The sequence below is a fragment of the Heteronotia binoei genome, chromosome 17, assembly GCF_032191835.1.
Source record: "Heteronotia binoei isolate CCM8104 ecotype False Entrance Well chromosome 17, APGP_CSIRO_Hbin_v1, whole genome shotgun sequence".
In the NCBI taxonomy this organism is placed as follows: domain Eukaryota; kingdom Metazoa; phylum Chordata; class Lepidosauria; order Squamata; family Gekkonidae; genus Heteronotia; species Heteronotia binoei.
The window spans coordinates 43,043,086-43,112,361 of record NC_083239.1 but is presented as its reverse complement, the minus strand read 5'-3'; the positions used below and the strand labels follow the sequence as shown (position 1 = coordinate 43,112,361).

The following is a 69,276-nucleotide window of genomic DNA, read 5'->3' as shown; positions in this document are numbered from 1 at the left end:
TCAAATCCGGTTCTCCAGCTAAGAGTCTGCACAGTTAACCACTACATCAAACCGGCTCTCAGAGCAAGGCTGTTAACGATAAAACGTCCGGGAGGTCATTAATTCATAGGGTCACCGTAAGTCACCAAACTGGCAACTTTTGGCATTTTCAAATTGCCATGTACTATTTTTGTGTTAGTCTGTAGTACCAATCTGCCATTCTGTAGTACCGTCTTGCTATATTATTCTGTTATATCATCCTGCTGGACCATCTTGTTGCACTTTACTAAAGGTTGAAATTGGTTTTATTAGAAGACGAATAATTGCAGATTTATACCCCGCTCCTCTCTCTGAATCAGAGACTAAGAGCGGCTTACAATCTCCTATATCTTCTCCCCCCACAACAGACACCCTGTGAGGTGGGTGGGGCTCTCACAGCAGCTGCCCTTTCAAGGACAACCTCTGCCAGAGCTATGGCTGACCCAAGGCCATTCCAGCAGCTGCAAGTGGAGGAGTGGGAATCAAACCCGGTTCTCCCAGCTAAGAGTCTGCACACTTCACCACTACACCAAACTGGCTCTGTTATGAAGTTATTGTAGTTTTATTGTGCTTTTGTTACTATTTTGATGTGAGCCCCCACATGGGGGAATGGGCAGAAGATAGATAGATGATAGATAGATAGATAGATAGATAGATAGATAGATAGATAGATAGATAGATAGATAGATAGATAGATAGATAGATAGATAGATATCAAAGATTTCAAGTTTTCACGGCTGGTAACATCATTAGGGTTTGTAGAATCTTTCGGGCTCAAGTGCCGTGTTCTACTGGAGAAAGTTTTCCTTCCAGACGTTTTGTTCTCAGCTGCGGAGAACATCCTCAGTGGCGTTGCAGCCAAGAAGGTCAGAGCGCCTGCTCCGGCTGCAATGCCACTGAGGATGTTCTCCGCAGCTGAGAACGAAATGTCTGGAAGGAAAACTTTCTCCAGTAGAACATGGCACTTGAGCCCGAAAGATTCTACAAACCCTAATGATAGATAGATAGATAGATAGATAGATAGATAGATAGATAGATAGATAGATAGATAGATAGATAGATAGATAGATAGATAGATAGATAGATAGATAGATAGATAATGATGATGATGATGATGTGCCTTGGGGTTGTTGTGGGCTGCCTGAGCTGTCCCTCAGGGGCTGCTGGGTGGGTCGTGGCCAGGTCTCGCTTCACTGTGTTTTTCCCCTCTGGCTGTCTCACTAGGCCCTCAAAGCAAGGAATTGCAAGGAGCCATAGGGGAGCCGGTGGACGAAGTTGGTGAGATCGGGCAAGACCGGCTGAGCTCTTCGCAGGCGCCCAGCCCCGAGTGGCACGAATGCCCCGAGTGCGGGCGCGGCTTCGGCACCTCCCGAGCCCTGAAGGTGCACCGCAGCTACCACGTGGGTCGAAAGCGGCCGCACAGCGGCTCCTCCTCTTCCTCTTCCTCCAAGCCGCCCCTGGCCCTTTCCGGCAACCCCGAGAGCCGGGAAGGGCGAACGGCTCTGCCTCCCGGGCGAGGCGGAGCTTTCCACTACATCTGCGCCGAGTGTGGCCTGGGCTTCGCCTCTCCCGCCTCGCTGGAGGCCCACCACTGCGAACACGGCTGGCGCCGCAGCCCCCCGGCCCCACCCCGCCACAAGCGCCCTCCCTCCCCCGCCCCGAGGGAGGCCAACGGCCAGCATGACAACGACGCGGAGGGGGCCGACGGACCGTACCACTGCACCGAGTGCCCGGGGGAGTTTGGGCTGGTGTCGGAACTACACGAGCACTACATGCGCCACGCGCGGGGAGAGCTGTAGATCGCCCACCCTTCTTCCCACCCCCCCGCCCTGTTGTCTAATGCGTGGCACCCGCCGAAGGGATTGCTCTGGCTAGGACTCTTTAAGAAGTGAATCAGAAACCCTGACCCTCCCTCCCTTTTTAATCTTTAGTTCCTTTTTTAAGGTTTTCTTCTCTGTATTTTAAAACAAATAAGTTTTTTTGCCAGCAGGGAGGGGAACGGAGCACGTCTCACTGCTCGGAACAATCCCTTCTGTGTGCGCCCCCCCCTCTGCCGGATGGGGGCAGCAGCCATGGAAGCCATTTGCCTCACCCATAGGGAAGAGGGGTGCTGCCTCTCCCCTCCACACATGGAGGGGGGAACCCTCCAAATCTAGCGCCTTTGGGGCCTTGGTATTATTACCAAGGGGGAACCCTCACGCTGGGTCTCTTGTGTTGGGAGTACGAGCCCCACTGGCCTTTTAGCTTCCGTTCTCACTACTGGAACTGGGCAAGACTTAAATACAGGTCTGTTCCAAGGGAGGGGGGAAGGGGATGGATCGGGAGCTCTCGTCCTGAGCACAAAGCCCGGTTCTCCCCCCACTCCTCACGCCCGTTGCCCTTTTACTCTTAGATCGCTCCTTCCCTACTTGGGTGCCCAGCCTGACCGTCATCCCGCTTGGTACCCGGGCCGGGGCGCCCGCCCCCCCCCCGTGCAGAATCGGAGCTATGTTCTGTTTGTCTGTGTGCGTGCGTGTGTGTGTGTTGGCCCTTTCTAGGGAGCAGCTTTTAGAGACGGCATCCAATCAGTATCAATCATGACTATTAACGGTCTCCATGGTAGCCAGGAGATTTGTCTTAATAAAAGCGATTCTGTACGTGCGACTCCTCACTTGTGCCAATTTCTCTGTATTCCTGATGGGGCGGGGGCGGGGAGGGGGGACAGCTTGCAGGTGGCCAAGCTTACGAAAAACAGGTTTGGTTTGGATGAAGACGATTCGTCGCACAGAAGCTCAGCAATGTGCCTAGGAAAGGAAAGAAGACAACTGCAGATTTATACCCCGCCCTTCTCTCTGAATCAGAGACTCAGAGCGGCTTACAATCACCTATATCTTTTCCCCCCACAACAGACACCCTGTGAGGTGGGTGGGGCTCTCACAGCAGCTGCCCTTTCAGGGACAACTACGAGAGCTATGGCCGACCCACGGCCATTCCAACAGCTGCAAGTGGAGGAGGGGGGAATCAAACCCGCACTTCACCACTACACCAAACTGGCTGGAAAGGCTTCTAAAGCTGTCCATCAAAGCTGTCTGTCTGCCTGCTGTGCTATAGACCAGGGGTGGCCAACGGTAGCTTTCTTGATGTTTTTTGCCTGCAACTCCCATCAGCCCCAGCCAGCATGGCCAATGGCTGGGGCCGATGGGAGTTGTAGGCAAAAAACATCTGGAGAGCTACCGTTGCCCCCCCCCCTTCTATAGACTTTATTTTAGTGGGGGGAGGTGCTGATTGGCCCTTTCCATGGCAATTGACCTGGATTCGTACTGGGGATAATTTTGTTCTGGGCTTTGGGGGGGAATGGGGGCTGTGGCTCAGTGGAAGAGCCTTTGCTCTGCAACCAGAAGGTACCAGGCTCAGTCTCCAGCATCTCCAGTTTAAAAAGGCCAGGGAGCAGGTGAGGGAGAGGAAAGGTGGCGTGGCATCTGTAGTGCGATCTCGTCAGGTCTCAGAAGCTAAGCAGGGTCGATACTTGGAAAAGAGGCCGCCAAGGAAAGCTCTGCAGAGGAAGGCCATGGCCAGCCACCTCTGCCGCTCACTTGAAAGCCCCTTGCTGGGGTCACTATACGTCGCCTGGGATTTGACTGTACTTTACGCACACACAAAGTGGGTGACATGAAAGTCCACAACCTGAGACACTGGAGAGTCACTGCCAGTCTGAGTAGAATCAGAGTCGGAAGGAGACTCCTGGGTCATCTAGTCCAACCCCCTGCACAATGCAGGAAACTCACAGATACCTATCCCTAAGTTCACAGGATCAGCATTGCTGTCAGACGGCCATATAGCCTCTGTTTAGAAACCTCCAAGGAAGGAGAGCCCACCACCTCCCGAGGAAGCCTGTTCCACTGAGGAACTGCTCTGTCAGGAAGTTCCTAATGTTGAGCCAGAAACCTTTCTGATTTAATTCCAACCCACTGGTCCTACCTTCTGGCGGTCCTAACTTCAGGGGCCACAGAAAACAATTCCACACCCTCCTCTATATGGAAAGGTCCCCTGTGCAAGCACCAGTCATTTCTGACTCTGGGGTGATGTTGCTTTCACAACGTTTTCACGGCAGACTTCTAACGGGGTGGTTTGCCATTGCCTTCCCCAGTCATCTGTGCTTTCCCCCCAGCAAGCTGGGTACTAATTTTACTGACCTTGGAAGGCTGAGTCAACCTTGAGCCAGCTACCTGAAAACCTAGCTTCCACTGGGGATCGAACTCAGGTCATGAGCAGAGCTTAGGACTGCAGTACTGCAGCTTTATGACAACCCTTCAGTTTGCATTCTGAGCCACTGACTACCAGCTATGTGTGGCTTTGCTCACCGTACCGGAGTCCTCGTCTGATGAAGTGTGCTTAGCACACGAAAGATTACGTTCTGAATAAAACTAAGTTGGTCTTAAAGGTGCCACTTGACTCCTATTTTGTTCTACTTCAAATGACCGTAATGGATCTATGGCCTGGTTCAGTATAAAGGGGCTTTTGTGCTTGTAGTGTTCCGTCCCAGAAGAAGATGAAGATACTGGATTTATATTCTGCCCTCCACTCTGAATCTCAGAGCGGTCACAGTCTCCTTTACCTTCCCCACCACCACACAACAAGACACCCTGTGAGGTAGATGGGGCTGAGAGAGCTCTTAGAGCAGCTGCCCTTTCAAGGACAACTACTACGGGAGCTATGGCTGACCCAAGGCCATTCCAGCAGCTGCAAGTGGAGGAGTGGGGAATCAAACCTGATTCTCCCAGATAAGAGTCCATGCACTTAACCGCTACACCAAACTGGCTCTCTACACCAGACTACTGCTGGATTCTCTGCTATAGGTGGATCTTGCACTGTGCATTGGCTCAAGCCAGCTGGTCTCTCGGAAATTTCAGTTTACACAGGGACGTCTAGGTATCAAGGTGAGCACTTGACATGTTAAACGGCAGGTATTGTGCAATTAAGCATAGATATGCAAATCACCAGTGCTGTCCTGGCACAATTCCCAGTTGCCTCATAATACAGAATGAATTATTCCCTCCCTCTTGTGTGTGTGTGCTCATTTTCATCTGGCGGGAGCTGCTGAAAGGCGCACAGCCACAGTTCTAGTAGCAGAGGGCTCTGTTCCCTTATATTCTCATTGTTGTTCCTTATCTATATTTCCCAGGAAGCAAATCAAGTCGAGTGCCAAGAGTGTGCAAAGGAAGTGTGCATACGACTGCAGCTTTAATGCAACATTCCATACTCTGGGGCTGTACCCTCATCTTCACAAGCCTCAGACAGTACTGTGGATTTCCTACTTCAAAGCTTGCTTTAAAGTATCTAGAGGTTAAGATAGGCAGCTGCCCTCAATTTTAGTTTTCAGAGTGCAATCTTGTTTGTCCAATTGTGCAATGTGTGTCTATAAAATAGCTCTCCCCCCCACACCCTGTAAGCTTGCTTGCTGCTTTTAGCAACGGAACTCTGTCTGGGGCAGACACATCGAATAAACGTCAGATGCTTGAGAGCTGCAAGGAAGGAAGGAAAGCAAATAGATGGGGCGAGGGAGAGGTGGAAAGAAAGCAACTTTAACTTTAAATGCATTCTTCAAGCTGCCAGCTGGCTTGACTTTGAGAAGTTATTTGAAGAGACAAATACCTTCTCCAAGCCAGCCAATGGGGTGGTGGGGGCTTGGAGAGCCACACAATATGTGTGAAAGAGCCACATGTGGCTCCCAAGCTGCAGTTTGGCCACCCCTGCTCTAACTATTCAGCATGTGTGTGTGTGTGGGAACAGTGGGAAGGCTTCTAGTGTCCTGGCCCCACTGATGGACCACCTGATGGCACCTGGGTTTTTTGGCCGCTGTGTGACACAAGAGTGTTGGACTGGATGGGCCATTGGCCTGATCCAGCATGGCTTCTCTTATATTCATATGTTCTTGCCTGCTACAGTTGCCAGCCTCTAGGTGGTACCTGGAGATCTGGAATCACAAATGATCTACAGAGATCCGTTTAATTAGGAGAAAAATGGCTGGTTTGGAGGGTGGACTGTGCGGCAGTATACCCTGCTGAGGTCCCTCCCTGGATTTCACCCTCAAATCTCCAGGAATTTCCCATCTCGGAGCTGGAAACTTTCCTTTCCCCCCATATTGTTTCAACCGAAGGCAGGGAGAATGTGGGTCTGACCATGGCAGAGAAAACGGATTGAGACATCTTGCTTGTATATTAATCCGATTGTCTTTCCTTGTTTGGCCTCTATAAGGGAAGATTAGGTAATTCTTCAACGGGTAAAGCTCCCGTTGTGTACAGGAAGTTTATTTCCAGCTTTTCTCCATGATCGGGACCCAAAACTTCATCTGTTGAAATTCGTTCCGTTATGCCATTATTGCAAGTCGGGGGCCAGAGAGTGTCAATCTGGACGCACGACTCTTGTATGAAGACGCATGCGCAGAGCCCAGAGCCTCAAGATGCCCTGCATTGCCAGGGCAAACGCCGTACAGCGCATGCGCCTCGCGTTCTCACAAACTGGCCGGCTGCCGGTGCACTCTGGAAGAACTAGCCGCGCCAACGAGTGAGTGGTACGCATGCGCTGCTGTCATAAAGAAGAGAGGTCTAATGCGTTGCCTGAAAAAGAAATTAAAATTTCTGAAGCACGGCCCCTTGAGATAAACCCGAAAATCTTCATGTCTCTTTTATATGGAGTGGTGACCATGGAGACCATCGAACGGCAACCCAACAGAAGCATGTTTATGTGATTTTTTTTGTCAGGCACCAGCATGGTTGACCTTACAGGAAACAGGTTAAGGGACCTTAGTGTATGGGAGTGAAAGGACCCCGGAAGTAGGAAAAAACACTGTGAAAAAGAGAACCGGAGAGAGGTACGGAAAGTGCAGTGGCGGCTCTAGGGGCATGGTAGTGGGATGGGGGCAAGTCTGGAGTTTGGCTGGCTGGCAGGCAAGCGGGGGGGGGGGCGTCGGGGAAACCAGTGTGGGGTAGGCCCTTGAGGAAGGCTGGCCAAAGGAAGAGGGCAGGTGGGGAGCGGCCGCAGCTTGCAGGGAAAATGCATGGAGTAACTGGAGGATACTAAGATGCTTGGATTGCCAGCCTCCAGGTGGGGCCTGGAGTTCCCCCGGAATTACAAGTGATCTTCAGATGACGAATTATTTCTCCTGGGGAAAATGGCCGTTTCAGCAGGCAGGTTCAATGGCATGCCATAGATTCGAGGTGAAATCCCTCCGAAGACAAAGCCCCCAAATCTTTCCCAGGCTGGAGTTGGCAGCCCTGTATGCCATGATTTGTTGCTGGATGCTCACACCAGGCAGGGAGGCGTGTTGTTCCTTTGAGGGTGCAATGAGAAAAGAACCCCATATACATAAATTAAGCTGCCTTCTACTGATTCGGACCATTGGTCTATCAAGGTCAGTGATGTTCTCCCCCTCAGCTGGCAGAAACCTGACCCATCAGCTACTGGCTGGCCCTTTGAACTGGAAGGACTGTTTCTGGGGCTTTCTACATGCAAAGTGTGCATTCCGCCACCGGGCCTCTGCCCTATCCCAGAGGGAACGGATAAGCCAAGAGTGATTTTCTTTGTGGGGAATCTTTTGAATATGGCTGGCAGGGGGCTGTTTTTGGAAGAAACTGCCCTGCTGATTTCTCCTTATTGGTGTCTACATAGCAGCTTTGCAAAATTCTGTAAATTACTAGCTGACTTATTTTGCATTGGTTGCCTGCTTGCCCATCTAAGAACATGGGTGCACTAGAAGAGGAAAAAGTAGCAAGCTGTTTTTCTGTCTACAAAGACTTTCCAGAACACAGGGCATACCTGTGATACTTTACTTTACTTTTACTTTATTTGATTTATATCCCGCCCTACCCCACCGATACAAACAGCCTGTGGTACAATTACTGTTTGATGTGTAGAGGTGGGGACTGTGGTGGGTGACTCAGGAAAATTAATACATTGTGGCCTAGGCCTGCAGCAGAGTTATAAGAAGAGACTCTTTTGCTCACTATCCTGTTGGCTTCATTTCTGTAGAATGGCTGAACCTGCTAAAGTAAACAAGCCACCATTGACTGAACATCGTCTTACAAAGGTCCCAAACCATGGCAAGGCAAGTGATCTACCGACACGGGAGCCACTGCCAACTTGTAAACTAGAACCTGTCTGCATAGAGGAAGAGGAGAGCCCAATGGCAGTGTCGCCGGTCTGCCCAAGCCCACGTAGCAAGGGCAAAGAATCCTCCAGCAGTAGCACAATCTGTAAGTACCATGATCTGTCATTGATGCTAGAGAATTTCCTGTTTAGTTATCTCTGGTAAAGATAATAGAAATGTAAGCTCTAACATTTTCCCTTTACATCTTGTTCTGTCTGCGTGCGGGGAGTTGCATGGTTTCACAGGATATGGATGTGTTTGCACTACAGATAGCCAGTCATTGGCTTATTGCATGCAACTGAGCAGGTTCTTGAAAACACTAGTTCTTGTTTTTTAGCAAAAGGCAGTTTCTAGTTTTCATTGCCCAGGAAAGATGTTAACCAGCTATCTGGTTTTATGCTTAGTTACATTGAATAGGAATTGTCTTGGCAGAAACTTTGTTCTCTTCTGCTCTGACTTCCTCATGCTACACAGCACTTGTTAGTGCACACATGGTGTCATTCTCCTAACCCAGTGTTCATTCTTTCCTTTCTCCTCTCATGTTGGAGGGTTTGTGTATGTCTTGAGCACACAAATCTGCCTTATACTGAATCAGACTCTTGGTCCACTGAACTCAGTATTGTCTACTCAGACTGGAGGTGCCGAGGACTGAACCTGGGACCTTCTGCATGCCAAGCAGATGCTCTACCACTGAGCTACAGTTCTTGTGCATGAAGGCATGCGTACTCCATCCCTAGGAGGGGAAAGCACAAACTCCTCAGTGGCAGTTGGACTGTGTCCCTTCCTCTAACCACTTCTTTTTTCCTTTGGCTATGGAAGCTGCATGTGCTAGGTGAAATGCCTCCCACAAGCAGCAGCAGATAAAAGCAGAGAAATTGTTAGATTTTGATAGAGTGCTGGAACGCATTCCTTAATAGATATATGTGCACTATTGGTTTATAAATATTGGTTTATCTTTTTTTCTTCTGTAAAATGAATACTGAAATTGCTTCTTGCTTGGAAATGTCTGCAGAATGGTTTTCTTTCGATAATTGTTTCAACTTTGGGAGAGTTCCCCCCCACCCCGGTCTTTCTGAAACCACTGGGGCATTGCTAGTCATCCCCCTCCCTTTTCCAAACCTGGTGGGAATGGGAGTCATAGGGAAGGTTTCTATATTCCAAAATTCCCTAATATCCCCTACTATTCTCCCCAACAGCTGTGTATATGGATGACTTAAAAGTAGCTAGTTGTCTGAAAGTTGTGAGACTAGTGTGTTCCCAAATCTGACGCTGATGCCAAGAAGAATGAACTTATTTCATAGCTCTCTAACCATCCCATTTTGCAGAGGCGACTGCAGTTTAGGCTGCTGGTTCTGTCAGGCCCCGTTTGAATCTCTGTCTTTCTCCTTTTCTCCAGACAGCTTGGGCGCAAACCAGTGCTTTCACTGCCTGATCACGTTCCCGGATGAGAAGTTCAAGGCGCGGCATATGAAGCGGGAACACCCGGAGGACTTCGTTCAGGCCAATTTGCGCGACACCCTCTTTGTCTGCTTTATTTGCGACAAGGCCTTCGAGAGCTCGCGGGCGCTCATCTGTCACCAGCGGGGCCACGCGCCCACCCCGCCCTCGGACTGCACAGCCTGCCTGCAACCCACCTTTGACTGCTCTGACTGTGGCCGCCGCTTTGGCCAGCTGGCCAACTACCAGCATCATCGCCTGGGCCACGCCGCCGGCCACAGCCTGCCGCACCAGTGCCCAGACTGCGGCAAGAGCTTCCGGCAGCTTTCGAACCTGCGTCGGCACCAAGCCTTCCACCAGCAGACGCAGCAGCTGCTTCCCTCCCGGCTTTATTCCTGCATGGAATGCGGCGAGAGCTTTAACCAAGAGGCGGGGCTGCATGAACACTACATCCGTCACGCCCGGGGGGAGCTCTAGCGAAAGCTGTGGCCACGCCCCTCAGCTTCCTGGATCTGGGCGGAGGAAGGAAGACAATGCACGCTGCTGGGTGAGGAGCAAAAAACAGAGGGAGACGAGGAATGGCACAGAAAGGGACCCTTCCTCGTCAGAAGGCGAAGGAACCCCAAGTTCCAGGAAGTGCCAAAACTGGTTGTGCCCCAGGGATGAAGAATGTCTGGTTCAGAGGATGCTGAAGAAGTGTTTGCCCCTAGTAGGAAATGCTGCCTCTGTAGCCTGAGCAAAAAGTAGAGAACGGGTGATGGAAAGGGTGAAAACCGTCTCTCCTCTCTTTGAGGAGGAGGAGTTTGCATTCTATTCATCTGAGGCTGTTCGGCCAGGAGGCTAAAAAGACCCCCTACACTGCTTCCTTATGGCATATAGCCTTTCGGATGGTCATCTGTGAATGCTGCACCTTTTCAGCAAGGCTTCTTGGGAGCCTGTGGCCTGCAGAGCATCTCCCATCTAGATGGGAAAGAGAGGTCTCAGTGCGCAGAGGAAAGCAAGGGCTGTGTGTCTGTCTTGTGACTTGATTGTCCCAGGCACACGTGGGGTTGGATAACAGCGAAATTCCACTGAGAGTCTTTAGGGCTGTAGAGGGGAAATCGTGAAAGCATGGCAGCGGCAGGGCCTAGCGATGTCACAGGGATCAGAGGGAGACTGGAAAGGGCTTTCTGGGCTGGGGTTTGGGCTTCTCTCTGCTGTTTCCTGGCCCTCCCCAAAACTCACTGAAGTGGAGTAAGTTTTCTTGGAAAGCAGAAACAGCTCACTTTGTCTGGATGCAGCGTCCCGGTTGCAGAATCTTGAATCTCAGGATTTGGGACGTTAACTTGATGTTTTGATTTTCATTTTCTGAAACACGGTCACTATATATCCAAGTCTTGATCGAGACCTGGAGTTTTGAACCGGTGCCTTCCAATTCTGGGGATCACAGATACCAAATCCTGTGCTTTACGCGAGAGCAGGTTGCAAACAAGTTTCTAATCCCAGTGTAAATTCCTTTTCCACAAGAATGCGGGGGGGGGGGGGGAGGGAAGCAAAAAAGGATCTTTTGCCAGCTAGTTTCTTGCTCTTTGCCTGTGACAGGCTGATAAAGAATCGTCTGGAATTGTACTCCATTCAGGCAGAGACCAGGGCTTTCCTACTCCTCGTGGCTGGTTAATTCCAGCGCCTTATTCAGGATGTTTGCTGATAATGCATCTATCTCACTGATCCAGATGGTTCTTCCTAAGATCCATTTTGGTGTAGTGGGTAAGTGCCCGGACTCTAATCCGGCAGAGTTGGGTTTGATTCCCGACTCCTCCTCCACATGCAGCTGCTGGCATGACCGTGGGTCAGTCAGTCACAAGTTCTCTCAGAGTTCTCCCAAGAGTGGTTTCTGTCAGAGCTCTCTCAGCGCCACCTACCTCACAAGGTGTCTGTTGTGGGGAGAGGAAGGGAAGGAGATTGTAAACTGCTTGGAAATTTGAGTGAAGGCCGGGGTATAAATCCAGTCTCCTCTTCTTCTTCCTCATAGGCCTTTAGTATTGTCAGGCTCAGCCCTGCCGCTAGGAAAACTAGGCAACTAGGGCACCAGCCTTCTGGAAGTGCCAAATTAGGCGCTTCCCCGTGTGACGGGACGCTGGAAGTTAGCCTCAGCTAGGGTGCCAGACTGTCTGTGGCCGGCCCTGGGTATTGTATGTGAGGCACCTTGTTTCAGCTGTTAGTCAACGAGTGATACAAATAGTAAACTTCCATTTTCTTCTCTAGAAACTGCAAGGTGAAGAACAATCCATATACCCACTAGTAGCTTCTAAACCAGGGGTCCCCAGCCTTTTTTGATCTTGCAAGCACCTGTGAAGTTCTGACCCAGCGTGTTGGGTGCTGTCATGTCTCAGGGGGGGTCTTACCAATTGCTGCCACCACTCTGGGTTAAGGGTCTCCCTTGAGAAGGCCCAGAGTACCCTCCCAAGGCCTTCCAGGCCTCCCTTAGCTTAGGCCAAATAATGGGCGTGAGGACCAGGCAGAGTGAACAACAGGGGGAAAAAAGTTTATTAAAAGGTCAGTACAATATAACAAACAAGGTGCATAAAACAGTAAAAGGGGTGAAGAGAAAAATAACCAAATGCCCTAACGCGTCCAAACTTACTGTCCCTAAACTGTCAGTCAGAGCTGGGCCTACTCACCCTACCTCACAGGGCGAGGGTCTCTTCCTGGCAGCATCTCTTCCTCGGCTCTGCCTCCTAGGAAAAGAACACCCTCGTCCTGGGCTTGGTCCTTTTATCTTCTCCTCCCAGGCCCCACCCCTCTCTGGGCCAGTTTCCCTCCAAAACCCTTGCCACCCAATCAGAGGGATAGAGGGGATCCTGGGAAATGTAGGCTCTTCCCAGTCCTCCTAAGCAGGCTTCCCTGGGGTCTGCAGGCCTCGCTAGGCCCAGGATCATGACAGGTGCATACACAAAAAGACTGCCACAAGGCGGAGCCAGGAACAAAATGGCTGCCACAGCTGACCTTTAGACACATAGTAAAAATCCTTGCGTTATGGTGGAAGCTGGCACCAAAGCAGCATTTTAAAAACCTGCATAGCCAGTTAAATCTCCACCGGCCACTCAGAAGTCTTGTTGGGCAAAGGCTCCCTGGCCCCACCCACTTTCTAAAAACATTTGGTGAGCACCAGGAATGGTATTGGTGGGTCTCATGTTAACACAGTGGGGACCCCTGTTCTGAACTTTCCTTAATCCTGGGTTCTGTCTTACACGTCCTCCTAAATCATATGTCGTGTGCCAGAGATGCAGTACTTCTTTTTCTTTAAGTCTAGGTCTCTGGCCCTCCAGACACAGAAGTTGGTTTGAGAATAGCTATAGCACAGGCGTGGCCAAACTTGATTAACATAAGAGCCACATAAAATAAACTGAGAGCCGCAAGACATGCATGTCAGATGTCTGAGAGCTGCAATACGGGAAGGAAGGAAAATAGATGAGGGAGAGGCGGAAAGAAAGCAACTTTAAATGCATTCCCGTAATGCTAGCTGGCTTGGTGAAATGACTTAAAGAGACAGATGCCTTCTCCCAGGTGTGGGGGGCTTTGAGAGCCACACAGTATAGCCCTTGCATTAGGGGAGGCAAATCCAGTTCAGCATTGTCTGTCGTCACACACTGGTGGTGGGTTAGCACTTCCAAGACGTTTGTTCTGCATGTCCAGTGCAATGTTCCCTCTAAGCTGCAGAGTCTTGTGAGCAAAAATTCTCCTTTGTGAGGTACTGGCATCAAGTTGTGAGCTACTGCATAAATTAATGTGCTATGGGGTCATCCTTCCTGAGCTAAGACAAAAATGTTTGAGCTGGAGGCTAAAAACCTGTGAGCTAGGCTCATGCTAACACAGCTTAGAGGGAACACTGGTCCAGTGTGACCATCAGGTCCCCTCTGGCATCTGTCTTGGTGGAATTGGTGCGGGAGTCACCCTGGAACTGCGTCATGCAGATCTATTGCATCCTCTTTAAGCGCGTAAAGAATTTGCAAATCCGGCACGGCACTCTAGAACATTTTCCAGTTCCTTTTTTGAACTGTCAGGCAACCCGTAATATCCAGCTGACTGTCATTACACTGAGCGTGTGTGCCTGCAGGGGTGTCTGGGAATTGTAGTTTTTGTACCGTGACCAATCTGCATTCTTCCAAGTTTGCTGGTCTGACCAAAAGGTGACTAAGCTGGTGTGTTTGCAGAGTTGGTAAAGCCTCTGTGGCTGGGGTTTTTTTGCTGTCAAGTCAAAGCCAACTTACAGAGACCCCCATGGCGTTTATAAAGCAAGAGATGCTTAGAGACGATTTGCCATTTCCTGTCTCTGTAGCAACCCCGGACTTCCTTGGTGATCTCCCATCCGAATACTGACTGGGGCCGACCCCGCGTAGCTTCCAAGATCTGACGAAATGTGTAAGGAAATAAACTACCACTGGCAGTTTAAAACAACATCTGTTTTGTCGCGGGTTAAAAATCAAACAGCTATAGGAATACTCCAGAGGTGAAGTGGCACACCGGTAAGCCCCGAGTCGGTTTAGTAGCAGCAAAAAAGGACAGTGGCGTGTGAGTGTAATGTGGCGCGGCGAGTTGGCCATTTGACCAACAGGTTGATCTCACAACCACATCCCACAACGGGAGTTGAGGTTGGGAGAAAAGCATTTGAAAGTGGCTTTGAAAGATAAGAAGCAGTGTCCCTGCAGGGCCAGCTCTGCTATAGGCAAACTAGGCAATTGCCTAGGGCGCCAGCCTTCCGGGGCTCCGAATTGGGTGCCCCTATGTGACTTGGTGACGCTATCATTGGAAGCGGGGGGGTGCCAGAAGTTAGCCTTGCCTAGGGTGCCAGACAGCCTAGGGGCGGCCCTGCATCCATATACCCGAAGGGAAGGTTTGCCTGAATTCACTACAACAAATGAGCCTAATGTTACAGGAAACATAATCTGGAAACACACACATCCTGTTTAGGTTCTGGTGATCTTATTACCCCCCCCCCCCCCCACAAACATGTCAAAAGTGATCATAAGCACTGAAAGTGCAGTTTTTTTTCGCAAGGAAACAATAAAAAGGTTGCTTTTTCCTGAGCAAGAGTTTTGAGTTTTGGTTTTCTGTGGCTGGAAGCAGGACCGGATCTACATGTTTTTTGAGGGGCGGCAAAATTAAAATGGTGCCCCCTTATGGGCCCATAGAATAGAATAGACTCCATACACAATTTGGCGGGGCCCCCCTCCGGTGGTGCCCAGGGCAAGCACCCCCCCTCTCCCCACCCCCGATCCGGCCCTGGCTGGGAGGAACAGGAATATGTAATGTGATGGGGAGGGGAGGGGCGGGAGAGAGACATAAGAATCTCTGGTGCTCAAACGTGAGCCAAGGGTCGCATTTCTCCCAGGCCTACCTTTAAAGATCACTGTCAACGGGGATTAGACAGATTCACAGAGGACGGGTCTATCAACGGCAACTAGCCATTGTGAGTGAAGGGAGCCTCGTTCAGATACAGTAAACCTCTGAATTCCAGATCTGGAGAGGCCTCGGCCTCTATGCCCTGCTGTCGTTCCTTCGGCGCAGCTAGTTGGCTGCGGTATGAAACAGAACGCTGAAGTCGATGGACCACTAGTCAGTCCAGCCAGTTCTACTGACATTCTTATACCTCCGGTTGTATGCTTTTGGGAGCTTTGAGAAGCAAAGAGAGAGCCAGTTTGGTGTAGCGGTGAAGTGCACGGACTCTTATCTGGGAGAACCAGGTTGATTTCCCACTCCTCTTGCAGCTGCTGGAATGGCCCTGGGTCGGTCATCGCTCTCGCAGAGGGGTAGCTTCTGTGAGAGCTCTCTCAGCCCCAAGCACCTCACAGGGTGTTTGTTGCAGGGGAGGAAGATAAAGGAGATTGTAAGCTGCTCTGAGAATTAGAGTGAAGGGTGAGATACTGTCTGGTGCAGTGATGCTCTATATTCTTGATGCTTGGGGGGGGCACAGTGGGAGGGCTTCTAGTGTCCTGGCTCCACTGGTGGACCTCCTGATGGCACTTGGGTTTTTTGGCCACTGTGTGCCATAGAGTGTTGGACTGGATGGGCCCATTGGCCTGATCCAACATGGCTTCTCTTATGCTCTTATGATATAAATCCAATATCATCATCAAAGGGATCAGGATGGTGGGATAGATCTTTATTCTTCCATCTTGAAAACCTAAACGTTAGCTAGCATTTGCTATAGCGAGGTATAAGAATTCCAGGCATGGCTATCCAGCATCATACGAAGAGTCCCTCGATTCTTGCGTTCTGCTTCTTACAGCAAGCCAGATTTACGAAGGAACATGGCGGATACATGAGCGAACCAGGAAAACGGACCATGAGAAATAAAAGTGTCAACATTATAGACCCCAAGCACATCCGTACACTGTAGTGTTCTTAACACGGAGCAAAAAAAGCTCTCCGAGTTCTTGCTAACAACAAAAATAATGCTAAGGAATATTCATATCACGGAAGACAGAGATAAGTCCACTGAAGAGTTGTTGATTCTTTAATACCAGCAACTTGCTCCTGAACAAGCAGGTCCGTTCCAAGACTCCCACGGATTCAGGATTCCGTACAAGCTCCCATTTCAAAGGAACTGTCTTATGACAAGCAGCGTTTACACTGAGGAAATTATTTTGGCTTTTTCTGAAAAGTTTTGTTTTGTTTTGTTTAAAAGTGACTGCATTTCTCTGTTGCTATCTGGATTTTAAGGAACCCCGTGGTGCAGAGTGGTAAAGCTGCAGTCCTAAGCTCTGCTCACAACCTGAGTTCGATCCCGGTGGAAGCTGGGTTCAGGTAGCTGGCTCAAGGCTGACTCAGCCTTCCATCCTCCTGAGGTCGGTAAAATGAGTACCCAGCTTGCTGGGGGGAAAGTGTAGATGACTGGGGAAGACCATGGCAAACCGCTCTGTAAAAAGTTTGCCGTGAAAACATCGTGATGCAACATCACCCCACAGTCGGAAATGACTGGTGCTTGCACAGGGGACTCCCTGTTTTTAAAATCTGGATTTTAAATTTTTATTTATTTATTTATTTATATTTCGATTTATATCCCGCCCCCCAATTAGGCATTAAAACGCTTGGACTGGTCAGATCTTGGAGAGTGGAGTGATTTCAGATGCCAAATGATAGCAGCACTCATTGGTAATGAGACAGGACAATTCTCTCTCATTTCAGTCCAGGTGGATATTTTGTCTAGAGCATCATTGTCTAGAGCTTCATTATCAACTGCAATTGAGCAGTCTCGCTAATCTCCTGAAATTCCTTTGTAAGAGCATTGCTAATCTTAGGCCAGCCACTGAATGTTGTGATCTAATGTCAGACTTATGTCCACTTATTCTTTGCATCTTCCTGGTCTGAATCCTCCTGGACCGAATGGAGACATAGGTTTCCTGTCTCACCACCAACGCTGGTATCTCCATGCCTACTAACCCTCTGCATTATCACCCCTAATCCAATCACGCCTGCAACTGTCATTCGGCATCGGAAATCACCTTTATAAAGTTTATATCTCCGGAACCTTGTGTTACATTTTACAGTACATTTGGCCTAGCACAACGAAGTGACATTTATACCAGATTTATACCAAAGGGTGATTAACACATGGAATTTGTATATATGAACATATGAAACTGCCTTCTACTGAATCAGACCCTCGGTCCATCAGTCAGTGTTGTCTACTCAGACCAGCAGCGGCTCTCCAGGGTCTCAAGCTGAGGTGTTTCACGCCTATTTGCCTGGACCCTTTTAGTTGGAGATGCCAGGGATTGAACCTGGGACCTTCTGCTTACCAAGCAGATGCTCTACCACTGAGCCACCATCCCTCCCCAAAGGGTGATTAACACATGGAATTCACTGCCACAGGAGGTGGTGACGGCTTCCAGCACAGACAGCTTCAAGAAGGGACTGCATAAGCATATGGAGCAGAGGTCCATCCGTGGCTACTGGCCACAGTGTATTGATGGAACTCTCTTTCAGGAGCAGAGATGCTCTATATTCTTGGTGCTTGAGGGAGGGGGGCAAAAATGGGAGGGTGTCCTGGCCCCACTAATGGACCTCCTGATGGCACCTGGGTTTTTTGGCCACTGTGTGACACAGAATGTTGGACTGGATGGGACAATGGTCTGATCCAACATGGCTTATGTTCTTATCCAGCCCTCATAAAAAATGAGTTTGACACCTCAGCGTTAGAAAGTAGAGAAAGAAATACTTTTCTCCCTTTCTCACAATACAAGAACTCGTGGGCATTTGATGCAATTGCTGAGCAGTCGGGTTAAAACGGATAAAAGGAAGTCCTTCTTCACCCAAAGGGTGATTAACATGTGGAATTCACTGCCTTATGTGACACAGAGTGTTGGACTGGATGGGCCACTGGCCTGATCCAACATGGCTTCCCTTATGTTCCTATGTGACACAGAGTGTTGGACTGGATGGGCCACTGGCCTGATCCAACATGGCTTCTCTTATGTTCTTATGTGACACAGAGTGTTGGACTGGATGGGCCACTGGCCTGATCCAACATGGCTTCTCTTATGTTCTTATGTGACACAGAGTGTTGGACTGGTTGGGCCATTGGCCTGATCCAACATGGCTTCTCTTATGTTATTCTGTGACACAGAGTGTTAGACTGCATGGGCCACTGGCCTGATCCAACATGGCTACTCTTATGTTCTTCTGTGACACAGAGTGTTGGACTGGATGGGCCATTGGCCTGATCCAACATGGCTTCTCTTATGTTCTTATGTGACACAGAGTGTTGGACTGGATGGGCCACTGGCCTGATCCAACATGACTTCTCTTATGTTCTTCTGTGACACAGAGTGTTGGACTGGATGGGCCACTGGCCTGATCCAACATGGTTTCTCTTATGTTCTTATGTGACACAGAGTGTTGGACTGGATGGGCCACTGGCCTGATCCAACATGGCTTCTCTTATGTTCTTATGTGACACAGAGTGTTGGACTGGATGGGCCACTGGCCTGATCCAACATGGCTTCTCTTATGTTCTTATGTGACACAGAGTGTTGGACTGGATGGGCCACTGGCCTGATCCAACATGGCTTCTCTTATGTTCTTCTGTGACACAGAGTGTTGGACTGGATGGGCCACTGGCTTGATCCAACATGGCTTCTCTTATGTTCTTATGTGACACAGAGTGTTGGACTGGAAGGGCCACTGGCCTGATCCAACATGGCTTCTCTTATGTTCTTATGTGACACAGAGTGTTGGACTGGATGGGCCACTGGCCTGATCCAACATGGCTTCTCTTATGTTCTTCTGTGACACAGAGTGTTGGACTGGATGGGCCACTGGCCTGATCCAACATGGCTTCTCTTATGTTCCTATGTGACACAGAGTGTTGGACTGGATGGGCCACTGGCCTGATCCAACATGGCTTCTCTAATGTTCTTATGTGACTCAGAGTGTTGGACTGGAGGGGCCATTGGCCTGATCCAACATGGCTTCTCTTATGTGACACAGAGTGTTGGACTGGAAGGGCCACTGGCCTTATCCAACATGGCTTCTCTTATGTTCTTCTGTGACACAGAGTGTTGGACTGGATGGGCCACTGGCCTGATCCAACATGGCTTCTCTTATGTTCTTATGTGACACAGAGTGTTGGACTGGATGGGCCATTGGCCTGATCCAACATGGCTTCTCTTATGTTCTTATGTGACACAGAGTGTTGGACTGGAAGGGCCACTGGCCTGATCCAACATGGCTTCTCTTATGTTCCTATGTGACACAGAGTGTTGGACTGGATGGGCCACTGGCCTGATCCAACATGGCTTCTCTTATGTTCTTCTGTGACACAGAGTGTTGGACTGGAAGGGCCACTGGCCTGATCCAACATGGCTTCTCTTATGTTCTTATGTGACACAGAGTGTTGGACTGGATGGGCCATTGGCCTGATCCAACATGGCTTCCCTTATGTTCTTAATATAACCCTGCTACGGTTTACGACAGCTAATTCCCGTGGGGGAAAAAAAGAGTCATGTCACCCAGACACAGTATATCAAGTTTATGTAATATTTGCAAATCCAAAGACTAAAGTACATTCGGTGGCAATGATAAAGTAAACACAGCGTATTTGCCAGGTTGAGATCCTCCCCCCCAACACCATCAGTGTTTCCCACTGTTTCGCATGGCTCCTCGCTACTTATAAAACTGATAACTCCGATGCTGCCCAGATCTCCATCTTGGTGCGGAGCTGTAGCCTCCCTGCAGAAAACGGCTGTCGATACCTGCACACAGATGGACGTCCTCAGCTGTTGCCGTTCCCCCTCGGAGGTAGCTGTCTGTCACCCAGACAGCAATCTGGAAGGGGGGGGGGGAGAACAGGCATGTAGGCAGCAGCTGCTGTGCACGCTAATTGTAATTAACTAACAAGCCAAAGCCAATGAACAGTTCTCTCTTGCATCTCCAAACCGCATCGCCTGTAGGTCTGCTCTCCTTAGCGACATGTCGAAGAACTTGAGGGACTACAAACGGTTCCGGTCTTGGTGTTCTTGGAGTGGCCCATTTGGGTATTTTTCCTGATGCCCGCGGCTTACACCACAGAGAAGAGAGAGAGGAACACTGTATCTGTACTCTACTCCTGTTCTCATGGCGGCTTTCAGTCTGGTACTTGGACGTTCAGGGCCACACATCGGTTTTTATTTAGGTCTGGCACCAGGGCTGCCTGTTCCAGTTGGGTCCCCTACAGTTGAACAATTCCTTTGAGAGATCTGTGCACAAAGACAGAATGATGTGAGCCGTATTAGTGGGGAACAGACTCACCGGGTGGTGGTTATCCCCCGCTGGTCTTACAAGCTGGATGGAAACAATACAGGTTCCCTGGTAAAATCTCAGGCTCTACCCCTGCTAGCCCGCATGACAAGGGTTCACCTGGCTTCGTTTTCCTGCGGCAGGACATTTGTGCAAACCCTTCCATGCAAGTTACGAGCTCCCGTATCTAGGGTCCAGGCTCTTGCCGCTCCTGTTAATAGATGTCGCGGGAAACGGCACTCTTGACTCTCAAGGTACGTCCAGAGAAAAACCTGGCTGACGGACTTCCATCAGCTTCTCCAAAATGTCAGAATTTCACTCAAGGCAGCTGGCGCTTTCTGTAAATTAAGGGTGCATTTTTTCCCCCCGCTTTGTAAGTTGTGCCCCAAAGAACACGGCTAGTCCTGTGCGTGCCGGAAGGATTTGAGTCTCTGTGAACGCTAATCTACCATGCTGCAAAGCAAACTTAAAACAAACCAACCTAAGGCAATTGTCGAAAGCAGATGAGGCAAGTTTTAAGTGCTCTCTCTCTCACTAGATAAACAGTAAAACTCGAGTGCTGATGCTTTCTGGAACTAACTTTGTCTTCCAGCAAGAATAGGACGAAAATCGTTCGCCAGAAAACGCTGCAATCACCTCTTTGCATGGCCTCGTTTCAGCAAATAAGCAAGGCTATTGAAACAAGAATGATCACATAAGCAGCAGGCCGCAGCTACGCCAGACATTCATGAGCTGGGCAAGAGAAAATGCATGTGGAATTCCTCACACTGTTTTCTCCAGGCGAGGGTTAACCAATGTGCAGAACTTCTGTCTACTGGGCTGAACGGAACTGCCGGTAAGAGGTGGACAAAGTGCTTCCTGCCATTGGGTGCATCCGGAGCTTTCTTTGTAGCAGGAACTCCTTTGCATATTAGGCCACCCCTCCTGATGTAGCCAATCCTCCAGGGCTCTTAGCACAGGGCCTGCTGTAAGCTCCAGGAGGATTGGCTACATCAGGGGTGTGTGGCCTAATATGCGAAGGAGGTTCTGCTACGAAAGAAAAGCCTTGGGTGAATCATTAAACAATACAGGGGCAGAAAGGGCATGTGGCATGTGGGTTGTACATCGCCTCTAAATGGCACCCATCGCTAGATAATTAGCCAGCAAAACACGGCTTTTAAGCGAAGTGAAGTCAGTGTTCCATGAGATGCTTCCTTGTAAGCAGGGCTTCGGCCTGCCATCTTGGGGCTACTTCTCACAAACAGCAGGATGAACTGGACCAGGAGGTGTATCGCTTCCGAGTGCAGTGTGGGTGGGGTTAAGCACACGTGCTTTGGCTGCTCCCTACAGAGGGACTGCCAGGGAAAAGGTTTCCAGCCCAGCTTTCTCACTGTGCTCTTGTTCTGTACACGCAGGGGACTTTTTCCAGTGGAGGAGCGTTCCTCTGAGCCTCCACCTGCAGTAAAAAGTGGCACGGCCCAGATACACTTTGAGAAAGCCCTTGGGCTCTTTTTCTCCATTCTGCCACCACGGGAATTGGAATCCAAAGATCCCCCCCTTTCTGCATTGTTGAGAACCAAGCCCCCCTAGTGTTTAAACCAGTTTGATTGGCCTTCAAAATCCCATTTTCATACCAACAAACTGGATCCTCTAGATCAGGGGTGGCCAACAGTAGCTCTCCAGATGTTTTTTGCCTACAACTCCCATCAGCCCTAGCCAGCATGGCTGATGGCTGGGGCTGATGGGAGTTGTAGGCAAAAAAACTTCTGGAGAGCTACCGTTGGCCACCCCTGTTCTAGATCTGTTCCATTAGCTGAGGAGCTTTCTTCCAGTGGAAGTAACCCTCCCCTGATAAAAAACACCCTTCTGAGTCTCTTGCTTTGCAGTGTTTCTTTCCACCAAAGGAAAACTTACTTCTGATGGATCAGATCTGTGTGATCCAACCCATGGAACGGCACTGCACTCGGAACCACGGGTCTTGTCTCATCTGAGTTTTTCCAAGAATGGTTCTGCTCCAGTTTCCGAAAACAGGTTTCATTAAGGCGGGGGGGGGGGGGCAGGTGGTCTGTTGCTACTGTTACTCAACCCCATTCCACCCCCGCCAAAAAAAATCCCAGCATAACTCTATTCTTCCACAAGCGCCGTGTAAAGCACCCGCTCTGCGTCCTCCGACAACTCCACCACGACTTGCTTCAGCATCCCGTAAGTGGACTCAAAGGAGATCTCGGGTTCCAGGTTAGTCCCCCGGCCCAGGTACGGCACGTAGCTCCACGCCCAGCTGGACAGCGAGACCGGCTTGGTGATGAGGCCCAGCACGTAGGTGGAGTCCAGCGGCTTGGCGAAGGGGCTCCGGACCTGCTCCTGGAGCCGCCGGAGCGTCTTGCCGGCGACCTTCGCGGTGACCTCCAGGGACTCCTCATTCAGGCCGAGGTCGATGCAGAAGCTGGCGATGTTGGTCACGAGGTTCTCGGCCACGTCCAGGTTGGGCTTCTCCAAGCAGCAGAGGCAGATCTGCAGGGCCTTGACCCACACGTCCTTCATCAGGACCTTGGACTTCCGCCTGACCAGTCGGGACAGGACGGTCGGGATGGCCCTGCTCAGAGCCTTCCTCTTTAGGTCTGGAGCGTCACGGCGCAGGGCTTCCTGGAGGAGGGGCAGATCGTAGCCTTCGGGCGTGAGGCTGGAGACCAGGAAGACCTGTGGGGAGACGATGCCGTCCTTCTTCAGGGCCTCCTTGCAGCTCTTCCGGACCTGTTCCTGCAGCTCTTCTTTAGGGACAGGTGGGCTCCCGGGCCGGGTCTCCGTGTCCACGTCTATCTTGCTCCTTACGAAGAAAGCCTCCTTCCCGGCTGTGGCGATGGCTCTGGCCAAGCAACTGTGGGCATGCTTGTAGCGCTCGGAGGCCACCAGGAGGAAGAAGTCGTAGCGGCTGAGGTCCAGGTGGCTCACATCCTCCTCAGTCACCCCAACTCCCGGCAGGTCCCAGAGGTACAGGTAGGGGACCGACGGAAGTGGGTAGACGGTGGCTTTCTTTGTGGTTCCGGTCACCCCGGTGGGGGCTGCACCTGACTCTCCAGCGGCCACGCCTCTCAGGGCGTTGACCAGCGAGGACTTCCCGCAGCCTGCTTCCCCTATCACAGCGACATCCAGACGGATCTGCGAAGGCTTTCCCAGGGCGTTGCAGATCACGGCTGGGACTTCCGCCAAGCTGCCGCTCTGGCAGATGTTATACAGCTCTTCCATCTTCTTCGGGCTCACAACTTTCAAGTCTTCCAGGTCCCCATCGTGGCTTCTAGGGAGAGAAGATGGAGAAGGAAGCAACAAAGAGCTTACTATCTCTTCAAGTCTTAGCCTAGGGCCAGAAACCAATAAGATCTGGCGCTGGGCAAGTCAGGGTGCCACCACTGAGAAGTCCCTACCTTATTCAACCACCCGCCTCACCTCTAACAAAAGAGAACCTGAGAAAGGACCTCTATGAAGATCTTAATTCTCAATGAAATTTGGGGGGAGGGGCTGTGTGACTCTGTAGAAGAGCCTCTGATTGGCATGCAGTTGGTCCCAGGTTCAATCCCTGGCATCTCCAGTTCAAAGGCTCAGGTCACAGGTGATGTGAAAGGTTTCTGCCTGAGACCCTGGAAAGTTACTGGCAGTCTGAGCAGACTATGATGGATCAGTGGTCTGATTTAGTATAAGGCAACTTTGTGCATTCATAAATATGGAGCAGAGGTTCATCAGTGGCTATTAGCCACAGTGTGTGTGTGTGTGTGTGTGTATATATATATATATATAAATATATATACATACACACACACATATACACACACACACATATATATTTTGGCCACTGTGTGACACAGAGCATTGGATTGGAAGGGCCACTGGCCTGATCCAACATGGCTTCTCTTATATTCTTATTTGTTAGGGAAGGGCTGTGGCTCACTGGCAGAGCATCTGCTTGGCATGCAGAAGGTCCCAGGTTCAGTCCCCAGCATCTCTGCTTAAAAGGACCAGGCAGGAGGTGATGGGAAAGACATCAGCCTGAGATCCTAGAAAGCCACTGCCAGTCTGATTAAGCAATACTAAACTTGATGGACCAAGGGGCTAATTCAGTTCAAGACAGCTTCACGTATATTAGGGGTGGCCAAACTTGCTTAACATAAGAGCCACATAGAATAAATGTCAGGTGTTTGAGAGCTGAAAGACGTGAATGTCAGATGTTTGAGAACAGGAAGGAAGGAAGGATAAATGTCAGATGTTTGAGAGCTGCAAGACATGAATGTCACATGTTTGAAGGAGGGAGGGAAAATAGTGGAGAAGGAAGAGAGAGGTGAAAAGAAAGCAACTTTAACTTTAAATACATTCTCTAAGCAGCTAGCTGGCTTGGCGAAGTGATTCAAAGAGACAAATGCCTTCTCCAAGCAGGCTGACGGGACAGTGGGGGTTTCAAGAGCCAAACAAGATGTGTGAAAGAGTCACATGTGGCTCCTGAGCCATTATTTGGCCACCCTGATCTTTATGTTCAAGTTACTTTGGGTATTTTGGTGAAAAACTTATCAAAATCCCAGAAGCCTTCATAGCACCAAGGTTCCCCCCTTCTTTCCTCCTTCCTCCCTCCCTCTTCCCTCCCTTCTTCTTTCTTTCTCTCCCTCCTTCCTCCTTCCCTCCCTCCTTCCTTCCCTCCCTCCTTCACCTCTTCAAGTTGAGCACCTCTCCTTCCAAGCTGTCCTCGAAGTGCCTGAACTCGTATTTCTCCAACTCCAGCCCTGACACCAGGAAGATCCTCTTGGTGTCCAGCCAGTTCTTGGCCAACGTCTCCTTCAGCTCCTTCTGGATCAGCCTCAGCTGCTCGTCGGGGTTGTATCTGAAGCGGAGCCGCCTTTCGGCAGTATGTAGATCCAGATCCACTTTGGTGCGCGCCAGGAAGAAGGTCTTTCCCTTCTGCTTGAAGGCCTTCATGACCTGCAGATGGGTGTCTCCCAGGCTTCCACTCACCACCACCACGAAGCAGCCGTACTGGTTCAGGTCGCCCAAGCGCTTGAGATATGCGGCCGGTTTCTCGGATGCTTCGAAGCCGGGGAGGTCGCACAGGACGAGGTTGGGGTAGGTGGGATGAATGTGCGCCGTTAGCTGTTTGGTGGGCTCCGGAGTCTCCCGGAAGTAGGCCCAGGGGTCCTTCACCTGGCGAGGTTTATCCAGCAGAGCCTGAATCAGGGTGCTCACCCCTGCCCCGCGCCCCCCCAAGACGCCCACCTTTATCTTGAGGGTGTTAACGCAGTCCACCAGTGCCTGGATCTGGGAGGCAGCGCCTGGGGCATTCTGGGCCTCATACTGGGCCTTGAGGTTTCTCAGCTGTGATTCATCCAACCAGGAAGAACTGGCCATGGTGAAAACTGCAAGGGGAATAAAGAAAGAGGATATTATGCAGCACCACGGAAAGGTGATAGACAGACGATAGATAGAGTGTGAGAGAGAGTGTATGTGTGACAGAGAAAGACAGAGTGTGTGTATGTGAGTGAGAGAGAAAGATATAGATAATAGTGTGTGTGTGATAGAGTGTGAGAGAAAGATAGTGTGCGTGTGTGAGAGAGAGAACAAGAGAAAGAGCAAGATGATAGATAATAGAGTGTGTGTGTGTGAGAGGGAAAGAAATATGATAGATAATAGTGTGTGTGTGAGAGAGAAAGCTGTGTGTGTGTGTGAAAGAGCAAAAGAGAGAGAGAAAGATGATACATAGATAATAGAGTGTGTGTGTGTACATAATAGTGTATGTGTGAGAGAGAGGGAAAGTAGATAATAGTGTGTGTGTGATAGAAAGAAAGATGATAAATAATGTGTGTGTGTGTATGAGTGATTGTGTGTGAGTGTGTGAGAGAGAGAGCATGTGTGTGAGTTCTCCATATGCCAGCTGAGGTCCAGTTGTTTATCAAGCCTTCTCTTCCCTCTTTTGTTGCCTGCTTTCCAGCTCAACTTCCTACATAATTGAGATTCTTTTTTTGCAGCACTCGAGAGAGGAAGTTATAGTGTGCATACTGGACCTGTTGCAATTCCTGCCCCTTGCTCTGCTAAAAAGCAGAATGTGGTAAATATCTGCAGCCGCGATAGGCCGGCCCTTCCATTGGGCAAATTAGGCATTTGCCTAGGGTGCCAGGCTGGGGAAGTGGAGCTGCTGAATTGGGTGCTTCCACCCCACCCGGTGCCCTAGGCAAACGCCCTGGCTTGCGTGCCGGCCAGCTGGCTTTGCTTCACCTCCCTTCCAATTCCGGAAGGCGAAGTGAAGCCACCTGGCCATTGCACCCTGGCTGGCTTCACTCAGAGAGGCAAAGGCAGCCATCTGCCTGGGTGCCCTCCCCACCTTACATCGCTGCAAGCCCCCCAGGGGGCGGAAGGGGGTGGGCAGCGAGGCGTGGCGCCGCAGAGGGGGTGGCGGGCAGCAGGCTTCCCTAGGGCACCGTGGGCCCCAGGGCAGGCCCTGGGAAACCAATGTGGTGTCATAGCTACAGTCCCAAACTAGGACACTGCGTGATGCAAGTTCAAATCCCCACTTCCACCATGGAAGCTTGCAGGGTGACCTTGGGTCAGTCACAAACTCTTACCTTGGCCTCCCTCACAGCGTCGTTACTGCTGGGAAACTGGAGGGAGGGGACGGTGAATGACCTTCTAAGCTGTTGTAGTCCCAACTGGAGAGGAAAGGAGGATATAAATAAATGCAAATACAGCTCTTCCCTAAGGGCTCAACACGATTCTGCAGCACTCCCCCCAAAGAGCCTAGGGTTGCCAGATCCTTCCTGGCCACCAACGGGAGATGGAGGGTAGGGTTCCCAAATCCAGGATGGGAAACTCAGGCCTGGAGATTTGGGGATGGAGCCTAGGGAAAGCAAGGACAACAGTGGGGCACAATCTCACAGAGTCCGCCCTCCAAAGCATCTGTCATTCCAGGGGATCCCCAGGTCTCACCTGGAGGCTGGCATCCCTAAAAGAGCTTCAGCAATCAACTCTTCCCAGAAACCCATGTCATTTCTTTTTAGAGCACCTACATATTTATTGGGCACTGAGACGGCTGGGTAGGTAAACGGCAACAAATCTGCTGTAGTTTTAAACTCTGTCAGCTGACTGGCATTTGGTCTGACCAGATGAAAAGGAGGGCTTTTTTTTTGTAGCAGGAGCTCCTTTGCATATTAGGCCACCCCCCCCCCCGTGTGGCCAGTCCTCCAAGAGCTTAAAGGGAGCTTCGTACGGGGCCTATTGTAAGCTCCAGGAGGATTGGCTACATCAGAGGGGTGTGGCCTAATAGTCAAAGCAGCTCCTGCTACAAAAAAAGCCCTGGGCTATAGGGAAGGGGGGATACATATGAACGTATGAAGCTGCCCTCTACTGAATCAGACCCTGGGTCCATCAAAATCAGTATTGTCTACTCAGACTGGCAGCGGCTCTCTAGGGTCTCAAGGTGAGGTTTTTCACGACTACTCGCCTGGACCCTTTTTAGTTGGAGATGCCGGGGATTGAACTTGGGACCTTGTGCTTACTGAGCAGATGCTCTACCACTGAGTCACCGCCCCTCCCCCTTAAATCTTAAAACCCGCCCTTTCTGGAGGAAGCAAAACCACCCAACAACACAGCTTCCCAGCTGTCTCCAAAAAGAACCCCAAACCCGGGCTACTATTTCCTCCTGCTGCGCTTGCATGTGAAATAAAACACTTTCCTTTTGTTCTGCCTCCACCTGAGAACCCAGCAGGGCCCAACCCCTTCTCCAAAAGTACCCAGGCTCTGTAAGCCCCTTTCCCCGCCCCACGGAGCTCTTGGCCCCCCGCCAGCCCCTCCGTCGCCCGGCCTTCCTCTTCCAGGCACCCTCTGTCTAGGGTTCCCAACTCCAAGCCGAGAAATTCCTGGAGACGTGGGGAAGGCAAGGTTCGGACAGGGGAGCTCCCACCCTCCAATCCAGGCCTTGAATTCAGCAAGAGCTCACGGAAGCACAGCTCCTGAATCTTTCTGAGGGTTCCCCCTCCTCCTCCCCCCCACCTTGTCCACTGAATAGTAGGCGCAGCTGCATAACAATCCCTGGATGAGCTCCACCACCTCTTTTTCTACAAAGCGACCCCTGCTCCAATCCATCCGTTTTTTCCCTCCAGCGGGGGAACCTGGAGATTTTCCAGGCCCCACCGGGAGGTTTGGCAACGCTACCTTGGCCCGGAGTGCGCGGGTGGCCGGTCCTTGGCGCGGGCGGATCCCCCCTTCCTGTCTTCCCCCCCGGGGTAGCGCGCAAGAGATGCGCCCCGACGAGCGCAACGGCGGGGGAGGGAACAGAAACCTATGGAGGGAGAAGGGAGGACGCGGCTCCTCCTCTTCCTCCGAAGCCGCCTCCTTTCTGACGTCTCCGGCGGCTGTCGGTGGTAAACAAAGCGGAGCGGCACCGGTAAGCTGGAGCCGGCGGGGGTCGCTGCGGGAGGGACCGAGGGGCGCGCGCCTGGCAGGGTCGAGCGCGGGGATCTCTCTGCTGCGCCCTGGAACCGGGCCGTCGGGGGTGGGGCGCGCAATCCTATTAGCAGAATGCCCCAATCGCCTGATTCCCTAATTGCCAGCGGCTGAATCTTGCTTAATCGGGTTAGGAGGAGAACGGCAGATCGCATCCGCCGACGTTTTCCCGACTTGCCCGGTGCTCAATGCAGGGAAATATCCATTTGCGGCTGTCTGTCTTTCTGTCAGCAAGGCCCAACCTGGCAAAGGACGCGCCTTGGACGCCAAGAGGTGAAATAGCGCAGGCCTTGAATTGCAGTGGTCTTTTTATTTTTTAGGATCGAATGTATTGAGAACAGGGCCGCTAGTCCCCCGTTTTGGGGATCCCCCGATTTGGAGACCCTTCCCCCGCTTCAGAGTCATCAGAAAGCGCGAGGTGATGGTGGCAATAAATTTTGAGCGCTCCATTATTCCCTGTGAAAATCGATTCCCATAGGGTATATTGGAAAATTGATCCGTGGGTATCTGGGGAGCTGTTTTTTGAGATAGAGGCTCCAAATTTTCAGCCTAGCATCTGGTGTCTCTCCTCAAAACACCCTCCAAGTTTCAAAAAGATTGGACCAGGGGGTCCAATTCTGTGAGCCCCCAAAGAAGGTGCCCCTATCCTTCATTATTCCAAATGGAGGGAAGGAACAAGGGTTTCTTGGGTGATGCTAAGAACAAGGGTTTCTTGGGTGATGCTGTTAGATGAAGTATTCATGTACACAAAAGCTTGCACCCAGAATTAAACACCGTTGGTCTTAAAGGCAGGACTTTTCTTGATAGCAGGAACTCCTTTGCATATTAGGCCGCACCCCCCTGATGTAGCCAATCCTCCAAGAGCTTACAGTAGACCCTGTACTAAGAGCCCTGTAAGCTCTTGGAGGATTGGCTACCTCAGGGGTGTGTGGCCTAATATGCAAAGGAGGGAGTTCCTGCTACAAAAAATGCCCTGCTTAAAGATATTGCTGGACTCAAAACTTTGTTGTCTTGCTTCAGACCAACACGGCTACCTACCTGAATCTGTCTGTTCCAGGGAGGAATGATAAACATTTGAGTCAGAGTTCCAAACTGGTAATATTGTCACGCGTTTGGGCTGTTATTAGAGTTCCCCGTTGTTGGCAGGAACAGCCGTGACCTTGGAGGTGTTACTTTCTGCTGAGGCTGATGAATCTGCCTCTGGGAGGGAAATGGTGTTCATTACTATTTGTCAAGAAAGCCCACATAACAAAGAATTCGTGATTACCTGGAGTTCTTCCTGTTCGCCTAGCCCTTGGCTGAACAATTTAATCTCTGAAAAGCTCTTGTAGCTGTCGTGGTGCAAAAGCCAATTTTGCTGAATTATGGGCCCCCGTTTTGCTGATTTGTCGTGTCAGTCCTTTTCAATTATGCCTTCTTAGTATTCAGTTAACATGACACAATGATATTAAGGCTGGCCTGTGGCTCCACATTTAGGAACAAAATATCACTAATAATTCCCCTGCATTTCCCTCCCCCCCTCCCTTCTTTATTCAATCAAAACTTGAATCTTGGATGCTGGAGTAAATGGAACGTTTTGTATAATTGGCTTGCTTGGGTTGAGTTAGACTTTATTGCCGGCTAGCCAAACAAGAAACATCTCTCTGGAGCATGATTGTGTAAGGGCCAGGTGATGAGAAAGTGCAATTCAAGGAGATGAGTAGGAGGAAACTGTTCAACCCCTTTTAAAAGGCAGCCGGTGGCCAAATTAAACTGGACTCCAGTGACACTTTAGACCAGAGACGTTGAACTCATTTTTATGAGGGCCAGATCCAACATAAACATGATCTTGTTGGGCCTGGCCATGAGCATCGTAAAATGTAATGCCAGGTAGCGGAGATATAAACTTTATAAAGGACGCAAACACATAGATTTTAAAAACTTAAAATAAAACATGCTTAAAACATTAGCACTCGTTGGTCTTAAAGGTGCCTTCTTTGTATCTCCGTTAGCTGAGGCTCCTCCCTTGAGGAGGAAAGGAGGGAGGAATGGCTTGCTTTGCCAGGCTCTCTCAATCGTGCAGTAGAGCTACTGAGCCAAGCCTTTCTTCCTTGGCTAAAGCTCCCCCCCCATCCCGCCCAGTCCTCTGGGGAAGGTGGGAAAGAGCCACAGCTTCCTTTACCCAGTTCCCTGGATCCCATGGCAGAAATACAAAGAAAGCACCCTTAAGATCAATGAGTGCTAATATTTTAAACGTTTTAAGTTTTTTGTAAAAAAAAAAACCCTTTAATTATGTTTGTGTCCTTTATAAAGTTTATATCTCTGCTACCTAATCTAAAATAGGAACACACACGGGCTCAGCCAGACATGACCCGGCCCGACAAGGCCTCATTTATGTTAGATCTGGCCCTCATAACAAATGAGTTTGACACCCCTGCCTTATGGGAACCTGACTCCATAGGATATAGTGGAATTCCCAGCAGACATCCCCCCCCCCCCCACATTTTCTGATAACCATGAAGTGGGGGGAGGGCCTCCAAACTGGGGGATCACCTGCCCCCCACTGGGAATTGGCAACCCTAGTTTGAACAGATAGCACTTTAGGGTTTGTAGAATCTTTCGGGCTCAAGTGCCGTGTCCTACTGGAGAAAGTTTTCCTTCCAGACGTTTCGTTCTTGGCTGCGGAGAACATCCTCAGTGGCGTTGCAGACGGAGCAGGTGCTCTGACCTTCTTGGCTGCTGTGCATTGCAGCCAAGAAGGTCAGAGCGCCTGCTCCGGCTGCAAAGCCACTGAGGATGTTCTCCACAGCTGAGAACGAAACGTCTGGAAGAAAAACTTTCTCCAGTAGGACACGGCACTTGATCCCGAAAGATTCTACAAACCCTAATGATGTCACCAGCCGTGAAAACCTGAAATCTTAGATAGCACTTTGTTTGCTCTAGATGGGGGCAGGAGCAGATATGTGTCTTGTCTTCAGTAGCAAGCAGAGAAGTTAGTAGGAAGTATTAGGCCGATGTGTTCTTGGCTGGAGGCTAGCTAGTTCCATTTTGGCAGCCGGCCTGCATGAGAGAAATTTGGCGTAAAATATAATCTGGCAAAGTGTTTGATGCTAGCCTCTGGGCTTGTGCTTCATGGTTTCCCTTGTCTTCTGTTTCCCCAGAATCTTTCGGGGAACCCCTTCTCCTGCCTCCAGAATGCCTCTCAGGACCCCCCAGAGCTCCGCCCCGGCTTCTCCTGAGCAAGGGGACGTCTCCGTGGTCCTCATCGGCAAGCCCGGGGTGGGCAAGTCGGCCTTCGTTAACGCGGTGCGAGGGATGACGGAAGGAGATGTTGGATCTGCACCTGTGGGGGCCCCGCCAAAACTGGGGGGTCCTGTCATGTACCCCGATCCCTCCCACCCCAACTTGCTGATATGGGAACTGGAATTGGAGGGTGAAGGACAAGCTGAGCGGTGGCTGGGGGAGGCGGACGTGTTCATCATGGCGACGGACGGCAAGTTCGATGAGGTCCACGCCCGCCTCACCAGGGAGGTCCGAGCGACCGGCAAGAAAGTCTATTTTGCCCGGACCAAGGCTGACCTGGAGGTGCACACCCTCAAGCGGCTGATGGGCGAGCGCTACGACCGGTCGGAGGTCCTCAGAGCCCTGCGGGGCGTCTGCGCTGAGTCGCTGGGGGCCCATGGCCTCGGGGAGCCCTTTGTTTTCCTCATCTCTGCCTTCGAGCCTGATGCGCTGGACTGCCCCCAACTGCGAGAAGCACTGCTGAAAGATGTACAGTTGTACGAGAGGTCAGTAAAATGGCTTGGCTGCCGCAGGAACCGCCGGCTTTGTGAGGCCTGATTTTGGGGGGAAAAAGGACGGGACTAGGATAAGGATAAAGAGATCCGAGTTTGTATCTGCACCTGCTTTGGTTCTAGTTACAATCAGACCTTATCTTTGGCAGGAGCTCACAGCAGTGCAGTTCCAGAACCTCTACATTTTGTTGTGCTCTTTCTCCCCCCTCCCCCCCCAGTACTTGCTTCTGGGCTCCACTGTTCAAACCCCTTGCAAGAATTTTGCTGAACTCTAAGATTTGACAAACCTTCTCATATTTTTCTCCCACAAAAAATGGGAAAATAACCAAACCGAGCAGACAGATGGAAATCTTCCTCATGCCACTCCTGTGGCCACACAGGAGAAAGTCACTTAAAACATATGATGGGAGTAAGGTTTTATTGTGACAATTATAATTCAAGAAGCATTTGAAGGTAGATGCTGAGCTGATATAATTTAGTACACCTTCTGGTGATATCAGGGGTGGGTGGCATGTGCTAATGAGCTCCGGCACCTCTTTTTCTACGCAATGACCCCTGGTTGCAAGCCTGTGGGTGGGGGGAGGGAAGCAGGTTCGGATCAAACAGAACCACACACAAGAGTGAAGCTCTGTCTTTCTTCCTGCACGGCTTTGGTCTGAGTTGGAGCCATCGTGTGGCTCTCTTTATGGTTTCCAACGCTGGGATGGGAAATTCCTGGAGATTTGGCAGGATTCATTTTTTTTACAAAAAATTACGTCATTCATATTCTGCCCTTCTCACTTGGACTCAAAACAGATCACACAGAATGAGTCAAGACAATCAACAGGATGGGGTATTCAGTAAGCCATACAGTAGGCTTAAGGCTGTAGAACCAATCCGAAATCTAAAAACGACATGGACATAATCAGGGCTTTTTTTGTAGCAGGAGCTCCTTTGCATATTAGGCCACACCCCCCTATTGTAGCCAATCCTCCAAGAGCTTACAGGGCTTTTAGTACAGGGCCTACTGTAAGCTGCAGGAGGATTGGCTACATCAGGGGTTTGTGGCCTAATATGCAAAGGAGGCTCTGCTACGCAAAATACCCTACTTATAGAATCATAGAGTTGGGAGGGACCTCCAGGGATTGGATTAGGTGTGATATGCAGAGAGGTAGTAGCATGGAGAAATCAGCATCGGTAATGAGACAGGAAACCTAGATCTCAGTTAAGTCCAGCTGGATGCATGCTCTTGAGCTTCATTATCAGTTGCAATTCATTTTGAGCCTGAGGGGGGGTAAAAGTGCCTCCTCCCAAGGCAAACAGTGTCCGCTGCAAAGGAGCTATTCAGGACAGTGCTCATATTACAGCCATTTGTGCCGATCTGGATCAACAACATTTTTTACATAGTTATTATGACGCAATGCCAGCTGAAAAGTATCCCCTTCGGAGATTGCTCAGGGTTGTTTTTCTGTAACAGCCAAGTTTGCAGAATCACCAAAGTCCACTTTCCTGAAGCTACTGGGTTAGATCCTGTGATCTCCTTCCCATAAGTCTTCTGTCAGCAGAGGAAGACTTCTTTCAACAAAGAAAGACCTTTCTCAAATAGAAGAAGCTTCTCTCTCTCAAAAAAAGTCATTCTCAGTTGGAGGAAATCTTTCTTGAAGGAAATCCTGGTAGTTTCCTTCTCAGAAGAGATTCTCAGGATCCAACCCCTCTTTATTAACATTAAAGGTGGAATTCTAGCAGAAACTCCTTTGCATATTAGACCACACACCCCTGGTGTAGCCAATCCTCCAAGAGCTTACTAAAAAAGCCTTATAAGCTCTTGAAGGACTGACTACATCAGGGGGGTGTGGCCTAATATGCAAAGGAGCTCCTGCTAGAATTCCACCCCTGACTAACATCACAATTATTCAATTCTGTCACTGTAGTACTTGATGCAGCCACTGATGTCGGGGTGGAAATTGCTATATTCTCCTCTGGAAAATTTTCTGTCTCATGTATGTAAATACATATGAACATACGAAGCTGCCTTCTACTGAATCAGACCCTTGGTCCATCAAAGTCAGTGTTGTCTACTCAGACTGGCAGCGGCTCTCCAGGGTCTCAAGCTGAGATTTTTCACACCAATTTGCCTGGACCCTTTTTTGGAGATGCCAGGGATTGAACCTGGGGCCTTCTGCTTACCAGGCAGATGCTCTACCACTGAGCTACCGTCCCTCCCCAATACATTTGTTTATCTGAAGGTATGAAGCTGCCTTACACTGAATCAGACCAAAGCAGGAGTCAAGGAGCCCCTTTAAGACCAACAAACTTTTTTTTTCAGAATGTAAGCTTTCGTGTGCATGCACACTTCTTCAGATGAAGAATATTCTGAATAAAACTTTGTCTGTCTTAAAGGTGCTACTTGACTCCTGCTTTGTTCTACTGCTTCAGGCCAACACGGCTGCCCACCTGGATCTAACTGAATCAGACTGTTGGTCTGTAAAAATCAGTATTGTCTATTCAGACTGGCAGTGACTCTCTGGGGCTCAGGCTGAGGTCTTTCACGTCACCTGTGACCTGGTCTTTTCCTCTGGAGATGCTGGGGATTGAACCTGGGTGGAACCTTCTGCATGTCGAGCAGAGACTCTACTGCTGAGCCATGGCTCCTTTGTCTCTAGTTGTCAGGGCTCTTGCGTTACAAACGGCATGTTATATGGGCTAGATGGAGACTATAAAACATGGAGAAACCCCGATGGCTTTTTTGCGGATGGTCCAGGTTTGTACATGGTGGATATATATGTATTATTGTTTATTAAATTTATGATTCACCTAATTCCTGCTACTGCAGCTCTGGACGATAATGCAAACGTCAGAGTCATTAAAACAGGATATATAAATAGTACAATACGCAAATCTTAAGAAGTCAGATGGTGAGTTATAATTCTTATTGTGGACTGCTGACCTCCTTGCAAGTAGGGGGGGGGGGAGAGGAACAAGTAAGTTTGGAGAGTAAAGGGGGAGGGGGGTGCCAGCCAATTTAGAAACCATCACTACTCTCAACCAAAAGCCAAAAATATACATCCTTTTGCTGATGTTTTAAAAATTTCTATATTATTTACTTAAATTTGAATTGTCAGACCCACATCAAGAAGAAGAAGACTGCAGATTTATTCTCCGCTCTTCTCTCTGAATCAGAGTCTCAGAGCAGCTTACAATCTCTTGTATCTTCTCCCCCCTCTGAGGGGCTGAGAGAGCTCTCACAGAAACTGCCCTTTCAAGGACAACTCCTGCGATTGCTATGGCTGACCCAAGGCCATTCTAGCAGGTGCAAGTGGAGGAGCAGGGTATCAAACTCGGTCCTCCCAGATCAGAGTCCACTCACTTAACCACTACACCAAACTGGCTCTCACTGAATGTGGCCGTGTGATATCTTTCCTGGCCTACTCCACTCTTTATTCCCACTCCATTCTTTCTTCCCACAGGGTCCTGAAACCTGCTCGTCTCGGTTTTGAATTGATCTCCGAGAAGGAGATTGCTGAGATCCAGGAGGCCTATGAGTTGGGAGGTCTTTCTGAGGTGGTGATGCGTATCCAGTGCAGCCTGGAGACCATCTGGAATGCCCAGCTCGATATCGCCATCACTGGAGAGTCCGGTGCTGGCAAATCCACATTTGTCAATGCCTTGAGGGGCTTGGGTGATGAGGATGAGGGAGCAGCTGCGGCAGGTGTGACCGAGACCACAACCCAACCCACGCCCTACTCCTACCCTGGTTACCCCAACGTCATCCTCTGGGACCTCCCAGGCATCGGCACACCCAACTTCCAAGCGGATCACTACTTGGAAGCCGTGGAGTTCTCTCGTTACGATTTCTTTATCATCCTGGCCTCAGAGAGGTTTAAGGAGAACCACATCCGTTTGGCCCAAGCCATTGTAGGAGCGGGAAAGAAGTTCTACTTCGTGCGCACTAAGGTGGACAACGATTTGGAGTCCATGGCAAGGAGGAAGAACCCGCCCACCGAAGAGGAAATTTTGGAGGAGATCAGGAACGACTGTCTTGAGAAGCTAGCCAAGGCCGGGCTTGGAGACACCAAGGTCTTCCTGCTCAGTAGCTTCGAGATCAACAAGTTTGACTTCCAAACCTTCGAGGAAACTTTGGAGCAAGAACTGCCAAGCCACAAACGCCATGCTTTCCTGTTGTCCCTGCCCAATGTCTCCATGGCGATCATTGAGAAGAAGAGACAGCTCCTTCACCAGGAGGTTTGGAAGGTCGCCTTGGTCTCCTGCTTGGTAGCTGCCGTCCCCTTGCCAGGCTTGGCCTTCACCTGCGACGTCTCCATTTTGCTGAGGAAGCTCTCCACCTACCGCCAGGACTTTGGCTTAGATGCGGCATCCTTGACGCGGCTGGCGGAGCGCTCGGGGAAACCCTTGGAGGTTCTGCGGGCTGAAATACATAGCACTCTTGGCCGCACCATCAACAGGGATGTTGTGGTGGGGTTGTTAGGGAAGGCCACAGGCACGGGCTTGATGGTAGCTGAGTTCCTTCTCCACCGTATCCCTCTTTATGGAGCCCTGGCTTCGGGGAGTCTTTCTTTCCACTCTACCTACTCCATGTTGAACCACTGCTTGGAAGAGCTAGCTAGTGATTCCCAGCGGGTTCTCCTGAAGGCCTTTGACAGTGAAGTCTGAGGCAGCTAGACTAAGCTGACCCTCCTCAAGACCCTTTGCAAATGTTCCCCAGCTTAGCATAATCTCAGCTGACCACCATGTCACTGCTTGAGGAATCCATGAGGAATCCATACCCTGGCTGTAGCGCATTACCGGAGTGAACGAAGCCATCATCCAGAAAGTTGTGGATGGCAACTGTCTACATGCAGTTTCCTTTCTAGTAAATGGACTGGAAGGTTCCTCAGAATTCCCTCTAGCGTGTTGACAATAAAGGAGGAAAAGAAGAAGAAGATCCCCTGACTATAGTTCCCTTCCCTGGTGAAGATGCTCACTCACTGGACCATCAGCTATTTGGCTGTTTATGAGCCTTTTGTAAACTGTCTGCTTGAGTCCAAAAGGTGTTTTGGACTCTATGGCTTCTTAGAATGTAGAAGATAGTTATATGCATTGCACGGAGGCTGTTTGTGTTTTGCTCTATTTATTTATTAAAATGTGTCACACCTTGAGGCCCACGAGCCTGGTGTTGATATTGGAGAAGTGATCTGAGCCTCTCCACGATGCCCCTTGCTTTCTCTTATCGTGTGCCTCCTTCCTCTTCCCCCATTCCTTCCCTTCTGCAGTGCTCTGCCTGCCATTTATTTTGGGTAGGGGCAAAGGCGGCTTGCTATAGAATCCACATTACTGATCTTTTGCTTTTGTGGAGGACTGCAGTGGCCACGAGAGAGGGGAGAATGCCACTCCAGTGTTCCCCCAACATGTCTGGATAACAAGCTGCCTTGGTGGGTGTTGAGTCAGTGGGCCAGCTCAGTTTCATATGTATATCCTGGTATCTCTGGTTTGAGGTTCTCAAGCAGCTGCGGTGGGAAAAGCCCCTCTCTGCCTGAGACTGTGCAGAAGAGATAGTGTCAGGCGCTATGTGCCAACAGTCCACTTTTCCCATATTTCTGCTGCTGTTCAGCATTTCTGGTGATTTTAGGCTGCTCTGGGCCCATAACCTGCTGTTCCAAATCACTGCTTCAGGCCATTTAAGTGCAAATGTAAAAAAAGAAAAAAGAAAAGAGAACATGGTATTTTAAAATCCTGTCCCCGGAGCAATTAGTCTTTGCCTGAATGAAAAGCCCTGTACAACTCCTCCTTCCAGAGGGGCTGCTAAATCTTAAACTATGGAAGGAGAAAGTGACTGTTAAATTCAAGTCCAATGACACCTTAGAGACCAACAATTTTGTAAGTCAAAGCTCCCTTCATCTTAGAGCTTTGACTCTTGAAAGTTTATATCCTGAAAAAATAGTGGAGCTCTAAGGTGTCATTGCACTTGAATCTAGCAGTTCTACTGAAAAACCAACATAGCTACCTTCTGAAACTTAGCTGTGTACTTCTGCTTGCAATGCTTTGGGGTGCCACTAGAGGGCAGAGTGCTGCATTTTATTTGATGGGGGAAAACATGGCAAGAAGTCTTCAGAAATGCAGGTGTTGCAAGCTGGTGCGTCGTGGCAGTTGAAATGGGGACAGAAGTGTGAGTGTGTGCAAAAATGCAGGCCAAGGAAATGATCCAATCCCACCCATTTCTAAAGATGCATACCTTCCCTCCGTCATTCCCATCCGTGATGTAATCCTGCCTTTGTTAATAAAGAGACTTGTTATGGAGAAGCCCTTTGGTTTCATTCACAAAGATCTGTGCCATCTCTCCTCTATTACGGGGCAGGGTAGGAGCTGTGGAGCCAAAAGGGGTGTGGTGGGAGAAAGAGGGTGTGGAGGCAAAGCAGGATAAGGGAAGCAGAATAGAGGAACTTAAGTGCTTCTTTGCCTGTCCCAAAGAGCATGTGTAGTCTCATTTCTGTGCTGGAGGAACTTTGCAGGAGAAAACCTACTCAAAATGCTTGGGGCCAAGGAGGTCTCTTTTATACCCTAAATCAGGGGTGGCCAGACTGTGGCTCAGGAATCACATGTAGCTCTTCACACATATTGTGTGACTCTTGAAGCCCTCACTGCACTGTTGACTAGCTTGGAAGGAGGCATTTGTCTCTTTAAATCATTCCTCTGCACCAAGCCTGCCTGCCTTCCTTGCTTCCTTCCTTCCTTCCTTCCTTCCTTCCTTCCTTCCTTCCTTCCTTCCTTCCTTCCTTCCTTCCTTCCTTCCTTCCTTCCTTCCTTCCTTCCTTCCTTCCTTCCTTCCTTCCTTCTCTCAGACATCTCTGATGTTCATGTCTTGTGGCTCTCAAACTTCTGATGTTTATTCTGTGTGGTTCTTACGTTAAGCTAAACTGATGCCTTTTCTGCCAGTGGGTGGGAAGCTGAAATTTGAAGTACTTTAGTTACTTAAAGTGGGGATAGTAACAAAGCAGGAGATGAGTTTAACCTACTGATTAAGGACTTGATTAAGTTACTGGGCACGTTTCCCTGGTGAAGTATATCCCAGGATCTCAGGCAGAGTTTTTTTCACTTCACTTCCTACCTGATCCTTTTGACTGGAAATGGTGGGGATTGATCTGGGACCTTCTGCCAGCTAAGCTGATGCTGTATGTGGTGAAAGGATATCCTCAAGTGGAGCAGAGGGCTGCACTCCTAAACACATAAAAACACACACAAAGCTGAATCAGGCCATTGGTCTGCCAAGGTTAGGATCATCCATTCAGACTGGCAGCGGCTCTCCGAAGCAGACAGCACCCTTTCACATCACTTCCTACCTGATCCTTTTGACTGGAGGTGCTGTGGATTGAACCTGGGACTCTCTGCATGCCAAGCAGATACTCCGCCACTGAGCTGCAGCCCCGCCCCTCTTGTCTGGCAAACACCAGTCCTTCATTTTGGTCTGGGTGTAAGAGCACCCAGAGAGCCGGAGAATTAGCTCTCTATTAGGGTGTGACAGCTTTCCCATGGGAACTTGGCTGCCTCACCAGGAGTTGTACCACACTGCAAGCTGTCCAATCGTAATTCACTGATTTGATATAGGATGGGGTCACTATGTCTCTGGCTGCATTGACCCCTGGAATGAAGGGGGCTCTGGGAAACTTGGTTCTTGGCCAGGAGGGGGCTTGCTGTAACATACTGGGTTCAGATCTGGCAGTGGGTTTGGAAGGATCTCCTGGTGACAGCTGAAGAACTGGGAAAGGGAGATTTGCTGTTCAATCCAGGAGAGTCTAGATCAGGGGTGGCCAAACTGTGACTTGGGAGCCACATATGGCTATTTCACACTTGTGTGGCTCTCAAAGCCCTCATCGGCTGGCTCTTTAAACCATTTCTCCAAACGAAGCCAGTTGGCGGCAATTAAAGTTAAAGTTGCTTTCTTTCCACCTCTCTCCCTCCCCAATCTATTTGCCTGCCTGCCTGCCTTCCTTCCTTCTGGCTCTCAGACAGCGGCTCTTAGGTTAAGCAAGATTGGCCACCCATGGTCTAGATCAGGGATGCCAAATTCATTTGTTATGAGAGCCGGATCTGACATAAATGAGACCTTGTAGGGCTGGGCGATGTGTGTCATAAGATGTAATGCCAGGTAGCAGAGATATAAACTTTATGTGATGCAGAAGGAATTAAGAGAGAGGGGAATGGAAGCAAACCTGCTTGCGGGCCTGATAGGAGACCCCCAAGGGCCTGATTCGGCCCCTGGGCCGCATGTTTGAAACCCCTGGTCTAGATGTTAGCAAGCTGGGACAAGATTCCAAAAAGGGTCCCATAGTCAGTTTTGTAGAAAAATAGGTGGTGGAGCTCATCCAGGGATTGTTATGCAGCTGTACCTACTATTCAACAGGCAAGGTGGGAAGGAGGAGGGGGAACCCTCAGAAAGGTTCAGGAGCTGCGCTCCTTTGAGCTGCTGAATTTAAGGCCTGCCCATAGTATAGGGTTGCCAATCCCCAGGTGGGGGCAGGGGATCCCCCGGTTTGGAGACCCTCCCCCCGCTTCAGGGTCGTCAGAAAGCGGGGGGGGGAGGGGAGGGAAATGTCTGCTGGGAACTTTATTATTCCCTATGGAGATCTATTCCCATAGAAAATCATGGAGAATTGATCTGCAAGTATCTGGGGCTCTGGGGGGGCTGTTTTTTGGGGTAGAGGCACCACATTTTCAGTATAGCATCTAGTGCCTCTCCCCAAAATACCCCCCAAGTTTCAAAAAGATTGGACCAGAGGGTCCAATTCTATGAGCACCAAATAAGGTGCCCCTATCCTTCATTATTTCCTATGGAAGGAAGGCATTGAAAAGGTGTGCCATCCCTTTAAATGTGAGGGCCAGAACTCCCTTTGGAGTTCAATTATGCTTGTCACAGCCTTGATCTTGGCTCCACCCCTAATGTCTCCTGGCTCCACTCCCAAAGTCTCCTGGCTCCACCCCCAAAGTCCCCAGATATTTCTTGAATTGGACTTGGCAACCCTACCATAGTACCATTTATGCAACTGTGGCAAGCTTCCCAAATTGTTTAATCCCACTTGAAGGAAGGGGGTGTTGGGTGTGGGGACAGTGTATTCTTGGCTCGTTACAGTACCTAGATATGAAACCAAAATGGTTTTAGAGGATTTCCTCTGCACTCACCACCTGATCTCACTGTCTGAGGTGTTAACAATTAACATGAACATGACTCAGTCTCTTAAAGTATAGGAGGTCCTGGTTGGTATCCATAAATGCTGATGGTTCAAGGGGTGTGTCGGGAAGAGACTTACTGAACTTGCACGCGATAAAGTAGGTGAAAAGGAAGCCGGAAGGAAGAACTGCACCGAATCCCTGAGCCCTACAAATATGTGAAGAAATGCAGAAGTTGAGACAGAACTAGGGAACGGAAGAGCTGTTATCTCCCACAAGGTTCTCTGAGCAAGAATTAGCCTCTGATTGCGGCAAACCATTTACCTTGTATTTGGTCAGGGGGGTTAAACAGTCAGCTCTGCTCTTTTCTGAGGGAACTTTGCCAAGAAGAGTCGTTTGTCTTTCAGCAGAATCAGTCCCAACAGGTAAGTCATGGCAGAGAACCAACTCTCTGCTCAGCACTTTTTATTCACAGTTGATTACTTTAAATCGTTTAAACAGACAGGTGCTGGCTGAATCTTAATTATTTCTGATGGCTGGCTCCCTAGGAAATGGGAACTTGACAAATTCCAGGTTTGATGAGGGGGAGAGAATTAGCAAGCAAGTTGGGTATCTGAGACAATAAAAATAAGAATTTCTCTCACATCCTTCCTGCGTCTCCTGTTCTGAAGGGAACAAAACTGGTATGTGTGTTTCTGGGGTCAACTCCCTGAGAAGTCTTCAAGCAAGTTAACTCTGATCTGCTCTCACTTGTGCATCAAAGCTATTATGAAGACTGGGACGTCTCTTGCACTCCTGACATTCTGGCTTGTCCAGGGTAAGTTGTGGATATACTTGTGATTGTGTGTGTGTAAATGCTGTGTGTGTTCCTTGTGGAACATCTCCCATGAAACATGTTGCCAACCTGTGGATTGCACCTGGAGGTCTTCCAGAATTACAACTGCTCTCCAGCGGGGCTTTTTCTGTAGCAGGAACGCCTTTGCATATTAGGCCACACCCCCTGATGTAGTCAATCTTCCAAGAGCTTACAGGGCTCTTCTTACAGGGCCTACTGTAAGCTCCAGGAGGACTGGCTACATCAGGGGGTGTGTGGCTTAATATGCAAAGGAGTGCCTGTTACAAAAAAAAAAAAATCCCGATATCCAGACAATAGAGATCAGCTCTCCAGGAGAAAACATAACAAAAAATGCAAGCTAGTGACCAATTTACTAAGAAGTATATAGAAACCGGTCCAATTGTCCAAACATGTACATTCAAGTCCCAAAGTGGTGACAAGCCAATCGATTAAGTACTTGTTTCTTTCCAGTCTTCGTCAGACATGGGACCACTAACAAAAGAAAATATACAAAAATATCAGAAGGACCGTCTCTCCCCACATGTTCCCCAGAGAGTACTGAGATCGGGAACCCAAAATCTTCTCGCTATCCCTGGGCCAAAAGAAGCCCGCCTAAAATCTACTAGGGACAGGGCCTTCTCTGTTGTGGCCCCTACATGGTGGAATCAGCTGCCGGAGGAGGTGAGGGCCCTGCGGGACCTTGTTCAGTTCCGCAGGGCCTGTAAGACAACCCTCTTCCGGCTAGCCTACACCTAACTGATATGAGAAACTAAATGTAGCTTTGCCAGACTCCTGTTATACATATTGTTGTAATGTTTCATATTTTTAAGGTTTTAAATGTTTTAAATGCTTATATATTTAAATACTTGTTTAATTTTATGTTTGACTATCTGTTGTGAGCCGCCCTGAGCTACTTTCGTGGGAAGGGCGGGATATAAATCATAAATAAAATAAATAAATAAAAAGAAGGACATTCAGACCCCACCAACCCTCTTCCAGTGAAAGAATATATCATACTTACATATTGATTCAATTATATAGATTCTTTACACAATTTTCAAAAAAGAGGAACGCAAAGCATCTCCACAGCTCAGTGTGTGACCTCTTGTGCACCCTAATGGTGCAACTAACATGTTTAAAAAGGCAAACATCTCATTTACAGCTGCCATTACGCAAACCTCTTAAAGGTAAAGTAACATATTTCTAATGCAACATGCTAAAAGAAACAAACACCACAAACTATATCACAGCAGATACAAAATATTCCATACAAAGAATGTCAAATCCCATAATTCATACAAAAATATGTTATCACACAGGCAAATTAAGCTCTGCGTCCCTCTTTTTTGAAAATTGTGTAAAGAATCTATATAATTGAATCAATATGTAAGTATGATATATTCTTTCACTGGAAGAGGGCTGGTGGTGTCTGAATGTCCTTCTAATATTTTTGTATAATATTTTCTTTTGTTAGTGGTCCCAGGTCTGATGAAGACTGGAAAGAAACAAGTACTTAATCGATTGGCTTGTCACCACACTACTTTGGGTCTTGAATGTACATGATTGGACAATTGGACTGGTTACTATATACTTTTTAGTAAATTGGTCACTAGTTTGCATTTTTTGTTGTGTTATCCATTATAGTGACCTCTCTCGGATTGTATTCTACTCCAGGAGAAAATGGCTGCCTTAGAGGGTGGACTCTATGGCACTGTTCTCTGATGAAGTCCTTTCCTTCCTTAAACTAGGGTTGCCAGCCTCCAGGTGGGGCCTGGAGATCTCCCGCTTTTACAACTGATCTCCAGCCGGCAGAGGTCAGCTCCCCTGAAGAAAATGGCTGCTTGGAAGGGTGGACTTTAGGGCATTGTACCCTGCTGAGGCCCCCTCCCCTTGCTAAACCCCACCTTCTCCTGGCCCCACTTCCAAAGTCTCCAGGTATTTTCCAACACAGACCTGGCAACCCTACCTCAAATCCCAGGCTCCACCCCTCCAAATCTCCAAGTGTTTCTCAATCCGGAGCTGACAATCTTACTGGAAGCCCTTGTTGTTTCATTGAGGCTTGCGTAGGTGATGCTCGCGCCATGCTGTTTTCTCAGTTTACAACCTTCCCAGCTTTTTGCCTGCAAAAATTTGCGCCATAAATCTTTTGTCAGAACCATAAAACATTTGATTGCCACCCCCCACCCCCCGTTAAATTTATTTCCAGTCAATCTGATTTAAGAAGTGAATTGCATCTGAATCGTCCCATGGATTTTAATAGGACTCAAAACACAGCAAAATGGGTAGCCCGAGCCTAAGACCCCACCCAATGTCAAAGCAACTTTGGGATATACTGGCACAGTAGGGTTGCAGGTGGGAGGGCTGAAGATCCCTTGGGATTACAACTCATCTTCAGGCAACAGAGATCCGTTCCCCTGGAGAAAATGGCTGCTTTGGAGAGTTATCCCAATAAAGGAATTGGAGAGTGGACTCTATGGCATTGTACACAGCTAAGGTCCCTTCCTCCCTAAACCCTGCCCAATCCAGACTCCCCTCCCTCCCCCAAATCTCCAGGTATTTCCCAACCCAGAACTGGCAAGTGGCAGCTTTAAGGCCTTGAGCAGTCTGGGACCAATGTATCTACGGGACCGCCTCTTCCACTATGTCCCTGGAAGAGCACTACGCTCTGCTGGTCAAAATCTACTGGTGATCCCCAGCTCTAAAGCGGTCCGGCTGTCCTCAATGAGGGCCAGGATGTTTTTCAGCCCTGGCCCCGACCTGGCGGAACTCTCTGCCGGAAGACACCAGGGCCCTGTGGGACCTTTTACAATTCCACAGGGCCTGCAAAGCAGAGATGTCCCGCCGGGCTTTTGTTTGAGGACAGTGACGGCTGCTGGTCTGGCACCCCGTCCCCCTCTACCTACGGGGGGAACTGCTCCCAATGCCCGGAAAGCAGAATTACAGCACACTATAAAGTGTGTTCATCGGGTTGCGACTGTTTTAAAGTACTGGTTGTAATGATTTTATGTGTACCTTTTGTTGTACATCGCCTAGAGCCTGGCATTGACCGGGATGAGGCGGTTCATAAATTTAATAAATAATAACAACAACAACAACTCTGTAGCACAGAGTTTACTACTCTGTGGCCTTTGGAAATGGGAATTAGGATTGCTCACTTAGTTGGGCAGAGTGGGTAAGGCCTAGCTGAATTGCAGCACCATCCTAAACACAGTTACGTGCTTCTAAATCCGTGGTTCAGGAGGTCATAAACTAGGGTTCCCAACCCCCGATTGAGGTCTGGAGATCTCCAGCTTTTCGAACTGATCTCCAGCTGGCAGAGGTCAGCTCTTCTGGAGAAAATATATCCTTCAAAACCTCACCGGTTGAATTATCCCACTCACACAAAAAGCGTGTAAGCAAACATTTAGTGCACAGTTTATAATAAGTCCATGCAGCAAAATAATTGAACGAACACCCACACGATGCTTCCCCAGACTGTTTTCTAAAAACACATCTCAGAGGCACTGCCTTCAGCCACTTCTTGCAGTTCCGAATCTGGGTGGAGACAAGGGCATTGTTCTGCACAACTTTTCACAAAGAGTTCAAAAGACCGTATTTCCTGGATTTCCTACGGTTTCATTGGTTTCACCCTTCGTCAGTCTTCTCTCAGTGCCGTTTTAACTGGAGCCACGGTACAAAGAGTACCGCTAGGGGAGACTTGAGCATGTACGTGTTGATCCGTGATTGAATTCTTTGTACTGTGGCTCCAGTTAAAACAGCACTGAAAGAAGACTGACGAAGGGTGAAACCAACGAAACCGTATCACTCAATGGATTGAATAATGATTGGGATCTCTCATGTTTTTAGATGAGTAGAATGACAACTATCAAATTTTAATGGAAGAGGTTTATCAATCGATTTACGATATGGTCTGACAGCTAAAGTATTGTTGGGCATTTTAAAAACTACGGTGTCCAAAAAGGCCAAAGTTTGAGTGTCGGTCTTATGACTAAACTGAATAGATGGATGAATACTGTTCATCCAGTTTAGCCACGGACCCACTTGATCAGCATTGGAAAAAAATTATCCTGGGTCTTTTCCCCTCCCTGCCTTGCTGTGACATCAGAGCCCCTCAGCCAATGACAGTGAGGGATATCCCTACCTGCATTGGCTGCTCTGTTGGTGACTGTCAGAGACTTTGCCACTAACACACAGTTCCTCACCACACTTCAACTGAAAATCACTTGGGGCAGGACGGGGATCCTAATTGTTCACAGTCTCGTTTCTCCAGCCGACAGCTTGAAATGCCACAAGTGCTTGAACAGGCGAGGAAACTGCTCGGATACTGAGGTGGAGGATTGCAAGCCGGGGCAAGATTCTTGCTTCTTTGAGATCAAGTGGTTCATTGGATGTAAGTGATGTCATTTTCATGGAACAGGTGGGCTGTGGGGGTGTGGAGCACAGCAGTATGGTTTCTCCTCCAGTTGTCCTTTCTGACGCTCTGGCAAAAGACGGGGAAAGGTGACGGGCAGAACACCAGATGATTGGAACAAATTGGAGTAGCCATCCTGTTCTTCTGTGTTCCTGAGATTTTTTGGCATGTGGGTGCTGGAAACACAGCCCCTGCGAAGGCAGACTTTGGCTTCGATCAGACAAAGAAGGTCTTGGGCTTTTCCTGCATGCTTGAACTTATTCCAGATTTTATTGGGAGTCAATCCACAAGCATTAGAATGAGTTCGGGCAGGGTTCATTTGCATGTTTCCCCTCACTCTGCATTTGCATAGTTGTGGAGACAGTTTATTTTCTTCCACATGTGCCTTTAGGGTTGCCAAGTCCCTCCACTGCTGCGGCAGGGGACTCTTCTCTTTGCATGTGAAGACATCACCTGAAAGTGATGTCATTGCACCGGGCACGTCACACCAGGACACTCTAGGATTTGTGGTAAAACTCTATGGTACCATAGCATTTTACCACAGATCCTAGGGCATTGTGCCGGGGTTGCTCTAGGATTCGTAATAAAACTCTATGGTATCATAGAGTTTTACCACGAATCCTAGAGTGTCCCTTGAATAATGATGTCACTTCCGGGTGATGTCATTGCACAGGGCACATTGTAAGGTGATGGGGCTTTTTGGGGGTGGGGGGTGGCCTGCTCCGTGCCTGCAGATTGGAGCTCTCCAAACTAGAGGGTCCCCTGCTCCCAGCGGAAGCTTGGAAACCCTTAAATAATCAGGATTTTCAAGAGAGGGTGCTGTTGTCACTGGTGGTGTCACTGGTGGTGTCATCAACAGTGTCACAACACCCTGCTTCTTCTTTTCTATGGCACTAAAATATCACTATATCACTGAAACATTGTAGCAATAGGCTTGGGTTATGACAGATTGCGGGATTCTTATGCAAGCAAGTCTGTCAATAGATGCTGACCTTTATAAAGGGAATGTGTTAGGCAGCCAGTGTAATTACTTTTTTACAGTGTGTGTACCGAAGTGTGTGTTCATTGCAGGAGTTCATTACGCTTTGCAGTGCAAAACAATGAGATTAAGGCCAGGCAAACACACTCCGCCAGTGAAGATCCAGTCAGGAAGTGCTAACCTTTATAAAGGAAACACATTTGGCAGCCGGTGTAATTTTTTTTTTTACACAGTGTGTGATCTGGAGTGTGTGTGTTCATTGCAAGAATTTGTTATGCTTTGCAGTACAAAACTGTGATATTAAGGCCAGGCAAACACATTCCACAAGTGAAGATCCAGCCAGGAAGCGTTAGTCCTTTCAGGCAGAATCTTGGAATTCCCTCCTTGCCACCCGGATACACAGTTTTCCAGAGTTTTTCCTCCATTGTGAGTGACTGTCCGCCACAGGCCACGCTGTTTCTTCCTCACCCACGCTGAAGCAAGTGGAATGGGAGCCCTAGCTAGTAGCCACCAGCCATAAAAGGCTAAGACGGGGTGGGCAAAAACTTGCCTAACATAAGAATCACATAGAATAAATGTCAGATGTTTGAGAGCTGTAAGACAACAACGTCAGATGCTTGAGAGCCACAAGACAGGGAGGGAGGGAGGGAGGGAAGGAGGGAGGGAAAAAGGGAGGGAAGGAGGGAGGGAAGGAAGGAAGAAGAAGAATTGTAGATTTATACCCTGCCCTTCTCTCTGAATCAGAGACTCAGAGCGGCTTACAATCTCCTATGTCTTCTCCCCCCCCAACAGACACCATGTGAGGTGGGTGGGGCTGAGAGGGCTCTCAAAGCAGCTGCCCCTTCAAGGACAACTCCTACAAGAGCTCTGGCTGACCCAAGGCCATTCCAGCAGCTGCAAGTGGAGGAGTGGGGAATCAAACCTGGTTCTCCCAGATAAGAGTCCGTGCACTTAACCACTACACCAAACTGGAAGGAAGGAAGGAAGGAAGGAAGGAAGGAAGGAAGGAAGGAAGGAAGGAAGGAAGGAAGGAAGGAAGGAAGGAAGGAAGAGGAGGTGGAGGTGGAAAGAAAGCAACTTTAAATTCAAATGCATTCTCCAAGCCTCCACCGTGCTTGGCTTGGAGAAGCGATTTAAAGAGACAAATGCCTTCTCCAAGCTGGCCGATGGGGTGGTGGAGGCTTCAAGAGCCATGCAATATGTGTGAAAGAGCCACATGTGGCCCCCGACCCGCAGTTTGGCCACCCCTGGGCCAAAACAAGTGGCTGTAGTTAGCAGGCAATAGAAAACTTACCAAAAGCCTTGGGGAGGATACACTTTTGCATATCTAAAGAGGAGGCTGAGTGTGTATATTAAGTTCCAGTCAAGTCACTTCCTATAAGTGGGTTCAATGCATGGAGGAGACAAGGTTGCAGTGATCAGAGCTCTTTATTGAGTTACAGCATAGTAACTAGTAAGCTAGAAGACTGCTAAACGGGGCCAATGGGGCCAATTTTATACAGTCCTGGGTTCCCATTGGATCGTTCGAACCAGCAGGGGGCTTCTGACTGGACCAGGGCAGCAGGGATTGGGATCCTGCTTTCCAGTCCTCAGGGCTCCAATGAGCCAGGCAGGAACACTGGCAAGGGAACATAAACATGAGTTCACACACACAACAGTTCCAAAGTATGGCAGCCTTGCGAATCAGTCCTCCAAAATGCCCCATTGTTTCCAGTCTTGTAAACTGAGGGCCGTGGTTTCCTTGACGGAGTCACTCCATCTCATGCTGGATCTTCCTCTTTTCTTGTGGCCTTCAACTTTTCCTAGCATTATTGGCTTTTCCAGTGACTCATCTCCTCACCCGAAGTGACTCAGTCCGCACTCAGTGACTCAGCAATTTACGACAGCCTCAGCTCTGTCCTTTTAGCTTCTGGGGAGAGTTCAGGCTTGACATACTCTAGAACCCGCTGGTTTGAGCCCCCTTTTTGCTCTTTACAAATCCTTCCTAGAGTTGCCAATCCCCAGATGGGGGCAGGGGATCGCCCGGTTTGGAGGCCCTCTGCCCGCTTCAGGGTCATCAGCAAGCGGGGTGGGGGGGGGGAGGGAAGTGTCTGCTGGGCACTCATTATTCTATATGGAGACCAAATTCCCATAGGGTATAATGGAGAATTGATCTGTTGGTATCTGCGGCTCTGGGGGCCCACTGTTTTTTGAGATAGAAGCACCAAATTTGCAGCATAGCACCCAATGACTCTCCTCAAGAGTCCCTCCAAGTTTCAAAAAGATTGGACTGAGGGGTCCAATTCTATGAGCCCCAAAAGAAGGTGCCCCCATCTTTCGTTATTTCCAATGGAGGGAAGGCATTTAAAAGGTGTGCGATCCCTTTAAATGTGGTGGCCAGAACTCTCTTTGGAGTTCAATTATGCTTGTCACAACCTTTCTCCTGGCTCCATCCCCATGTCTCCTGGCTCCACCCCCAAAGTCCCCAGATATTTCTTGAATTGGACTTGGCAACCATATTCCTTCCCCGACTTGCTCTGTCTTCTCTTGGTAGTGCACGCAGACACAGTGAAACAGGGCTGTGGTAATTCGGACTACTGCCGTCGGTATCCTGGAGGGTATAAAGGTTTCTTGTTCCGGAGGATGCACTGTTGTTCCACGGATCTCTGCTTACCTGTGAAATATCATGGTACGTAAGGGTGGAGTGGCAGGCGAGAGCATAGACAAGGCCTAGCTTAAGGGACGTTCATAGATGCAAGATAGATCTGAACTCCACCTACATGCTCACGGGGGGGGGGGGGGTCTAAAGGGGCTGTGAGAACTCTGTAGGAAAGAAAACTATGTAGCTCTTTATAACCACAAAAATCCAGTCTGCGCTGAAGGCAGAGGGAGTAGGCAAAATTTAATTATTTGGTAAAGGACTGAAATCACAATGACATTGTATGCCGAGTCTATTGTATAGTGAGTTTAGCCAACTCTGAATTAACCAAGAACACTTTATTTCAAGAAGAAACAGCCACAAAGAAACACAGGCACAAAGAGAGCTATATACGGTCTGGCCATGGCTAGCCATGCCTCCCTAGAAGGCAACAGTTACTCCTAATGGCTCACTCCAGAATCCTTCATTTGCATCTCTTTATCACAAGTTGTTACATGCCTAGCATCCTGATTGGCCAGTTCTTGCAGGCTTCAGGATCCTGGTTTGCAAGGAGTGCCTGTCTCAAGCTCAGGCAACAAGAACCCAGTGAGATGCACTATATGACAGAGTCAGTAATTAAAGAAATGACCCTTTCACAGTAATTAAAGAAATCTTAGGTGCAGCCACATTCATTCATTCATTCAAAATGTTTTTAGCTGCCACCTATATAAATAAAATGGATTACACAGAAACACATAAAACCAAAATTTAAAAGCACACTTTAAGACTGCTTGATTTATATGCAGTCCTAAATAAAACCATCTTCAGCGGCGTCCTAAGGAGTGAAAGTGAGGGGCCAGGTGCACCTCCTGGGGGGGAGAGAGGTTGTTCCATAATTGTGGGGCTGCTACCAAAAAGGCCCTCTTTTGTGTACCCACCAAAGAAGCTTCTTTGGTTGATGGAACAGTCAGGACGGCCTGTCCCTGAGATCTTAATTCCCGGGCAGGAATGTGTGGGAGAAGATAGTCCTTCATATACCCTGGTCTCAAGCCATGTGGGGCTTTAAGAGTTAAAGCCAAGACCTTGAACTGGGCTTGGAAACTGATTGGTAGCTAAGGTAATTGCCATAATATTGGGGTCACATGTTCCTAAGTGGATCGCACCAGCAGTCAAGCTGCAGCATTCTGCAGTAGCTGCAGCTTTTGAACACTTGTCAAGGGCAGCCTGTTTGGTGCCAATCCCCAAGTGGAGGCAGGGAACTCCCCGGTTTGGAGGCCCTCCCCCTGCTTCAGGGTCATCAGAAAGTGTGCGTGGGGGGAGAGGGAAATAGGGTATAATAGAAAATTGATCTGTGGATATCTGGAGTTCTGGGGGGCTGTTTTTGGAGGCAGAGGCGCCAAATTTTCAGCATAGCATCCAGTGCCTCTCCTCAAAACACCCTCCAAGTTTCCAAACGTTTGGACGACGGGGTCCGATTCTATGAGCCCCCCCCCAAAGGTGCCCCAATCCATTCTTTCCAATGGATGGAAGGCATTTGAAAGGTGTGCGGTCCCTTTAAATGTGATGGCCTGTGGAGGGGAAGCAAGCATCTTGAGTTAGGGGAGGCACCTTCTGCCGGAGGAAAGTACCTCTGGGATCGATTGCGTTCAACTCTCTTAGAAAAAGAATTGGATTTATACCCCACCCTTCACTCAGAGCAGTTTACCATTGCCTTCCCTTTCCCTCTGCACCACAGACACCCTGTGAGGTAGGTGGGGCTGAGAGAGCTCTTCGAGAACTGCTCCTGAGAGAACAGCTCTGTGAGAACTGTGACTTGCCCAAGGTCACCCAGTTGGCGCCATGTGAAGGAGTGGGGAATCAAACCCAGTTCTCCGGATCAGAGTCCACCGCTCTTAACCACTACACAAAATTGGCTTAATTTAGTGAGTCTCACCTCTTTTGTGACAAACTCCAGGGCTGTTTTTCTAGTAGGAGCTCCTCTGCATATTAGGCCACGCCCCCTGATGTAGCCAATCATCCTGGAGCTTACAGTAGGCCCTGTACGAAGAGCCCTGTAAGCTCTTGGAGGATTGGCTACATCAGGGGGGCATGGCCTAATATGCAGAGGAGCTCCTGCTAGAAAAAGAGCCCTGATTCTATTGGAGCGAAGAGGGGAGGGGAAAAGACCAGAGAAATGGGAGGAGAGGGCGATATTTAGAATTTCCATCTCAAACACAAAAACATCTGGGTTCAGTCAAACTGCAGGAAATGATTCCTCAGGGTAAACAGGGAGAGGGAGCGAAAGCGAGGGCCAAATTCTTCAAAATGAGAGTCAGCCTGGTGTAGTCGTTATGGGCACTTTAATTGGGAGAGCCAGTTTGATTCCTCACCCCTTCACATGAAGCCTTCTGGGTGATCTTGGTTGGGCCGGTCACTGTTCTCTCAGCCCCACCTTCCTCACAAGGTGCCTGGGGTGGGAAGAGGAAGGGAACGGCAATTGTAAGCCTCTTTCAGACTCCTTAGGGTAGAGAAAAGCAGAGCATAAAACCCAACTCTTCGTCTTCATCCCTGATGTGGATTTATTTATATCCTGCCTTTCTGGAGACCCAGTGTGGATCACGGCATCATTTTTCCCTCCTCCATTTTATCTTCACAACAACTCTGTGAGGTAGTTTAGGCTGAGAGGGTGTGTCTGGCCTAGGAGTCCCGGAGCCCTCAACCTCACTTCCTGTCCAATGCCAGTAATATGGCTGTGCTTTCCTCTCTCTCCTGGTAAATCCCCCCACTCCTGGTTGTCAGGAGGGACCTGATAACTCTAGTCTGGCCCCAGGTCACCCTGTGAACTTCCATGGCAAATTGACCTTGTGTGTCCTAGATTTTAGTATGACGCTCTAGCCCAGGGGTGGCCAGACTTTCTTAATGTAAGAGGTATATAGAATAAATGTCAGATGTTTGAAAGCCACAAGAGATGAATGTCAGATGTTTGAGAGCCACGAGGAAGGAAGGGAAATAGATGGGGGAGGGAGGGAGGGAGAGGTGGAAAGAAAACAGTTTTAATTTTAAATGCATTCTCCAAGCTGCTGGCTGGCTCGGAGAAGGAATTTAAAGAGAGAAATGCCTTCTCCAATTTGGTCAACAGGGTGGGGATGGGGGCTCCAAGAGCCGCACAATATGTGTGAAAGAGCCACAGGTGGCTCTCGAGCCTCAGTTTGGCCACCCCTGCTCTAGCCATTATATCACACTGCCTCATGTTACCTGAGAGGCGGGTTTTTCCCCAAGGGTACAAGGATGGGAGCTTATAGCTTCCAAAAAATTAGAAATAATAATAATAAAAAGTGAAAAGATTGGCCAGGAGTGCCAAATCAGTGACTACAGCCTCAGGTAACTCAGTCTGATTAACTCCTTCTCTCTCCTCCTCCCCTTTCCCCATGTTTTTGTATAGCCAGCACAGTAGGGTCAGAAAACGGCGTGAAATGCCAGAGTTGTATTGGGAGTGCAGCCGAATGTGGCCCAAATGCGCCTACAGAGCCATGCTTCGGGACTCAGGACAGATGTGTGCAAATATCTCAGCATTTTCTGCCAGGTACTGAAGAAGGGGATATTTTCGATTGAGATGATTCAGCAGTCCACACACAGGCGTGGGGATGCAGGGAGAAGTCAGTCATCGCAAATGACGACACAGGTACTAGCCAGTAGGTGCTGGTAGAAGGAGTACAGACAGCCCCAGCCTAGGCACCGCTCACCATAGCACTTTTTGTAACCTGGATAAGTATCAGCAACATCAAAACTGGGGGATCTTGTGGCTTATGTCGATTAGTTCATTACTAGGTTTATTTTCCTTCTGATCAGCCTTTTTCAGGCACCCCAGTAGAAAAGAAAAGAAAAATGACAAAACATTACCTGGGTTCAAATACATCAAATCAGATTTCATTATACATCCTACAGTATTATAGCATTAGCAATTTAAATATCCTCTGCAGTGTTTTGAATTTTTTATCCAGTCCAGTTCAGGTTGGGACCAAGGGTTTATGACAGGGCTTTTTTTGAGCTGAAACTCACAGGAATGCAGTTCCGGCTGGCTTGGCGTCGTGGGGTGTGGCCTAATATGCAAATGAGTTTCTGCTGGGCTTTTTCTACAAAAAACAGCCCTGATGACAATATGGATTTGTCTCTGTAGTGTCCCTTTTTCATGCTCCCTTACCCAAAAATGCAAACACTGACATGAAAATCCAGAATTGCAAAACTTTGGCTCAGCCTCTACTTTGGATCCCAAGAGACAAACGAAGTACAGACTTTAGAATTACAGTCCTAAACCCTTCCACATACTCTGGAGAGGCTCTAGTACTGGTATGTATTTAATAAAGTAACAGATACGGTTTGAAGTGAAATGGAGCTTCCAGGGCTGTTTTTTGCAGAAAAAGCCCAGCAGGAACTCATTTGCATATTAAGCCATACCCCCGGACACCAAGCCAGCCAGAACTGCATTCCTGTGCATTCCTGCTCAAAAAAAGCCCTGGGAGCGTCCATTGGAAAAGGACATGTTACAGGGATCCCCAGCCTTTTTGTGCATGCAGGCATCTTTGGAATTCTGACACAGTATGGTGGGCACAGCCACAAAATGGCTGCCACTGGAGGTGGAGCCAACCACAAATTGGCTTCTGCAGCTTTCCACAGTGAAAGCCATTGTGCTGTGGTTGCAGCTGCTATCAAAATGTTTTTAAGTATCTGCACAGCCAGTCAGAAACTTTGGTAGGACCCACCTACTTTCTAAAAACAAGCACCCACAGGCACCAAGATAGGTGTTGGTGGGCAACACTTTGGGGACCCCTGACATAATATTTGGTGTGTGGCCCAGGCAACCTTTTTGCTGTATGTAGTAGAATGGAGCGTAGGACCATCAGTCAAGGGCATGAACACAGTACTGGTTCCTCTTTCCAGGTGAAGGATTAGAACCCATCATCAAAGGGTGTGGAACCGATTCCGTTAAGGACGCGCAGGTGGTGTACCAGATTGGGAACAATTTGGCTTACATCGATCAAAAAGGCTGCAAGGGATCGAACTGTAACAACGGGACTTTCCAAGGTAATGTTGATTATAACAACCGTGTTTCATTGCTGATAACAATGAGGTGCTTACAGAAACTCTCTAGACTAATTCACACATTCTCATTTTCCTTGCTTGTAAGTTCATGCTTCTTCAGGTTTTTTTTCCTGTTCAGCATGTGTTTTTCTCCCTGTAATATGATATTACAGTGGTTTATGACTGGCATAAAAACTTGCAGTTTCAATCTGCAGGAAGGTGTGCTGGACGTACACCGGTGTAATATCAAATTGACCACTAGAGGGAGCCAAACGTAAGGAACAGAACCCCCACCCCAAAGAAACAAGAACTTAGAAATCAGGAAAATAATGCAGAAAAGCCAATGAATTAGAATAATTCAGGATATGACCCACCCACCGAGAATTTTTTGTAGCCATTGAAATTCAATGGGAGGGGTATGAGAATTTTCCTAGGCCCAAAGCAGAGATCGGGTTGGAACATCAAGTCGGTGCTTGAATCTATAGCAAATTGGTGGTACTCTCACCTGGGCTATAGCAAATTGGTGATACTCACAGTGCCGCTAGCTGGATCAGCCATTTCCAGGGGTGGAATTCTAACAGGAGTTGCTCTGCATATTAGGCCACACCCCCTGATGTAGCCAATCCTCCAAAAGCTTACAAGCTTCTTTTTTGTAAGCCCTTGGAGAATTGGCTACACCAGGGGGTGTGGCCTAATATGCAAAGCAGCTCCTGCTAGAAGTCCACCCTTGGCCATTTCACAGAATCTAGCTTCCTCGGGCTGTGGAACAGGAACCACACATGTAGTTTCACAATGTTTCTGAGCAACCACATATGGGACAAACAATGCTAGCTTCTCCCATTTTGAGAATTTTGTTTCCACAAAGAGGATTTGGAACTCTGTTTTGCCGCATTCCCGGAGGAAAAAAAGCCCTGACTGAAGGAATAATTTTGATAGGATCGTATTTTGTGTGTGCGCAGGTGTCATGGATATTGCTTTTTTGGGGGGGATACAAATCAATATTTAGCTCATTGAACAAGCTACGTATTCTTCCATCTACCCATCACCCTCTTAGATGGCATATTGGTGTCAGTGTAGTTGGCGTTTCCACTCTGGTACTTTCCTTTGCTTCTTGGTTTTTAAATTTCAGCATGGGAATTCAGTTTTGGGGGGGTCTAGGCAAAGGGAAGGGCATCCGCTGTGATTGCAAACCTTGACAAAACGCAGGTTTCATCACCATCTGCTTCTCACAGATTAGGAGAAGCCCCAGAAGTCCTGCCTTTGTTGGCCTTGCCCGCTGTCCACTGCTTCTGCACACACTCGTGCGCGCACACACACACACACCTTGCCATTAGGAATCACACACCGATTCCCACTAGTCTTACGCCGCTCTCACACTCCTCTTCTCTGCGGGGCTTCCGTCAGGTTTCAGCAATCTGCCCCGGGGCTTCAACTAGCTTCGCCTTTTTCGTGCAGCAAACAGAAACTTCTGAAAACCACTTTCTGTTTGCCCCGCGAAAAAGGCGAAGCTAGTTGCAGCCCCGGGGCAGAGTGCGTAAAATCCGACGGAAGCCCCGCAGAGAATAGGAGCCTGCAGGCCCGGGGCTAGGCTTTTCTGGACCCCAGGCTGAATAGCACTCTGCCCCCCGCCCCAGTATCATATTCACGCCTTGATAATGTCGCTAATGATGTCACTGGACCCCACCCCCCCTTTGCCCAGGCATCCCGAGTCTCGGGGAGCCTGAGCAAAGACAGAACGTGGCAGCAACTTGCGTGGCCTCCCTCCCTTCGCCCAGGCTTCCTGAGCCTCAGGGAGCCTGGGCGAAGACAGGACCGGTGCGGGAGTGCGGAGACGGGGCTCCTTGTGGCGCGCCTAGCCAGGTGGTGCCCTAGCCGGCCTATTGCCACGCGCCAGCCCTGGGAGCCTGAGAGTGGTGTAAGGCTATTGGGAAATTGGTCACGGTCTCTCCTCCAGCCTCAGGACTCCTGCAGGCTCTCCATCTTTTCCTTCCACAGACATCTCTGCCGGAGATCCGAATGGATTGCAGTGCTATACTTGCCGGGAGACGGGGCTCGGGGAGTGCGCCCGTAACAAATTGCAGCTCTTGAACTGTACGGGGGTCATGGATCGATGTGTGCATTTCATGAACAAAGGTAAGGGGGAAGTTGCTTGGTAGGGTGAAGGCAGCCGGGGAAGCTGCTTGGTAGGGTGAATGGGAGGCACGGGTCTTCTCTCCAAGAGTTGCATGGAAAGAGGAAATTTTGAAATTCACTTTCACCACATCTATTAAACAGCCACAGTGCATGCAGGAATGTGTTCATCCAATAACTATCAGTGGGGATGCATGGAATATATTCAGTAACGAAATGTTCTCAGGGAGTCTCTCCACAGGGGAGGCTGCCTGTTGTGCATCTGCACGAGTTACTGCCTTGGGTTTTACTGTTTCCGGTCAGCCTCGATGTTAGGGGTTATGATCACAAGTGCAAATGTGATTAGCTGACCTGGATAGCCCAGCCTAGCCTGAACCTGTCAGATCTCTGAAGCTAAGCAGCATTGGCCATGGCTATGGTATAATGGAGAATTGATCTGTGGGTATCTGGAGCTTGAGGGGCATTGTTTTTTGAGAAAGAGGCGCCAAATTTTCAGCATAGCATCCAGTGCCTCTCCCCAAAATACTCACCAAGTTTCAAAAGAAGTGTACCAGGGGGTCCAATTCTATGAGCCTCCAAAGAGGGTGCCCCTATCCTTCGTTATTTCCAATGGAGGGAAGGCATTTAAAAGGTGTGTGGTCCCTTTAAATGTGATGACTAGAACTCCCTTTGGAGTTCAATTATGCTTGTCACACCCTTGCTCCTGGCTCCACCCCCATGTCTCCTGGCTCCACTCCCAAAGTCCCCAGATATTTGTTGAATTGAAGATCGCAACTCTAGCTCAATGATGTCACATGTCAGTTGCCACAAGGTAGCTGCCCACTACCTTTACCTAAAAAGCCCTGTGGCACAGAGTGGTAAAGCTGCAGTACTGCAGTCCAAGCTCTTCTCACGACCTGAGTTTGATCCTGGCGGAAGCTGGGTTCAGGTTGCCGGCTCGAAGTTGACTCCGCCTTCCACCCTTCCGAGGTCGGTAAAATGAGTCCCCAGCTTGCTGGAGAGAAAGTGTAGATGACTGGGGAAGGCAATGGCAAACCACCCCGTAAAAAGTCTGCCATGATAACGTCGTGAAGCAACGTCACCCCAGAGTCAGAAACAGCGGGTGCTTGCACAGGGGACTACCTGTACCTTTTTACCTTTACTAGCTGTCCACCACTACTGCAAATTCAATTAGCTGTGAGGCACCACAATGTCATTTCAGTGGTTGTGGAATCCCTCTTTTGCTGGACTACACAGCCAGCAAGAAGGACACCTCCCCCCAACCCCAGGCAGTACCAAGTAAATGAAAGATAACAGTTGGAGGAGGAGAGGTTTTTCCAGAATTCGTTTGGGCTCTTTGAAATTCTCTTTTGGCTGAGAGGGGAATGAGATTGCCATGACATTTCCATGAAGATTGGCTCTGATTAAAGAGACAGGAGCTCCGTCCTCTTTTGTTACGGGAGTCCCATCTTTGGGCGGGTTTTCCACGGCAACCTGATGTTGGAGTCATTGCATCTCTCCAAATGCTAGGAAATTGCTCAGTAGTTGGTTCATGGCGCCCTCTAGTGCCGCTGTCTAAAAAGTGCTACAGGTTTCAGGCTGTTGTGCATGAGATACTCTCCCCCTGCCCTGCACCGAGTGACCTTTAACCTTTTCCAGAGAACCGAAGCCTGACCATCCAGAAGGGATGCGGCACAGAGACGCTGTGCAGTTACCAAGGGATTTCTGACCCGCTGATGGTCAGGCCGGATGGTGTCGCAGAATGCTGCCGAACTTCCTTCTGCAACCGGGCAGGGAGCCGTTCAGCACCAGAGAGGCTTCTGCGAACTGTGGCTCTCTCCTTGCTGTTGGCATTGATGGCTTGGAAATAGCCGCCCTCGGTTAAATGAGTCCTCTGCGAAAGATCTGGGACTGCTGCTGCCCTACATTTTAAAATTGGATCTGGACATTTCCGGCCTCTGCCCTTTGGATTGCTGGAATCGGTGACGGTGTTCATTTGATTTAAAGATCTCTGTGTCTCCGGTGTCACACTGGTAGCAACAAACCATTCCAACACAGGCGGAGAGCAAGTCTTGGGTGTGGGGAAGTTCTGTGCAAAACAACAGCAAAAACAAACCCTTCGTTTCTCTGCAGGGCTCTTTCTCTCCAGCAGGGGGCAGGTTTGATTCCGTATTCTCTTAAATCAGAGGTATGAACTCATTTGTTACGAGGGCTGGATCTGTCATAAATATCTTTGTCGGGCCAGGCCACATGTGCCATAAAACGTAATGCCAGCTTCTGGAGATATAAACTTTACAATGACGCAGGCAAAACCCAATTAACGGTATTATTTGTTACTCAAAATACAAATAAAAACAATGGATTCCTGGGAGTAAAAGCAACTGATTTACCGGGGAGCCCACAAAAACTGGATTTAATCATGTGGAAGACCAGGTTTTTCCCAGGGGATACCATAAGGGAGGGGGGGGGGAGAATCTTACATTTCCATACAAATTAGTTACTTTTTGTATGTATATAGCACATTGAGGAGATGAGTCATCTTCTTTACAAGTACATAAAGTAGTTTTTTAGTACTCCTCCCCACCAATACATCCAGCCCCAGAAACGGAGCACAGCAATGATCCATCTCTTGTTCTTTGTAATCTCAAGGAAGCACGCTGGACTTCTCTATCTACCTCCCCATCCTCCCCCTAACCCCACCACTAGCCCCAGGGGAGCTCCTTTGCATATTAGGCCACACAGCCCTGATGCAGCCAGTCCTCCAACAGCTTACAAAAAAAGAGCCTTGTCTTTGGAGGATTGGCTACATCAGGTCTCTCTCTCGGCTTGGCTTCGCGAACGAAGATTTAAGAAGGGTGCAATAGTCCACGTTTGCTGCAGGCTCGCTGGTGGCTGACAAGACCAATGCAGGACAGGCAGGTCCGGCAACAGTGGCTGCAGGGAAAAGTCTGATTTGGGGTTGGTGCTGTAGCAGTGCGATTCTTCCTCAATCTCCTTTTGTCCTCAAGACCAGCTATGCGTGCGTTCTCAAAGGAAGAGACAGCCTGGTGGATGGTGTGCCTCCATGCTTTGCGATCTGAGGCTAGGTCAGACCACTGGTGATGGTTGATGTGACAGGTGCTAAGGGATTTCTTCAAGGAGTCCTTGTACCTCTTCTTTGGTGCCCCTCTATTTCGATGGCCGGTGGAGAGTTCGCCATACAGGGCAATCTTGGGAAGGCGGTGGTTTTCCATCCTAGAAATATGCCCTGCCCAGCGCAGCTGCGTCTTCAACAGCAGTGCCTCGATGCTGGTAACCTCTGCCCGCTTGAGGACTTCAGTGTTGGTCACAAAGTCACTCCAGTGGATGTTGAGGATGGTGCGAAGGCAGCGCTGATGAAAGCGCTCAAGGAGTCGCAGGTGATGACGGTATAAAACCCACGATTCGGAGCCATAGATGAGGGTTGTCATCACAACCGCTTTGTAAACATTGATCTTTGTGCCTTTTTTCAGATGCTTGTTGCTCCACACTCTTTTGTGCAATCGGCCAAATGCACGGTTTGCCTTTGCCAGCCTGTTGTCAATCTCCTTGTCGATCTTGGCATCTGAGGAGATGATGCACCCCAGGTAGCTGAACTGCTGGACTGTCTTCAGAACTGATTCACCCACAGTGATGCAGGGAGGGTGATAATCTTCCTGGGGTGCAGGCTGGTGGAGAACTTCTGTCTTCTTCAGACTAACTTCTAGGCCGAATAGCTTGGCAGCCTCTGCAAAGCAGGACGTCATATGCTGCAGAGCTGATACCGAGTGGGAGACGAGTGCAGCATCATCAGCAAACAGTAGCTCTCGGATGAGTTTTTCCATTGTCTTGGAGTGTGCCTTTAGTCGCCTCAGGTTGAACAGGCTGCCATCGGTGCGATAGCGGATGTAGACACCATCGTCCTCATCTAGATCTACTGCGGCTCTTTGAAGCATCATGCTAAAGAAGATCGTAAAGAGAGTTGGCGCAAGAACGCAGCCTTGCTTTACACCTGTGCCTATTGGGAAGGGCTCCGAGAGGTCGTTGCAGTGTCTGACTTGGCCTCGCTGGTCTTCGTGTAGCTGGATGATCATGCTGAGGAACCTTGGGGGACATCCTAAACGTTCCAAGATTTGCCACAGGCCTTTCCTGCTAACGGTATCGAAAGCTTTGGTAAGGTCGACAAAAGTCACATACAGGGCCTTGTTTTGTTCCCTGCATTTCTCTTGGAGCTGCCTGAGAACAAATACCATGTCGGTGGTGCTCCTGTTAGCTCTGAAGCCGCACTGGCTCTCTGGGAGGAGTTCTTCTGCAATGGTGGGCACCAGTCTGTTCAGGAGTATTCTGGCAAGGATTTTGCCTGCGATGGAGAGCAGGGTTATCCCCCGGTAGTTGGAGCAGTCTGACTTTTCCCCTTTGTTCTTGTATAGGGTGATGATGATTGCATCGCGAAAGTCCTGTGGTAATTTGCCTTGTTCCCAGCAGGTGACAAGTACTTTGTGAAGTGAGCTATGTAGTACTGTGCCCCCATGCTTCCAGATCTCTGGTGGAATTCCATCAACTCCTGCTGCCTTGCCACTTTTCAGTTGCTTGATGGCTTTAACAGTCTCTTCTAGGGTGGGGATCTCATCCAACTCTGTTTTCACCGGTTGAAGTGGAGTGAGGTGGATTGCTGAATCTTGAACTACGCGGTTGGCACTGAAGAGAACCTGAAAATACTCCGACCACCGGTTCAGTATGGATGCCTTGTCTGTGAGGAGCACTTGGCCGTCTGCACTATGCAAGGGACTCTGAGCCTGATAAGATGGACCATATACTGCCTTCAGGGCTTCGTAGAACCCTCTTAAATCACCAGTGTCTGCACACAGCTGGGTTCTCTCTGCAAGCTTGGTCCACCACTCGTTCTGAATGTCTCGAAGCTTGCGCTGGAGGTTGCTACATGCAGCGCGAAAGGTTGCTTTTTTCCCAGGACAGGAGGGCTGAGCAAGATGTGCTTGGTAGGCAGATCTCTTTTTTGCCAGTAATTCTTGGATCTCTTGATTGTTCTCATCAAACCAGTCCTTGTTCTTCCTTGTGGAGAACCCGAGGACTTCTTCAGAGATCTGCAGGACGGTAGTTTTTAGGTGTTCCCAGAGTGCTTCTGGAGAAGGGTCTGTGGGGCAACTGAGGTCCTCAATTCTTGACTGGAGTTTTGCCTGGAAGGCAGCTTTAACTTCGGCTGACTGGAGGCTGCCAACCTGAAACTTCCTCCGAGGGATACCTCCTCTCCTGGGTGTGGGTTTAAAGTGAAAGTTTAAAGGCTGAGAGCCGCCTTTCTGGCGTCGGCTTCATGGTCAGGAACTCCATTGCCTCCAAACTCGAAAACCTTCCAACAGGTCACTCAGATCGCATCATGTCCATGCGCCTCCCACTTCAAAACAAGCAGCATGCAACACTCTTCAGTGTGTATGCCCCAACCCTTCAAGCAGATCCTGCAGAAAAGAACAAGTTCTATGCTGATCTACGCAACCTCGTACGGAAGACCCCTACAGAGGACAAGGTGATCATCCTTGGCGACTTCAATGCCAGAGTAGGTAAAGACTCGGAAGCCTGGAAAGGAGTACTTGGCAAACACGGCATTGGCAACTGCAATGACAACGGGCGCCTCCTGCTAGAATTCTGCATGGAGCACCAGCTCACCATCACCAACACTATATTCCAGCAGAAGAACAGTCTGAAGACAACCTGGATGCACCCACGGTCCAAGCATTGGCACCTTATCGACTACATTCTGGTGCGCCAGAGAGACCTTCGAGATGTCTTACACACCCGAGTAATGCCCAGCGCAGAATGTCATACGGATCATCGTCTTGTACGCTGCAATCTCCGTCTTCACTACATCAGGTGGTGTGTGGCCTAATATGCAAAGGAGCTCCTGCTTAGGGTTGCCAATCTTCAGGTGGGGGCAGGGGATCCCCCAGTTTGGAGGCCCTCCCCCTGCTTCAGGGTCATCAGAAAGCGGGGGGAGGGGAGGGAAATGTTTGCTGGGAACGCTTTTATTCCCTAGGGAGATTTATTCCCATAGAAAATAATGGAGAATTGATCTGCGGGTATCTGGGGCTCTGGGGGCGCTGTTTTTTGAGGTAGAGGCACCAAATTTTCAGTATAGCATCCAGTGCCTCTCCCCAAAATACCCCCAAGTTTCAAAAAGATTGGACCAGGGGGTCCAATTCTATGAGCCCCCAAAGAAGGTGCCCATATCCTTCATTATTTCCTATGGAAGGAAGGCATTGAAAAGGTGTTGCGTCCCTTTAAATGTGATGGCCAGAACGCCCTTTGGAGTTCAATTATGCTTGTCACAGCCTTGATCTTGGCTCCACCCCCAAAGTCTCCTGGCTCCACCCCCAAAGTCCCCAGATATTTTTTAAATTGGACTTGGCAACCCTACTGCTGCTAGAATTACACCCCTGCCCAACCCTATGAGGTAATGCAGGTTCAGTGACCAGCCCCACCCCTAGTGACCCAAATGACAGGTTCCTGGCTCAGGGGGAGGGGGCATCTGACCCTGGCTCTCTCAGATCCCCCCCCCCCCCAGTTCTCATCCATCCTGCACTTCCCACAGAAGCAGTGGGGCTGAGAGGAAAGCCTGACAGAGAAGCTGTTTCCAAAACGTCCAAGGAGTGCTTTTTGTCCTCCCGCAATCCCTTTTCCCCTCATGGGCTGAGAATGCAATTCTACAGGGCCTGTAAGGCAGAGATGTTCCACCAGGCTTTTGGTTGAGGACAGCAATGGTTTCATCATCGCCAGCCCCCTCCTTGGTTTTTCTTCCCTCCGTTTTTGCTTCAGTCCCCTCCTCTCCTTCCTTCCTGCAAGACAGCGGCACAGTCCAGAATGGGGTAACGAAGGTATGTTTGACATCATTTAAGATAATATCTCCAATTCTCAGTTCGTGGGCCTTTAATTCTGTTTTTAATGGTTGCATAACAGGGGTAGCCAAACTTGCTTAATGTTAGAGGCACAAAGAATAAACATCAGATGTTTGAGAGCCACAACACACGAGCATTGGATGTTGGAGGGAAGGAGGGAAATAGAGGAGGGAGAGAGGAGGGAGGGAGAGGTGGAAAGAAAGCAACTTTAACTTTGAATGCATTCTCCAAGCCGTTGGCTGGCTTGGCTTGGAGAAGTGTTTTAAAGAGAGAAATGCCTTCTCCGAGCCACGTGACGGGGCAGTTGGGGGCTTTGAGAGCCACACAATATGTCCAAAAGAGCCACATGTGGCTCCTGAGTCGCAGTTTGGCCACCCAAGGCCTAGAACAGGGGTGTCAAGCATGCAGCCCAGGGGCCGAATCAGACCCCCAGAGGGCTCCTATCAGATCCCCAATCAACTAGCTGCCATCTGCTTCCTTCTCCCTCTCTCTTGCTTCCTTCTGCAGCACAGCTTGCTTTGCCAGGCTTGCTCAATCGCACAAGAGCTACAGAGAAAAATCTCTATTTTTTCCAGTGGCTGAGGTTCCTCCCTTGGGGAGGAAGGAGGGGGGGAAGGCAGAGCTTGCTTTGCCAGGCTCTCTCAATTGCACAGCAGAGCTACTGAGCCAAGCCTCTCTTCCTTCTATTGGCTGAGGCTCCTCTCCCCCTCCAGTCCCCTGAGGAAGAAAGGAAAGAGCCACAGCATCCTTTGCCCAGTTCCCTGGCTCTCATGGGAGAGATACAAAGAAAGCATATTTACGACCAAAGAGCGCTAATGTTTTAAGCATGTTTTAAGGGTTTTTTAAAAACAAAATTAAATTGTGTTTATCTGTGTCCTTTATGAAGTTTATATCTCTGTTACCTAATCTTAAATAGGTGCACACATGGTCTGGCCTGACATGGCCTGCCCCAACCCGACATGGCCAGCCCAACAAGATCTCATTTATGTCAGATCCAGCCCTCATAACAAATGATTTCAATACCCCTGGCCTAGAACATTACATTGTAGGGGGTGGGCGATCTGTAAATCAAACATATAAATAAAATAAGTAAGCGGGTGTGGGGGAGAAGAGAAGAGAACCACTTGCCTTCAGGAATGCTGTGACTAAATGCATTTGTAATGTTTTGAGTTTGGGCTCCAGAACAAATTGAGGAGCCGAAGAGAAGACCTTTCACGAAACATGCTAATTAATCACTCTGGGGAGCGTGTTCCATGTACTGAACCATCTCTTATAGAGTCTTCATCCATCTAACCAGGGCTTTTTTTTGTAGAAAAAGCCCAGCAGGAACTCATTTACATATTAGGCCAAACCCCCTAACATCAAGTCAGTGGGAACTGCATTCCTGTGTGTTCCTGCTCAAAAAAAGCCCTACATCTAAAAAACAATGTATTGACATACCTAAACAAACATGATACCTGTATCTGTTTTTGCAATTGCCTTGCTCTGTGGAGTAACTTCGCAAGTTTTTGTGGATTTCTGTGTATATTTAGTCTATGTGATAAGTTGTTCAGAACTGGAATTCATTAGTGCTTCAATCTTGTTATACTTCTGTTGTGGAAACAGACTTAGCACATTTTTGTGCTTCATTTAATTGTGAATACACGTTTAACACAGTGTGACATCAATTGTCCCTGTGAATTCATACCATTCATACAATTGTCCCTGTGAATTCACTTCTCTAAGTATTCCCTTAGTCTCCAGGTGGGGCCTGGGGATCTCCCACTTTTACAACTGTTCTCCAGGTGGCAGAGATCAGCTCCCCTGGGGGAAATGGCTGCTTGGAAGGGTGGACTCTGTGGCATTGCACCATGCTAGGCTTGCCATTCCCCAGGTCCCAGCAGAGATTCCCCACTTTCACAGGCTCCTTCCTGCCCCCAGCTGGCTGGCTGGCTGGTGGGGAAGAAGCCCTGCCCCAACAACCCCCATGTGCCTTCAAACCTCGAAGGCTTAAGAAGACCCTGGGAACAGCTTTTTTCCTAGAAAGGTGCTCTGTGCCTTTAAATTTTAGACCAGGCTGTGGACGGGGCAAGCCTGTAGAACAACATGCCTGGTGGAAGGGAAGGGGTCCGGAAACTGCATTGGTTTTAAAATAGTCTCAGAGGCCGTTTGCACAGGAAAGGGTAAACTAGAACTTTTAGTTTTCTTGTGGTATTCTTTAGAACTTGGAACTTCATCAACTCGTGAGTAAATTGCCCTAGCGAGACCACACAAGTGTGGGATTGCAAACTGTTTATTTTGGCCCCCCCCCTCTGTGTGTGTGTGTGTGTGTGAGAGAGAGAGAGGGAGAGAGAGAGAGAGAGTGAGAGAATACAGAGAAGGTGCAGCTGGTTGGGAAATGAACACTGTATTCCGGGGAACTGCACTGCTGGGTTCTTTTACTTCTTTATTTTAGGGAATGTGAAAGTTTTCTGGCTCCACCCCCAAAGTCCCCAGATATTTTCTGAGACAGACTTAGCAGCCCTACCAGAACTCCCTTTGGAATTCAATTATGCCTGTCCCAACCTTGCTATTGGCTCCACCCGCAAAGTCTCCTGGCACCAACCCCAAAGTCCTCAGTTTTCTTGAATTGGACTTGGCAATCCTATACCATGCTGAGGCTTCTCCCCAAACCCCGCCCTCTCCGAAGTCTCCAGGTATTCCAACACAGACCTGGTAACCCGAGCTCTGGCTCTTTCCCAGCCTTAGTATCGGAGATCCTTTTTAACCTGGAAGCACCAGAGATGATACCTTTTTTGCATTCCAAAGGACAGATGTCACTGCACCTAGTTGGATGGCAAAACTCTAGTTTTCTGGACAAATTAAGAACATGCCAATTAGTTGTGACAATTTGCAGCTTCTCATTGATAAAAGGTCAAGGTATTCTGATTTACGTGCTGACTGTAACCAATGTTCCCTCAATGTTGTTCTGCCTCCTCCTCCTGCCTCCCTTCAGCCTTAAAGACACAGACACCCCATCCCAAGAGGAAGCCTTTCCAAGAGGAGTCTGAAGCCTCTGAAGGTGGAAAGGCACATGGTCCTCTGGGGGTGGGGCTTCCCCCTGCCGGCCAGCTGACTGGGAGCGGGAAGGAGCCTGGGAAAGCGGAAGAACCCCCGCTGGGACCTGGGGATTGGCAAGCCTATTTGGATCAATGCATACGTGCTTGGGTTCTGAAAGGTGGAACTTCCTGGCTGCTTACTTGCTGAATTATGTGGATCCTGCGCAGGGGTTGTTTTGTAGAAAAACAGGTGGTGGAGCTCATTAGCATAACTCATTAGCGTTTGCTGCCCCCCCCCCCCAAAGCAACCCAATGCAAGAAAGGAGAGCCCTGGGTGAGCGAGGCCTGCTTGGGCTTGCTAGAGATCCAGCCAGTCGAAGCAGGCCTCTCTCACCCGGGGCTCTCCTTGGCCGCCCCTCCCAGTCAAAAGGCCAGCAAGCCACCTGCCATCCAAAATCACGTAAGAAGTGGAGAAAGAGTGGTGTGGGCTTCTCCACTTAATGGGGTTAATGAAGGCTGCTGGGGGTTTGGCAAAGCTCCCGGTGGCTGGCTGGCTGCCCTCCTGCTGTCCTAATCCAGGGATTGTTATGCAGCTGCACCTACTCTTCAATGGACAAGGTAGGTAGGTGGGGAGTAGGAGGGGGACCATCAGAAAGGTTCAGGAGCTTTGCTCCTGTGAGCTCCTGCTGAATTCAAGGCCTGATGCTGTGTGAAAACCTGGGTTGATACATCTATATAAACTTGCTTCATGTAAGAACCACATAGAATAAACATCAGATGTTTGAGAGAAGGAAGGAAGATAGACGGGGAGGGGAGGGAGAGGTGGAAAGAAAGCAATTTTAAATGCTTTCTCTAAACCACCGGCTGGCTTGGCTTGGAGAAGTGATTTAGAGAGACAAATGCCTTCTCCCAGCTGGCCAACAGGGTGGTGAGGGCTTTGAGGGCCACACAATACGTGTGAAAGAGCCACACGTGACTCCCAAGCCGCAGTTTGGCCACCCCTCTTCTGATCGCAGCAGCTTCTAAATGGATTTCCCAGGGCTGAGCAGAGGCCAAATGGCAGGTTTCATAACAAGGGCTGGACGCAGCCGTGATGCAAGTAATTATGGTAATGATGAGGCACAGCGACTTCCGAGCGAGTGGGAGGGGCCCTCTTGCACCTGAGAAGATGCAGAAAGGGCTGTAGGAACCCTGGCTCAGAGCTACAGCTCACCAAGCCAACTAGGGGACCATCGGGCAGCCAAAATGCAGAGAGGGACCTTGCCACTGGGGAACTGATTTCACTGCTGGAGAGAAGGAACTCTCAGGGGCAAAGAATCCAACCTGGGAGAACACGGCTCCTCGAACCAGAATCTGAGGTAAGAGCCCCTGGATATACAGGCCATCTCTAAATAAGCTTGCTTGCCAAGTCTGTGTTGGGAAATACCTGGGGATTTGGGGGGAGGCGCCTGAGGAGAAAGGAGTTTGGGGCTCAGCAGGACTTCAGTAGTAGAATGCTGTCGAGTTCACCCTTCCAAACAACCATTTTCCTTCAGGGGGAACTGATCTCTTTTGCGGGGAGATCTCCAGGCCCCACCTGGAGACTGGCAGCCTTACCCCTAAAGCAGTGTGGTGTCGTGGTTGGGGTATCAAACCAGGATCCGGGAGGCCC

General features: G+C 49.3%; 5 protein-coding genes across 5 annotated transcripts in view; 4 read left to right on the top strand and 1 right to left on the bottom strand.

Moving 5' to 3' along the window:
• The window catches only part of LOC132586027 (zinc finger protein 629-like), a 7,837-nt gene extending 5,176 nt beyond the window's left edge, over nt 1–2,661 (top strand). The window contains exon 3 of the mRNA XM_060257945.1: nt 1,243–2,661. Coding sequence (XP_060113928.1) covers nt 1,243–1,817 — 575 coding nt within the window. The 3' untranslated portion in view covers nt 1,818–2,661. The remainder of the gene's footprint in view (nt 1–1,242) is intronic.
• A 5,369-nt stretch (nt 2,662–8,030) lies between these two features.
• ZNF576 (zinc finger protein 576) lies at nt 8,031–10,901 on the top strand. The gene is made up of 2 exons (XM_060257977.1): nt 8,031–8,249; nt 9,540–10,901. The coding sequence occupies exons 1-2, from the start codon at nt 8,180–8,182 to the stop codon at nt 10,055–10,057; spliced, it is 588 nt and encodes a 195-aa protein (XP_060113960.1). The 5' UTR covers nt 8,031–8,179; the 3' UTR covers nt 10,058–10,901.
• Nucleotides 10,902–22,420: 11,519 nt separating this feature from the next.
• On the bottom strand, nt 22,421–25,705 carry LOC132585709 (interferon-inducible GTPase 5-like). Its single transcript, XM_060257580.1, has 2 exons — nt 25,008–25,705; nt 22,421–23,609 (listed from the first exon to the last, which is right to left on the bottom strand). The coding sequence occupies exons 1-2, from the start codon at nt 25,697–25,699 to the stop codon at nt 22,442–22,444; spliced, it is 1,860 nt and encodes a 619-aa protein (XP_060113563.1). The 5' UTR covers nt 25,700–25,705; the 3' UTR covers nt 22,421–22,441.
• Nucleotides 25,706–31,929: 6,224 nt separating this feature from the next.
• On the top strand, nt 31,930–38,835 carry LOC132585708 (interferon-inducible GTPase 5-like). The gene is made up of 2 exons (XM_060257578.1): nt 31,930–32,553; nt 36,006–38,835. Exons 1-2 carry the CDS (start codon nt 31,961–31,963, stop codon nt 37,207–37,209), a joined length of 1,797 nt encoding a protein of 598 aa, XP_060113561.1. The 5' UTR covers nt 31,930–31,960; the 3' UTR covers nt 37,210–38,835.
• A 3,539-nt stretch (nt 38,836–42,374) lies between these two features.
• Nucleotides 42,375–60,077, top strand: LOC132586199 (urokinase plasminogen activator surface receptor-like). Its single transcript, XM_060258184.1, has 7 exons — nt 42,375–42,514; nt 46,803–46,922; nt 50,456–50,590; nt 53,961–54,101; nt 55,457–55,600; nt 57,593–57,730; nt 59,366–60,077. Exons 1-7 carry the CDS (start codon nt 42,466–42,468, stop codon nt 59,575–59,577), a joined length of 939 nt encoding a protein of 312 aa, XP_060114167.1. The 5' UTR covers nt 42,375–42,465; the 3' UTR covers nt 59,578–60,077.
• Nucleotides 60,078–69,276: the final 9,199 nt, after the last annotated feature.

Excerpts from the sequence above, each read along its gene's own strand:
- ZNF576 (XM_060257977.1), top strand. The coding sequence starts at position 8,180 with ATGGCAGTGTCGCCGGTCTGCCCAAGCCCACGTAGCAAGGGCAAAGAA. Across the intron at positions 8,250-9,539 it reads CTCCAGCAGTAGCACAATCT|ACAGCTTGGGCGCAAACCAG; the intron begins GTAAGTACCATG and ends CCTTTTCTCCAG.
- LOC132585709 (XM_060257580.1), bottom strand. The coding sequence starts at position 25,699 with ATGGCCAGTTCTTCCTGGTTGGATGAATCACAGCTGAGAAACCTCAAG. Across the intron at positions 23,610-25,007 it reads GAGGTGCTCAACTTGAAGAG|AAGCCACGATGGGGACCTGG; the intron begins GTGAAGGAGGGA and ends TTCTCTCCCTAG.
- LOC132585708 (XM_060257578.1), top strand. The coding sequence starts at position 31,961 with ATGCCTCTCAGGACCCCCCAGAGCTCCGCCCCGGCTTCTCCTGAGCAA. Across the intron at positions 32,554-36,005 it reads GATGTACAGTTGTACGAGAG|GGTCCTGAAACCTGCTCGTC; the intron begins GTCAGTAAAATG and ends TTCTTCCCACAG.
- LOC132586199 (XM_060258184.1), top strand. The coding sequence starts at position 42,466 with ATGAAGACTGGGACGTCTCTTGCACTCCTGACATTCTGGCTTGTCCAG. Across the intron at positions 50,591-53,960 it reads CTTACCTGTGAAATATCATG|CCAGCACAGTAGGGTCAGAA; the intron begins GTACGTAAGGGT and ends GTTTTTGTATAG. Across the intron at positions 57,731-59,365 it reads TGTGCATTTCATGAACAAAG|AGAACCGAAGCCTGACCATC; the intron begins GTAAGGGGGAAG and ends AACCTTTTCCAG.